This window comes from Astyanax mexicanus, chromosome 19, assembly GCF_023375975.1.
Source record: "Astyanax mexicanus isolate ESR-SI-001 chromosome 19, AstMex3_surface, whole genome shotgun sequence".
In the NCBI taxonomy this organism is placed as follows: Eukaryota; Metazoa; Chordata; class Actinopteri; order Characiformes; family Acestrorhamphidae; genus Astyanax; species Astyanax mexicanus.
The window spans coordinates 6,473,592-6,545,680 of NC_064426.1; the positions used below are offsets into that span (position 1 = coordinate 6,473,592).

General features: G+C 39.2%; 1 protein-coding gene across 1 annotated transcript; it reads right to left on the reverse strand.

Annotated features, from left to right (window-relative positions):
• Positions 1-361: 361 nt before the first annotated feature.
• Positions 362-54,503, reverse strand: gsg1l (gsg1-like). Its single transcript, XM_007260751.4, has 5 exons — positions 53,839-54,503; positions 31,594-31,641; positions 21,603-21,755; positions 9,035-9,146; positions 362-1,359 (listed from the first exon to the last, which is right to left on the reverse strand). The coding sequence occupies exons 1-5, from the start codon at positions 54,125-54,127 to the stop codon at positions 1,023-1,025; spliced, it is 939 nt and encodes a 312-aa protein (XP_007260813.1). The 5' UTR covers positions 54,128-54,503; the 3' UTR covers positions 362-1,022.
• Positions 54,504-72,089: the final 17,586 nt, after the last annotated feature.

Genomic DNA, 72,089 nt, shown 5'->3' on the forward strand with positions numbered 1-72,089 from the left:
ATAATTCCTGAAATGTTAATATTTTTATGTAAACCACACATATTACATTGTTTTAACACATGGATGGCATGTAATATATTATTTTTAGTATACTAAAGTAAACTAGTATTTAGTATACTAAAAATAATATATTACATGCCATCCATGTGTTGAGACAGTGAGACTTGGTCTGTTTACAAAATAAATCTTTGAGATTATTTAAATATTTGAATGTATGTTTGTTTAACTAAAAATATTTAAATGTCAGGAATTATGATATATTATGTATCATAAATTATTGAGTAATATTGTCTAAATGAAGTAATTGTAATTAGGTATTGTATGCAGAAATTAAATAAAGTTTACTAAAAGAAAGGTTCACTTATTTACTTTATTTAACATTTAACAGAGTTGAAGTTACTTAAATGTATTTGAAATTAATTTTATTTAAAAAAAAAAAGAAAATGTATAAAGTTGTGAAACTTTTTTCAAGTAAATTTTACGAATCATTTTTTTTTTTCAGTGTAGGCCTCCACCTCTTCACCACTTTAAACCGTTGCCAATATAGAACTAAAATAAAGGAAAGTGCCGCATCCCCAGCTTTGATTCATCAGCCAATAGAGGCTTGTGCCAATCAGAGTCACACTGGAAGGAATGATGAGAGAGAGAGCGCCATTTCCCCCCCACCCAGAGATAGCATGGACAACTGTGCTCTCTCAGACTCCGTCTGCTGATGCCGAAGCATGTCTCACCATGTCTCGCCATAATGTCACATAAATGTCCATTTCATTACAGTACATTCATCACTTGATATCCTGCCACAATTTAGAAGAAATTTCATCATCCCATCTTGACTCCATTCGTTTCCATTTATACAGAAAATATCTGACTATATATTTTCAAATATAAACTCACTTTTTTTATTAGCATGTCCCTCGCAAGTCCCTTCAAATTTTGGTCCATTATATTGTATGTCTGAGCTGCTTTCCTGCAGATTCTCCAGACCAAAGCAAGGCCTGTTCTGCGTTTTCCTGTGTTCCATCTCAGCACTGTTCCTCCCCCAGTGACTCTGTGTTGTCCCCCAGGTCCACAGAGGCTGAGGGGGCCCGCAGCTTCCCGCGGCTGCCTCCGTACACGCTGCTGTGCGAGCTCCCGTGTCCGCTCCCGTGGCCCGGGTATACATCCACGGCGCTGGAGATGGACTGCACCGAGCGGTCGCGGAAGTAGTGGAAGGCCTCCTGGTCTAGAAAGGTTTGCTCCTCGCGGAGACCCTGCTCAAAAAGCTTCCGCTTGTGCCGGAACTCGATCACCGTCTTGGTGTAGGAGTTGAGCGTGGTAACGGACGCTGCCATGCAGCAGGTGAAGGAACCCCAGGCCATGCTGCAAAAAAGAGAGACGAGCACATACAGTACATTACATAACTGTGAGACTGCTGATATTAGAACATTTGGTAACACTTCCTATGAACCCTGCATTCATAATGCATTATATGACATGCATAATACCTTATAATGACTGTAATAAGTCTGTATAATAACTCATAAGTACTTAGAGTGACATTCATAAACCATTATATCTTATATCTCATCCATTATTTCTATAAACACCCGTAATTACCAGATCCACTCTACTGATTGGATCACCTGTCAGGTTCCTAGAGTTTTCCTAGAGGTAAAATAAAAACTTAACTAAAACAGTTACAGGCTGTCTGAGGGTGGTTAGATATTAAAAGTTTAAAATGATTGAGTGACACCATTGAGATGACTTTTAGAGTTTCCTTGTAATGAATTCCAGCTCGATTTTGCTTTTTATAGGTATATGCTTGAGTAAAATGAACATTGTTGTTTTATTTTATAAACTACGGACAACATTTCCCTCAAATTCCAAATGAAAATATTGCCATTTAGAGCATTTTCTTGTAGAAATAACAAGAAAATATACAGAGCTTTTGGAGCTCAATTAATACAAAGGAGACAAGTTCATATTCATAAAACTTTCAGAGTTCAGACATCAATATTCGGTGGAATAACCCTGGTTTTTAATCACAGTTTTTTTCATGCATCTTGGCATCATGTTCTCCTCCACCAGTCTTACACACTGCTTTTGGATAACTTTATGCTGCTTTACTCCTGGCGCAAAAATTCAAGCAGTTCAGTTTGGTGGTTTGATGGCTTGTGATCATCCATCTTCCTCTTGATTATATTTCAAAGGTTTCCTTCATAATTTTTGTGGCATCCATGCCTTGACTGGTCAAAGCAGTTTTGGTGGCCTAAAGTGGTTTAAAATTTACAGCTGACCAGTATATACTGTAGATGTTAGAAGCCATATTATTAACAGATTTACAGTCTTCACATAAGAAAACCAAAGCTTTCATATGTGCATACACAGTAAATTCTCTTTATTTCACTGGGTACAAAAATACAGTAGCTGATTTCTATGCCTCAATTTTATGGATGACAAATTAACCCTATATTCCAGTCCAGGAGCCCTGAAAGCAGCGGAATGGAGAGCTGCGTGAGCTGAGAAAATTAACCCGGCGAGTGGATGGATTTGAACAAGGCTGAGCTTCAATTACCCTCTGATTTACAGGTTTCTGCCTGGTCCAAAAAGGGAGAAAATGTATGAGAAAGAAGTGAAGAAAAAAAACGGAAAGAAATTGGCCAGATGGCGAAGAACAAATGAAGCAATTTTATCTCGATCTAATGGATGCCAGTAGAGCATCTGTGGTAATTCAGCCAATGTAAATACCACTTTCATGCCTGTCAGAACCCAGAGCGTGTTTCAAGAACTCCTGTCTATGCGCCAACATAACACAAACCATCGGGTAGGAACTGTACAGTACAAATCTGCATCGATATAGAAGCACATCAACTAGTATCGAGTCCCATGACTTTTGCCATGTCTCATTAAATTTGTTAAGAAGCTCTGAACAGATCTGTGGGATATGCATTTGGTTTATATTATCATTACCAATCAATGTGATATATTTTTTTCCCACTATAATGCCTATTATAACGTATTTCAAGCAAGTGTGGATCGAGGAATAATAAATGCCTGCATATCTTCAGCCATCCACATCCATGATTTTCTAGAGTTAATTATTTGAATTTCTTCAATTTCTTGCCTCTTAATAAAGTGTTTGAGAGCATCAGTTAAAGTAAAGTAGTGAAGAGGTAGAGTTACAGGTATACAGTGAATAGTGAATATTTGAGTAATGTTCTAATCCAGATTATGAGAAGCAAGAACTACTCAACTAAATAAAGAAAAAAAAATCATTTCAAGAACTAAAAAGTGCAGTCTTCTCAAAGACCATTAAAATGGTATGATGAAACTGGCCCTCATCAGGACTGCCCAAGGAAAGGAAGAGCAAGAGTTTCCTTGTTGTACAAGACAAGTTCATTAGGGTTCCCAGCCAGAGTATGTTTTGGTTTGTTTAACACTTTTAAGTTACTACATGATTTCTTATGTGTTCCTTCAGTGTCTGGATGACTTCAGTATTCATTTACAATCTATTAAAAAAAAATCAATTAAAACACTGAATGAAAAGGTGTGTCCAAACTTTTGACTGGTACTGTATACCAATGTGGTCTTCGACAAGCCATAGTCCACTTGATTATCAATTGACATACAGATTTCCCATGATTTTTGGTACATTAGTGTATATTTTTATTAGTATCATTAACAGAGTGAGATTAATAGAGTGAGATATGTTGGTGATTGGCTGGCCATAGATTAAAGCAAATATTCTGGACCCCCTGAATGTCTCAGAATGAAAGAGAGGGTGCACGGGTCTAGGATAATTAAATCTACCGTGACACAGATTCAGTCTAAATCTATTTTCAGCTGGCAGAGCCAGACAACTGGCAGTATTTTGTCTCTTCTATCTTGCTAAGATAGAATTTATTTTTCTTCAGAGATATGAGCTGAAAGACATTTATGTGAGCAGCGCCCAGAGAACCTCTCTGACTCAAAACAATCCCTGATATGGTTCATAAAAAAAGGATTATTGCCACATAATTTAATTTTCTGTGTCAGAGGCTGTGCTGAAAGTTAGATTTAGTCAGTCTGGTGGCATCCCTGCACAAACCTGCAATTTTATTCCCAAAGAAACCTCAGTTACTATGTTTTAAGAGCTGTGCAGCGGGCCTTTGAACTGGGGTGGCAGAGGAAGTCCCTGGGTAGAGGGATGCATTTGTGCACCACTGTTTACTGAACGAACTGCGGGGATTGGATGTCTTTGCTCTATTCTAGCTTTCTGCACAGTGACTTCTACGCTATGATGGCTAACTCAACAAACAGTTGTTTACTTGTGAGGTATGAGGTCATACAGCTTTCAAGAGAAAATGAGGTAGTGGTTTTCTCCTACACCCGGCACGTCGCAATGCTTGTTTCTGTCTTAAACCTCATCATAACTCTATTTTCACGAGTTTAGGAATAAATCTACACTGATGGGCGTGATGGTCTGAAAGTGAGAAATGTTAAGGTTTCTATCTTGTGTTTTGGCAGCCAGAAAACACAGGTGCTCCACTGGCTGAAATGAACCCAGACAACAGTCAAATGTCCATTCCTATAGGTGCACCTAGACAATGTACACACTTTTTGCGCCCTTACAATACCATAAATGTAAGATGCCATTTTATTCCCACTAGTCCTGGGCGATTGTGGCTTAAAAAAAATAATAATAAATAATATATATATATATGTAATGTGTTTACAAAACAATTACTATATATATATATATATATTATATTTATTTATATAAATATATGAATCAATCAATCAATCAATCAATCAAAATTGAGAAATAACACACTAAATGAGTCACAGAAGCAACGTTAAAGAAAATATTATTATTGTTTTCCACAAGTAATCACTAATCCTCACCGGAGGTTTGATGGCGCTGGAGTTTTTAAAAAATGGTAGGATTTATTTCTAGCTAAATATAAGCTTTATCCCACCGGGTGTTTGTGTTGAAAGTGCTGTAACAGTGCTATAACTTTTTTTCAGAATGAGCTCAGTCCTCGTGGAACGTTTGGAATATGTATTAGTTAGTCTGTGGGAGGACATGGTAACCGGGGTAAGACGGATTAACATTTCAGAAATGAGTAGCGTTTTTTTGGATATTATTCGGATTAAAACTGTAATTCGATTTATCAAATTAATCGAGGAAATCGCCCAGCACTAAATCCCACCCCTATGAGAGAGTCAGCATGTTTAAAACTGGACAGTGAAACTGAAACACCTGGTTTTAGACCACAATAATTTATTTTGGTGACGGACAGTTCTGGTGGAAACAGGAGAGTTGAGGTGCACATTAAATTCTGCCGTGATTTGGGCAGCCATGGTTTTATGTTTTTTGGATACAAAAAACTGAACATCCCTTTCTGATAGCTTCCTCTTTTACCGTGTCCACAGTTAATCCTGTTGGATGTGGTTGGTCCTTCTTCTTGGTGGTGTGCTGACATTACCCTGGATACCGTGGCTCTTGATGCATCACAAAGACTTGCTGTCTTGGTCACAGATGCGCCAGCAAGACGTGCACCAACAATTTGTCCTCTTTTGAACTCTGGTATGTCTGTTACCCATAATGTTGTTTGCATTGCAATATTTTGAGTAAAACTGTGATACCCTGATAATTGAACCTTCACATTGAACATGCTAATGTTTGTTTAATTGAAATTAAAAGGGTCATGACAGTATGATGGTCGCAACCCTAAAAGAAACCCCAGACCAGTAGAAATCCTGTGAAGTGATGCCTCTTCTTCAGGTTCCTCTTACCCGTCTCAAATTTCCAGTAAAGTGCACAGTGAATCGGAGCATCAGAGAGAACAGCTTGTGTTGAATGGGCTCTGTGATGTATTCCTCTTTTGTGCTGCCGGCCGGGTGGGCAGTCAGTGAGGAAGACGTGCATTAATGGGAGTGGACTTTCGTTGATAGGAGTCCATTAGAGCAAAATGTGTTTGTCTCAGATTCAGGGCCAAACACCCGCACACCTGCGGCTGCTCCTCTCCACACAAACCTCCTTCCTCACTATTCATTAGCCTGGATCCTGAATCAGCTTTCTGCCCAGAATGGCTCCTCCCTGCTCTTCTCTTGGCGATAATGTGTTTGGATGTGGGCAATAACACAGGGTGGAAATGAGCTTTTAGGCAAAGAAAGCAGGTAAATTGGAAACAAGCTACTGGTTCTCTGTTGGATCGTTACGATACTGTATAATTAGGAAAGCAAGACTTTCATTATTCAGATATACCTGTATAGCTTGCATAGGTATAACAGATAAACACAAACAAAATCACAAAGTGATCCCGAGGCTGAGACCAACATTAATGTATTAAATTCTAGTCGAAAAGTATTTTACTTTTAAATCTCACATTGAATGGCCACTTCGGGTACATTTCTGGTGTGTTTCTATTTTGGTGGCAGAAAAAAACGCAAAGGTGCGCCACTGACTGAAATGAACCTAGACAACAGTCAATCCTTAGAGTCCATTTCTATAGGAGCTTCCAATAAACAGAACAAATAATAAAACAACATTGCTGTTCCCTTAAATGAGCTGCTGGCATATCTTCACAATGTAAACACGCAGGTCAGTATCCTCTGCTGAGACGCAAAAAAGAACCACGCCGTAAGATACGAACGCACCTAAGTCAGAAAGAACCACTCCGTAAGATACGAACGCACCTAAGTCAGAGCTCACCTTCCCTTTTAAAGGGAATCACAACTGGTTGATACACTGATTGGTTTCTTTTTAATGTTAAGCCTCAAAACAAACCTATGATTAATGCCTTGCACAGATCGACATGCGCAAAAGGCATGTACTAATTCTCTTAATTAATCATGGGTGTGTTTTTGGTGTGCTCTGACTGTGTAGGCTTGCTATTTCAGGGACGCAGCTACCTGGACGTGTCCAAAGCTTCTCAGCAGAGGAAAATGACATGCTTGATGTAAAAGTAAACTGCCAACGGACACATGCTATGGGTTTGTGCACTGCTGCGTGTCTATGTATGCAAAACAAGCGGGGGTTTCAGGGGATGCAACTTTGTTAACAATTCGCTGCCAAGATAGCAATGAACTTCTGACTGGCTGTTGACTGTCAGGGTTCTAATCAGTCAGTGGCGCACCTATATATTCTGTTGCCAAGATTGCAATACGCCAGAAATGTACCTGATCATTGCATTTTGTATTTACTTACATGTATTTACATTTTACACAACCTTTTTGGGAACTGGGCTTAATGAATATATACTTTTATAGAACTGCAAATACAAGTTACATCCTTAAAGAAAAGTTGAGAATAGCTTCAACACACGTGTTAACATGACATGTTAATTATGAAAGAGGTTTGCATACATATGAATGAGCCAAGAATGACTTTTCATCATAAAAGAAAAAAAAAAAACATTATATTGAACGTTAATGTCATATCATGTCATTTTATATTATTCTTTGAACACGTTCTATTCAAGTATGCAAAGACAGAATACAATATATAAAGCATACACTCATTAAAATATCTGAGAATCATGTCATTAGAGTTACATCACAGGAATCCTGTTAATATTTAAAGTTGCCATAGTTCAAAAATGACCTGAAATCAGTTATGCAGACCCAAACTTTTCTGAGACCAATTATTATGACCACCTCCTTGTTTCTATACTGGTCTATATGTTTTCCAGATCCAGTTATCATATAGAAGGATGTTGTAGTTCTATAATTACAGACTGTAGTCCTGTATCTGTTTCTCTGTGTACTTTATATATTTTACTGATTTCACCATGTTCTTCAAAACTCAGGATTAACCACCACAGAACAGCTATTATTATTATTGTTTGGGTGGTGGGTGATTATTCTCAGCACTGCAGGGATTAGCACTGATTAGCATGGTGGTGGTGTATGAGGTGTTACTGTGTGTGTGTTGCGCTGGTACAGTGATAGAGCTTAAACCAGCCCCAAAAAAATGCATGTTCTGCCCGAGCCCCGCCCGACCCGCCCAATAAACTGTCATTATGAGCCAGAGCCTGATTTAAACCTGACATTTTTTAGTACGTAGAATGGTAAAACTCTTTGTGCTTTTTTTAAAGCATTTTCGAGCTGTTTAAATGAGTGAAATCTGTTCAGATTGACGTTAATTAACATTGCAACACTGAAGAAGCATATACCTATTATTTAAGAAAACAGCTACACACAGCTCTGCAAGTCAAATGCTGACAAAGCTGCATGATTATAAAATTCTACAGGAGTTGGACAATCAAACTAAAACACCTGGTTTTAGACCACAATAATTTATTGTCCAGACAGACAGTTCTGATGAAAACAGGAGAGTTGTGGTGCACATTGAATTCTGACGTGATTTGACCAGCCGTGGTTTTATGTTTTTTGGGTACAATCCGGGTTAGCACCCGAACATCCCTTTCAGACAGCTTCCTCTTACAGCGTCCACAGTTAATCCTGTTGGATGTGGTTGGTCCTTCTTGGTGGTTTGCTGACATTACCCTAGATACCGTGGCTCTTGATACATCACAAAGACTTGCTGTCTTGGTCACAGATGCGCCAGCAAGACGTGCACCAACAATTTGTCCTCTTTTGAACTCTGGTATGTCACCCATAATGTTGTATGTATTGCAATATTTAGAGCAGAACTGTGCTCTTACCCTGCTAATTGAACCTTCACACTCTGCTTTTACTGGTGCAATAATGTGCAATTAATGAAGATTGGCCACCAGGCTGCTCCAATTTAGCCATGAAACCTTCCACAGTAAAATGACTAAAATGGTGTTTCAGTTTTATTTTCCAACCCCTGTATGTCACAGACTATTTTTATGAGCCCGACCCGGGCAGAGAATCTAAGCTCTATACAGTGAGTGTATCAAATAATAATAATAGCTGCTCTGTCGTGGTTTTCTATCCTGTGGGTTCTGAGCATTGAAGAACAGGGTGAAAGGAGAGTAATAAAGTGTACAGATAATAGAACTACAAAGCAGCTGAAAAAATGAATAACGGGTGGAGAAACAAGGAGGTGTATAGTGTAGTTTGTAGATAAAACAGAGTTACTAACCAGAAGGACCAGCCATAGTCCCACGTGTGCGGCCTCCAGTCTTCTGGACCCAGACTGACAGTGATCTGAAACACTTGTGTGTACATCATGTGAGCCACCATGCCGAGAAGACCTGAGAAGTAAGCACAAAGCCCAGTAAACATTAATGATACACTCATCAAATGACATGGTTGGGTTTTTTCATGCTAATATCAATATCATAAATTTTTGCCTCTGTAATTAAGGGTGACAAGCTACGACTTGTTTGCTACCAAAGAATTACCAAAGAATTCATTTGGGTGTCTGAGCGTGGTGTTGAGTGAAAGCCCGCTTACAGAATTTAAATTGGCCTGCCAGCTGCTGCTGTAAATTCTTTAGGGCTTTCAATGAAATCCATCATGTAAAAATATAGTTTTGAGTCAGAAGCAGAATTGAATTAATCTTTCCATGGTCATGCTACACAGTTACACCACACAAATTAAGCAGCTATCTGTTACTGGAACCGTCCTTCAGCTGGATAAAAAATGCATATGTATGATGTACTGTATGCTTTAATTAAAAAGTTATTAAGGTTTTCAAGTTTGCAGTCATTTGGTAAGTTTGGGCTTCCCTGATCATTTTTATGATTATCCTTTATAAATCATTGGTTGTTCAGATCAGCAATTTCAGTTAAACATATATCATATAGCAGATGAACACAGTGATATTTGATTTGAGAAGTGAAATGAAGTTAACAGGATTTACAGAAAGTGTGCAATAATTCTTTAAACAAAATTAGACAGGTACATCAATTTGGAAACCCCAACAGAAAAAAGTACATCAATATTTAGTAGATCCTCCTTTTGCAGGAATAACAGCCTCTAAACTCTTCTTCTATCTTCCAATGAGAGTCTGGCTTCTGGTTGAAGGTATTTTGGATCATTCTTCTTTACAAAACATCTCCAGTTCAGTCAGGTTTAAATCACACCACAGATTTCTAATAATATTCAGGTCTGGGGACTGAGATGATCATTCCAGAATGTTGTACTTGTTCCTCTGCATTAGAGGTGGGCGGATCGATCCAAATATCGATAATATCGATACCAACGCTGGTATTGGTATTGAGCAATACTCGTGTAAAAATATCGATATTCAAGCTTTTTTCTCTGCCGCACGCACTGACTGCTGCGCACGAGGATTCACCACAGTCTACTCTCTGGTCTCTTGTTGTTGCACATGCGTCACATGGCTCAGCAAAGCCAGCCAAACCGCCACGCAGGTAGGCTCAGCCTGGCCCCGCCCACTCAGCGCTCTCCTCGAGTCGACAGGCCTCTACCTCAGGAAATTAGTGTTGAGTGATATTTTTTTACACTCTGTTTATTTAAGAAAAACTTGCATTTGAATTGCACTGAAAGGAAGACAATTCCTTATTTTTTATTGTTTTTCCAAATGACAATTCTATTAAAAAAAAGAAACAAAGAAACAAAGAACTAGAAAAGATGTCTAGTGAGGGGAGAATTTTTGTTTTATTTTTTATTTTTTTTTATTTTATATTTAAACTTTGTTTTGTTACTGTTCCATTGTTTCTAAACAAAAAATGTTGATTGTGATACTGTTTGGTGAAATTATATCCTAGGTTTTTGGATCATTTGAATCTATAAAGCTTAAATATTAAAACGTATCGGTATCAGTATCGATATCGTCAATACTGGCCCTGCGTTTACTTGGTATCGGATCGATACCAAAATTCCCGGTATCGCCCACCTCTACTCTGCATGAATACTTTAGTGGATTTTGAGCAGTGTTTAGGGTAATTAATCGTCCCTTAATCGTTTTCATGTATTTAATATGAATCTACAATGTAGAAAACCATTAAATAAAGACATAAAGTAAATCATTGAATGAGAAGGTGTGTTCAAACTTTTGAGTGGTACTGTATTTTAGTGGTGACAGTTGATTAAAAAAATAATCTGATCAACCACATCTTTTCTTCTTCTTAAGACAAAACTTTTAGTAATAGATTTTTAAACTGAAAGAAAATAATGAATGTATGATTGGCAAATTGTATTACACTTGCCATCAGATGTGTGTGTGAGAGAGAGAGAGAGAGAGAGAGAGAGAGAGAGAGAGAAAGAGAGAGATTTGCACTTAGCAGTAGTAAAGCACATCACTAAATACAACACCAGGCTGAGGCCAAACTTGGTAATGTGATTAATCTGTGTAAAAACAAAAAAAAAAAATGACATTATGTTGTCATAAATACAATACATCCAACACATCCAATTGTTTGCAGAAGACAATATGATCTAAGCACAGTCTAAACTAATGGGGTAGTAAATTTGTGCACATTAATTCAGAGAGATCCTATAAAAGTGTGTTATTAATTTAATTTAACGGACTTAATCAATTCCCGTCACTTAAAATCTAAATCCCAGTTGACTGTCACTTCCCTGCAAACTAAATCCTCTTTATCAGACCCTTTTTTTACATGCATTGATTACTGTTTTCAGTGCAAAAACTGACATATGACATCAACTTTAAGCTACAAATTCTACATAGATCAGTGTATATACAAGGAACCTTGGCCAATACAAGGAATCGAATATTCTTATATCTAATATATTCTAAGATTTTAAAGGGGCACTCCTTGATTTTTGCTGACTCCACCCTCAGCTCAAATTTGTAAAAGGCTAAAAAAATAGGAGGGGAAGTTTAGGAGGAGAAATGGGTGATGTATGGGTTTAGAGGTGGGGCAGGAGGCTGAGCTGCAGCAGTGAGCAAGGAAATGCAAAACACAGATGGTTGCAGTATTATTGATTAATTGATCTGCATATTTTGATGATTTTTTCCTTGTTCCAAAGTACACGACACATCATCCTCACCTAAAGCACAGCTGAACCTGAGAGGGCGCTGCAGAGGCAGAAATGAAAATGACCACAATAAAAGCATTTTTTTTAAAGGTTAGGAAATGTTTGTTTTTTTTAAGCAGTACTGGTATGATTCATTAATTCAAGGGAACACATTTCAGCTATTAATGAAAAAAATATGTTTTTTTTTAAAGGGTTTAGTAGCTCTTTAAATAAGCATATAAAATGCTAACACTTTTTAATAACTTTGAACGATACAACATTAACTACTGATTAATAACTGTTATTTGTCACATTTTTAGAAACTAAAAAGTTGCTATCATTTTAGTAAATAGTAATGAACGCATTGGCAACATGAACTGCAATTTTTTTCTAGCAATAATTTATTAATGTTCAAATTCTAATGAGCTAATGATTTGCTTACATTTTTTATATAAAAAAATCCATGCTGATAAATAAGTGTCATGTGTGAGCATTTGTTAATATTCAAATTCTGATTAACTTCTGCTTTGTTCACATCTACTGATCATTAGTTAAGAATATATTAATGAAAGTATTATAAAGTTTTACCTATAAAACAAAGGTATTGCTGCTGCAGACTAAAATTAATATACAATAAATATGAATGAACTGTACTTCTGTGATCTACTGTACAGTATATTCAATGCACTGCTTTTACTCCACTGCAGTAACTCAAGGCTGAGCGCCGCTCACACGCTAACAGCATCTCCTTCAGCTGTTGATTGATGCTGGCGAGTGGCAGTGCTCTGAACCTTTTTAACCCGTGTCAGCTGACCGAGCCCGAGCTCATCACTGGGTGGGAGTTTTCTTCCCAGGACCTCCACGCCCAGCGGAGGCTGCAGCTGGAATTAGTGAGTCTTAAAGGCCCAAATGAACAGAGCTAGGGGCCAGTGGGCAAATCAAATAATCCAAATTCAAAAAGCAGCAGCTGTTCTTGGCAATCTGACAGCAAGGGTTTACCTACCCAGCGCTGCTGAGCCGCTCCGTGCAGACAGACAGGCCTGTCACTGCACACGACCAGTGTTGGGAGTAACGGCGTTAAAACTAACGGCGTTAATAACGCCGTTACTTTTTTTCAGTAACGAGTAATCTAATTAATTACTATGACTGTAACTATAACGCCGTTACCATTTCCGACACCCCGTTACTGCACGTTACTTTAGCAGCTCTATGAACTTTTTTTTTTTATTTCGCTTTGCCCTGGTTAACCCCTCCTCTGTCCGGTGAACTTGAGCTTCTGGCCGCTGTGCCTGTGGTTTGGCGTGGTGAAGTGAGGCACAATTGTGACGATTTGCGTGCTCTAATCAATTCAGTGATTGCCGTGGACAGGCCAAGTTCCGAATTAAGGACGTTAAACTCTTTTTAGATGCTCCGGTTTTTGTGGTGCTGCTGCTTTCTCTTTTAGAGCTTAGATTCTCTGTCCGAACCCGACCTGACCCGAGGACCGACCCGAAATCAGGCTCCTATTTTTATTTTATATAAAGCTCTGGTGTGATAATCACAATGTTGCTAAGTAACCAATTATTATTGTTCACTAAAGCGAACGAAATAGCGAAAATTGAAAGTGAAAAACATTTGTGTTAACTGAATCTAATAAAAACGGTAATTAAAAGGAAAAACATAACTATCTCGAACTGTATTTTGTGTTTATAAAACTAACTAAAACGAACTGAAATTACTGATAGAATACCCTCATTTTTGTGTTTAATTTATTTATAAGCGCTGTTGTACAGCGGAGTTGTACAGCGGGAGTTGTTGTGCCGAGCGCGCGGCACTCGTGGTCCGTTAGTTCTTGTGTAAAGCGCTCGTGCTAGCAAGCCCACCCTAAAATGAACAGAACAAATAAAAACAAAATAAAATTAAACTATAATAAAAATGAAAACTGTAATCACGTAGCTCTGGGCGCACGTGAACGCCTCCGCGTTTGACTTGCAGCATTGTGTGTAGCTGTTCTTAAAAATCATTTAAATTAAATAATAGTTCTATGCTTTTATGTTACAGTGTTAATTAACATAATTCTGATTATATTTCGCTCATTCAATCAGCCCGAAAACAGACAGTTTATGGGGCGGATCGGGTCAGGCTCATAATGACAGTTTATGGTTCGGGCTTGGGCAGAATGTGCACGGGCTCTGGCTGGGTCGGATTTTTTGGGCATGATCTAAGCTCTATTCTCTTTTGGTGAAGCTGTTATATTAATACCATTTTAACGGGCATTAAATTGTTGTTTTTGTCCATTATTTTGTTTTATATATACATATTTCTTTTGAGTGTGGCTTGGTTTGTTAAATTTCATCCCCAGACGCGTTTTTCCGCTTTTTTCAGTATTACAAGTTTTAGTAATTTTCTTTGGTTGTGTGGAGAATTTCGTTTTATTTTTTTGAAATTCGTTAGATTATATTTTTGTCAACATTTTGGGTTTATTTTCGTTTGATATTTTTTGTTATTTTTCTAATAATAATAGTAAATGCATAATTGATTTCCTTTTTTTGACGGGCGAATAATAAAAAGTAAGGCGATAGTTACTTTTACTGGTAACTAATTACTTTTATAGTGGAGTAACTCCGTTAGTAACTCAGTTACTTTTTTGGAGAAGTAACGAGTAACTATAACTAATTACTTTTTCAAAGTAACGTGCCCAACACTGCACACGACAGAGCGGGGTTTTACCCAATGCAGTGAAAACGTATTGAAAACCCTATAGAAACATATGAGCAAACTTTGGCTTGTGTACATTACAAGCGCCATCAACCCCTTAAAGCTCCACTAGGTAGAGTTTTCGAGATTTTGTGCTCGCGGGCTCCCCCTACAATTGTAGAGTGTAATAAATAATGTTTCAGGCTGATTAGTTTCTCTTTCTCGTTTTCTTTCTAGCTTTCACAGACATATTCAGTCTTTTTCCAGCTTATGCCAGAGTGTCTGTATGTTAGTTTTTATAAAGAATGAACCAGTAGTCCTTGTAGAACTGTTAGAACTAAAGGTCGGAAAGCAGGTCGCAGTTCTCGCGAGCGTTGGTCGCGGCCGCCTCGGAAAACTTACACAGCCTGGTTTGAGCTCAGAGGAGCTCCGGCACAGACACGAGAGCACCGCTATTCCTCCTATCACACCTCAATGCAGCACTGCAATGAGTTTCAAGCTGTAATTTTACTACTTTAAAAAGATCAAAAATCAAGGAAATCCTACCTAGTGCTGCTTTAACAGGCCAAGTATTTTGTCAATTGTATGTCTGACATTAAACCACTAAATCTTGAGGATTTCTATTCAAGTATTACATAAAAACGCTTTCATGTTTGATAAGAAAACATTACTGAAAATCATAATTGTAATTGTAATAGAAAATATAAAAGACAAACTAAGATAAGCATCTAGTGAGATCTGTCCAACAGTATAATTGGATGTGGAATTACTATTTGGTACACGACAGGCCATTGTTGCCCTTTGAGTTTAATTGTTGTAACTGCTTATTAATGGTTTATAAGCTAATTAATAACCACTAATATACCATTTGTAACCTTTTTATAAACATTTCATAAACTAGCCTTATTTTAAAGTGGTACCAAATAGTTTTGTCCTCCATCAGTGCAGACATGGACAATAAAACCAAAAATCAACTAAAACTATAATTAAAATTGATTTAAGTAGGTCTAAAACGAATCTGATAAAAATGTTGATACACAATCTTTAATAATAAAATGTGTGTCAGATTCTGAAAGCTCCATTGTGTCGGGCCAAATTACTGAATTAATTCTGAGATTTTTTGTATCTGTTAGCTCAAAATAGAGTTTCTCCATCAAACCTTTATTACTTTTCCAAAACTTTCTGGGTATTTCCATTGTTCCAAAACATTTTTTAGGCCTGGAAAAGGCTATTTTCCCAGGTTTTCATGTCTGTACAAAGCCTGGTCATCTTCTGGAATATAATCAAGAGGAAGATGGAGGATCACAAGCCATCAAACCAAACTGAACAGCTTGAGTTTTTGCACCAGGAGTAAAGCAGCATCCAAAAGCAGTGTGTAAGACTGGTGGAGGAGAACATACCAAGATGCTGTTAAATGAAAACTGTGATTAAAAACCAGGGTTATTCCACCAAATATTAATTTCTGAACTCTGACAACTTTATAACTGTGAACTCATTTGCATTATTTGAGGTCTGAAAGCTCTGCATCTTTTTTGTTTTTTCAGCCATTTCTCATTTTCTTGACCATTCAAAGCCTGGTCATTATAATGTATGTCAGAGGTATGTCCCGTATTTAGGGAAAACTGAATTCCTGCACAGTTTTTTTCTGCTTTTCCTGCTTAAACATGTCTGATTTAAGTCAGTTTAAGTTAAGTTGGTGTGTTAAAGCAAAGAAAATAAGCAAGCTGTGCTGTGCTGGACCCCGACCTCGGTTCTCCACCCCTGGGCTACAGTATGACTAACACAGCATTCATGCATCACCAGATGGGTCTACAGTCTCTAGCTACACACCAGCAAGGTGCAGCTAAAATTACCTTTCTCAATATTTTGACATTTATTTTAAACAGATTTTCTTTTCTAAAAATCTCCCAGGCTTTCCGTGCTTTGGGAACGTCTAAACAGCTTGATTTTGTTTGTGATAATTAGGCCCAAACGCTGCTTTTCTACTCTTTAGAAGCTGTTGTTTGGGAGATAAATAGCAGGAATGTCCTCGGGGCGATCTAGAATTTGGCGCCTTAGCCAAGGGCAAACAGCGGCGCTCAAAAGACATCAGTCTTAGAAGTTTATGCTTCTCGTTCAGGTGCCAAACCCTGTGGTGCCTCTGCAAACTCAAACCCACAACCCTCTGGCAAGCATCTCCAAACACTGAGCTGTCTGCACCCGGTAGAGTAATTTCAGAGTGTCTACAGCACAGTAGGGAATGCTGGCCTTATAAACTGAGATTGATGTTGACAAGGCACTAAAGAAATGGGTTTCTATCGCAAAAGATGATGCAGAAATAACACAGGGGCTGAACTCCAGTTTACCGCATCATTAGGGGGAGGAATAGAAAGAATGAAAGAGGGATCGGGGGAATCAGGAGTGTGCTGATACTATAAAAGCTGATTCCCAACACAAGTGTTTTTTAAGAGAGCTTTTTTTTTTTGACATCCGACTGACGGGATAGATTTCCTCTTTTTTAGGCATTTCATGCCGAACCATACGCAAGGATACTTTAAAAAGAGTTTGACACTTTTTTTAAAGTCTCTCATTTTGTCATTACTCTGCAAAAACTATCTACAATGTTTGCAAAACTGAAACTGGAGATCATCCATTTGAGATCATTTCCAATCACAACTCCTTCTCTGACATTCACGAGAAACTGTTGAATATTTTTTTACATTAAATCATTCATTTCCAACTTTACCCAATGTTCTCCCCAATTTGGAACTCCAATTACCCAACCCAAACATTACCTCAAGATACTAGAAAAGTATCAAAATACTCAATACATACATAAATGCATACAGCTCTGGAAACAAATAAGAAACCACTTAAAAATGATGAGTTTCTTTGTTTTTACCAAATTGAAAACCTCTGGAATAAAATCAAGAGGAAGATAAATAATCACAAGCCATCAAACCACCAAGCTGAACTGCTAGAATTTTTAAACAGGAGTGGCATAAAGTTATCCAAAAGCAGTGTAAAAGACTGGTGGAGGAGAACATGATGCCAAGATGCATGAAAACTGTGAATAAAAACACCAGGGTTATTCCACCAAATATTGATTTCTGAACTCTTAAAACTTGAATATGAATATGAACTTGTTTTCTTTGCGTTATTTGAGGTCTGAAAGCTCTGCATCTTTTTTTGTTGTTATTTCAGACATTTCTCATTTTCTGCAAATAAATGCTCTAAATGACAATATGTTTATTTGGAATTTGGGAGACATGTTGCCTGTAGTTTTAGAATAAAACAACAATGTTCGTTTTACTCAAACATAAACCTATACAAAGCAAAATCAGAGGAACTGATTCAGACAATAAAGTGGTCTCTTAATTTATTCCAGAGCTGTATATGTCTACTAAGAGCTTGAAAGAGATTCTACTGTTCTACAGAGTTCCATCTACCCTCTCAGAAAGAGTGTTGACAACTGTGCTCCCTCTCTCGGGCTCTGGCCACTGATGCCAAGCAGCATGTCCCGGGATTCGGACCAGCAACCCTTGCATCAAAGGAAAGCCACTTTTACTGCTGGACCACTCAGATCTCTTGTGTGTGGACATTTAAGCCGCAACTTTTTTCACACGCTTTGAACACTGCGGCTAATATATATTTGTTTTTTGTTTTATGGCCAAAAGAGCTTCATGCCACTAAAACATAAATAAAACAAAAGTGCTTTACTCACTCAAACAAACTGATTTAAATAAAACAAATGTAAAGATTAAACCAGGGCTCGTCAGGACAACAAAGTATTTGCAGCGACTCGACATCTGTGTGAATCGTGCATTTAAAATGGCGCTCCGAGCTAAGAGGAAGGCCTGGATGAAAAGCGGCGAAAAATAATTTGCCAAAACCAGCCGCTTGTAAAAAGCAACTTCAGCTTAAGTCTGTCAGCAAAATCCACTAACAGCAACAGATTTTAAAAGGCTGGACAGCTGCTGGTCACAACTTTTCTTTTTTAATATCTGGACTAGTTTATCCTTTTAATATCTGGACTACTTTAGTTTTTTAATATATGACGACTTTATTCTTGTAATATTACGACTTTACTGGTATTTTTTAAACCAGCAACGTTGCAGCACTGTTCGCACTACATAACGTTATTTGTGTACGTAGCTTATTTAATTAAACGTTTAATTAAACCTGATGGCTGTTATATACTACTGCTGCTGCTCCATCTAGAGTGTGATGACAGACCACATTTCAATAAGTTGTGCCAACTGCTCAGGACTGGACAGAAGAGCTCTTCAGAGGGTCATCAATTTCGCCCAGAAGATCTCAGGCTGCTCACTCACTGCCCTCTTTAGAGGAAGTTTCCATCTCTCTCTGCCACAGTAAAGCAGCCAGCGTAGTTAAACCCGTCCCACCCTGAACATCACCTGTTTAATCTGCTGCCCTCCACATCACAGACAAACAGAATCAGAAACAGCTTCTATCCCAGAGCCATATCTGAACACTGGCTAAGAGTAACGTTAAAACTGACTATTTTGGACATGCATAAAATGGGCTGGGTTGGATTGGGCTCATGAAAATGGTCAGTGATGTAGGCGTCAAACAAATCAGAATATTTTTTGTATATTTTAGAATCTTTAAAGTAGCTCTTCCAGCACATCTTTGCTGTATTTTCTCAGTCAGTTTTATGAGGTAGTCACCTGAAATTTCAGTCTTTCAGTTAACAGCTGTGCTGAACTCATCAAGAGTTAATTATTTAAATTTCTTGTCTCTTAATGTGTTTGAGAGCATCAGTTGTAAAGTTGGTGAAGAGGTAGAGTTGTCTCTCGAAGTGCAAAACTGATCGAGACATACCTCAAGCGACTTGCAGCTGTAATCGCAGCAAAAGGTGGCGGTACAAAGTATTAACGCAAGGGGGCTGAATAATATTGCACGTACCACTTTTCAGGTTTTCATTTCTAAAAAATAGTTTAAAATATCCAATAAATTTCATTCCACTTCATGATTGTGTCCCACTTGTTAATTCTTCACACAAAATTACAAATTCGTATCTTGATGTTTGAAGCCTGAAATGTGACAAAAGGTTGGTCGAATACTTTTGCAAGGCACTGTAGCTGAACATTTGTGGCCACGAATACTTAACATTCGAGTTAAGTATTAAAAGTTAGAAAAATTCGAGTTAAACTTAAAATAACTGAGTTAAGTCTAAATTTCGCCATTGGCAGCTTCTTTTCCATTGGCTTCTGGCACAATCTATTTGCGTAGTTGGTGTGTCTGACTTTTTTTTTGACACTCTCCATCAGTGTTTAGTCATGTGTATAGCCAAGATGTTTCATGCTTGTGGCCCACATCTGGACAGCGGGTCGCCTATTGCTAACCCCTGGTTTAGAGTCTAGCAAAATAGAATAAAACAAACACATAAACCTTGGTTTGGAATTGAATGAGTGTAAACACCCTTCGAATATGAATTGAGACTGTAGAGCTGCAGAAAGAGGTGCAGAATGGAGGAGGTGGTCAGAAATACAGAAATATAGCCTGGAGGCCTTTAATGATTTTTTTGATTCTATTAAATAATAAAGGCTAAAACTCTGCTCTGTGTGGGTCTGGTAGTCGACGAAGGGAGGCCAGCACAGGAGAAATGAAACAAATGGGAGAAGACAAAGACATGTTATTGCGATATTATTGCAGTAAATCATCCTGTTAAGAGTCTATGTTAATCCCACTTAACTTTGACCTCATTGTGCCTCTTTAATTTAGAATTGTTGCTGTAAAAACAACTATAATATGCTGCAATATGTTGAGTAAAAACAACTATAAAATATAATCATTGCAATAAACCTGAACTGGTAAGATAGTTACTTTAACTTAAAACGTTATGTTTCAAGTTTGCCACATTTTGAGTGTCAATTACTTGTGGTTTGTCTGTTAAACTTAAAGATTAAAAACTTTAAGTTTTTATACTCCATGCAGTATAATAAATGACAAAAAAAAAAGTTTTAAAAAATAAATTCACTTAACGCAACAAATTACCTCAAATAATTTGAGTAGACCTAACTTATTAGTATTTACAGTGTAGCAAAATACAATGAAACAAACTCATGAATATGAATTGAGACTGTAAACTTAAGAAGAGTTAAGAGCATCTGGATGGAAGGTCTAACAACTTGTAAAACTTGGTGCAGAGTGGAGGAGGTGGTCAGAAATATAGTCTGGAGGCCCGACATGATTTATTTATTATTATTATTATTATTATTATTATTATTATTATTATTATTATTATTTTATTTTTTTTAAATAATGGAAGCTTTACCCTTTCAGACCTGAATTATGTTCTAGTGAAAAATATGTAAACATGCTGTTTTCAAAATATATGCAAAAATATATAAGAACGCCCAAAAAAGAAGACTCAAATTTTCTAAAGTCATATTGACCTTTTTATTTCACAAATCATTCATAAACAGTAGCATTAACATGATAAAAGTGTTCTAAAATATAGAAAAAATAAAATTTGTAAAATTAGTAAAAATTAGCTTTTACTTTGCCTCGATTAGCTTTTACTTGTGCTGCCATGCCCTCAATGTTTACAGTGGGTGGGGCCAAGCTACTGTAAATTTTTCTATTGGCCAGTTATTGTTCTATTTGATGGACAATAGGCTTTAATTAGTGTTTTTTTTATGTGCACTAAACATAAAAAAGAAAAAAAAAAAACACATGATGTCCATTGTAATTGTACATTGTACACAGGGTCTGAAAGGGTTAAACTCTGCTGTGTTTGGGTCTGGTAGCCGGTGGAGGGAGACCACTGGCACAGGAGAAATAAAACAAATGGGAGCAGACAAACATGTTATTGCGATATTATTGCAGTAAATCAATTTTCTGTTTCTGCTCTAAACCCGCTGTAAAAGTGATTTATTAGAAAAGAAAAGACTAGAATAGAAGAGAAAAAGAGAAACGCTGCTTTTCCATCTGAAATGCTGCGGGAGTCGGAGTGCACTGGATGGATGGGAGCCTGTGCTTCACTCACCCTGTGCTTACCTGTCGCGTCTGCTGTGAATTTCAAGTAAGTCCGAGCTGCGAGTGTGTAATTGGCGGCGGGAGAGGGTATGGAAGTGTACCTGAGAGAACGGTGAAGACTGCGGCGAAGGCGTTCAGCTTCAGCCCATCGATCACGTTACTGGAGTGAAAGAGCTCCAAGCACATTAGACTGAAGCCAACCACCAGGAGCATGATGTATAGCACCTCAGAGACCACTGACAGCCAAAGGACACCTGCAGCACCACACACACACACACACACACACACACACAGACGCAGAGAGAAACACACACATAAACACACATACCCCGGCGAGCACTCAGCCACCGCCTCATAATTCTGTCTGTCAGGTTCCTTCACACAGTCTGGCGAGAGCAAACTCCTGCCTCGGCCTCCAGCATACGCAAATAATACGAGCGGGTCCTGGGATTAACCCCTTTAAACTCTGGGCTTATCGTTCATTTATTAATATTCAGCTTATTTAATCAAGAATTAGTATTAATTATTAACTATAATCACTGATAACGATTCATTCAGGAAATACTAGCAGGCAAAAACCTTGTATTCCTAAAACAGGTAAAAGGAAAAAAAGTGAACACTTGTCTAAAGGGCAGTTTCTCAGACAGGGATTAAGTCTATTATTGAACTACACCGATGATCTAAAGAATACTAACGCGTCTCAAAAAAATAGAATATCATTGAAAAGTTTTTTCAAAATGTGAAACTCATATACCATAGGTCGGCAATAGGCGGCCTGCGGGCCAGATGCGGCCCGCAAGCAAGAAACATCTGGCCTGTGAGGTTGAACTATAATGAAAAAAAAAATCGGACTGTCCGTCTCAAAAATGCTCTTTATTTAGAAACTTAATTTTGCAAAACAGAAAAATTTATTAAAGATTTTTTGATAGAGCCACGGGCTGTTAGATAACTGCTAGCTTCTTTATTCTGTTATTTTTTTTTTTTATTCGTTTGTTTTTTTTTATTTAACAAACAGGTATATCATTTATAGCGCCCCCAATGGTCAGTCCACAGATTTCACCCACATCAGCCCACTTGAATGTCTGCTTGTCATTTTAAGAGCGCTCTCCCGCCACTGCTCCCGCCACCGCTCCCGCCACCGCGCCCGCCAATCCCCCCCCCCCCCCCCAAGTGCTTGTGGCCCGCCATGTAATGGCTTGGAAAAAATCTGGCCCGCGGCCAAACTTAATTGCCGACCCCTGTCATATACTATATATAGATGTATTATACACAGAGTGATCTATTTTAAGCGTTTATTTATTTTATTGTTAATGATAATGGCTTACAGCCAATGAAAACCCAAAAAATCAGTGTCTCAGAAACTTCTCCTGCTGGAAAATGAAATCTGCATCTCCATAAAAGTTGTCAGTAGCAGAGGGAAGATGCATGAAGTGCTTTTTTTTTAAGATTTTGTGGGAAAACAAAACTGCACTGACCTCAGACTTGATAATAAAACACAGTGGATCAACACCAGCAGATGATCAGCATGTCTCTCCAAACCATCCCGGAGGTGCTGAACAATAGTTGCTGCTTTTCCTCCACGCTGTGAAGCTCCAGCTCATCCCAATGAAATCACCTCAAATCACCATCTCAGTTCATCAGGTTTAGATCAGGGGATTATTGTGGAGGATAAACTATTTTTTTACTGTTTTTTTTACTGTAATACGTTATTTAATATGTGCCTCTTAATTGTTTTCAACTGTTGTCTTTAATATTAATATGCATAGAAAATAATTTAAATAGATAAATAAATAAAAAAAACACTGAATGAGAAAGGGTGTCCAAATTTTGACTTACATACTTACATTCAGGACAAATTTGGAGCAGGAACAATATGATTTTATTATAAAATGGGGATAATTTGGGGAAATGTGTCTGTATCGTCAGTTTGGTTGTTTTTTCCTCTGTGTGTGTGTTCTTGAGCAAAAGTATTTTCCTCTAAAATGGATGATTAACTGTGTTTGTGAATTTCAGAAGGACTTTTAAGAAAATTTGGGTGGAAGTGGTGATCATGTGACCTTTAATATTTGGAGTGTTCTCATTGGTTGTTTTGTAATCATGTGTGTTTTAAAAGCAGGAATGCTATTAACTTTCGTCTTTTAACCCTGATGAAGGCCTGAGTGCCAAAATGTGTTGGTTATTCTTGTATTGCTAATAAATCAGACGTTCTCCAGTCAACAAGTGCTGCTGGTTTTGACCATTTTTTGATCAGTGATCCATCTGCTTCTATTATAAAATGTGCAAGAAGTTTTTACTTACTTTCTTAATAATGATGACTAGGTCTAATGATCTGGGTCTAGGGATCCAAAAAGTGAGTCAAGTAATTCCTGAAAGTGAACCAGTCTCATAGATTGAATGACATCCATTAATTATTGTGAATTCCCTGACTTAAATCTTACTGCTTTTGTTTATTAACTGGTGGCTGTCGTTGGATAATCAGCGCTTCCTGACAGAGTCTGAACGGACCCCTCCGCATCACGCGCTCAGCGAAGCCTGGACTCCGAGGACGATGAGTAAACAGATAAACAGACAATAGATACGCTCTCTCCAGGACACCAGGCTCTCATTAATGTCAGTTAAAGAAGACGCTCCCGCGACAGAAACATCTGCAGTGGAGAAAAGCAGAGTCCGCTCTGGTATCTGCTGCTGAAATTGAATTCTTCTCCGGGTGATCAGGGGAAATTCTCTTATCTGACAGACGGTCTCAGGAGTGTTCCCCCAATAGCTATCACTGTTCCTCATTAGCCGAGTCCCTCACTGCCTCACAGAGTCCTGGGAGAAGCGTGAACAGAGAGTGCTGGGATTGTTTCGGCCTTGCCTTGGACCTGCTGCTCACTACTGTCCTACACCACCATGCACCATCAATAAAAGTCAAGTTGTTTTGTCACTAATTTTAGAGGGTTGGATTATTTTTAGTATTATTATTAACATAGAGAAAGCTTGCTTACTCATGATAGATGCAAGTATTAGGCCACCTACAGATTAGCCTTTTTTATAATACCTAAATTTTTCAGATTAACAAACAAATTAAGCATTTACACAATATAAAAGGTTATAAATGATAATATAATTTGTTAAGGGAAAAATCTATTCAACTCAACATGGCCTTGTGTAAAAAAAATTGAAGTATTCGCCCAACTAAAACAGGGTAGCACAGATCATTGCTAACCTGAAAATTAAAAATAAATAAATAAAAAATAAATAAATAAAAATGAATTTATACTTTTTTTGTTGAATCTATGCCGAATCTGCATTTTAGTGGATTTTTTTGCAAGTGGCCTGGGGTGGTCCTGATGAGAGCCAGTTTCATCATCATTGTTTTTTTAATAATCTTTGCTGTGACTGCACTTGAGGATACTTTTAAAGTTTTTAAAATCTTTCGGATTGACTGACCTTCATTTCTCAAAGTTACAAGGAATCATGTAGTAACTTGTAACAGTAAAAGTGTAAAACAAACCAAAATACTCTCTGTGAAACATTTAGGTGCTCTTATTTGGGGTTCTATTAACTTGCAGTTGCTGAGGCTGGTAACTCTGATGAACTATCCTGTACAACAGAGGAAACTCTTGCTCTTCCTTTTCTGTTGCGATCCTGATGAGAGCCAGTTTCATCACAACATTTTCTGATAGTCTTTTCAACTGCAATTGAGGATACTTTGAAAGTTCTTTGATACTTTGAAACTTTTTCACATTGACAGACCTTCATTTATTCAGTATTTCAGTATTTTTTCTTTCCTTTAGTTGAGTAATTCTTGCTTCTCATAATCTGGATTAGAACATTACTCAAATATTCACTATTCACTGTATACCTGTAACTCTACCTCTTCACTACTTTACTTTAACTGATGCTCTCAAACACTTTATTAAGAGAGAAGAAACAGCACAGCTGTTAACTGAAAGCCTGAATTCCAGGTGACTCTACCTCATTAGCTGACTGAGAAAATCCAGCCAAGATGTGTAAAGCTGTCTAATCTAAGCAAGAGATGCTAGACTGAAAAAAAAAAAAAAAATCAAACATAATCTGGTTTGTTTAATGCTTTTTTTTTTGTTTACTAAATTCTGTAATTCCATATGATTTTATTCATAGTGGCAAATATTTTTAAATAAAGAAAAAATATATAATTTTGACTGGCACTGTATGTGTTAATCACGTGTTCATAATAATTGAATAAATATTATTATTTGTTTGTTTTTTATTTGCAGAGACATTCCTAAAACATAATGTGCTATAAATTGGCCACACCCTTTTGCGCAAGAGACTACAGTCAACAGACTTTTTCTTTTGTAAGAAAAGTAAACTACCCCCAGTTTCTCCGAACAGTAAGACACTCGGCACACATAAATAATACAAAGTGCGTTCTCTATCCAGGAGTATTTTGACAGAAATGGAGAGAGCGGTGTGCTGTAATGAATAGGAGTTTTTGGAAAGTTTGTGCCAGATTTCTCTAATGCTTCTCCAACTCTGCAACCCTGGAATGCATTTGTGGGCAAATAATGAAAAACCTCCTGACCTGACCTGAACGCTGTAGGCATCACTTTATTTGTATTTTTATTTATTTTTCGACCAGTCAATGCTGTGAATGGTTATTTTGGATTTGATGGCTCTTGGCAAATAAGGCAGCGGACTCGCTTGCCAGCAAATGATGAAAAGAATCAAACCTGAGATGTGACAACCACGTGCAATATTTATGCCTGCAGCAGTTATCTCTTAGACTCTGAGCTTGGTGGAGTATCCTCTGAGAGCCTGGACTGTATTTTTCAGAAACTGCATAAACAATAAGCTGCTACTGACTGGCAGTTGGAAGAACTGGTTTAGAGTAGAAGCTCTTTGTGAACGAAAGAAACAATTGAAAAACAGCTCTACCTTCTACACTCTACTTTACACTTTCATTGCGGCTTCTGGACAGTTTGCAGTGCACTCATTGACAAAGGAAAAAATGGAACACCTGATTTTAGACCACAATAATTTGTTGTGGTGACAGACAGTTCTGGTGGAAACAGAAGAGTTGAGGTGCACATTGAATTCTGTCGTGATTTAATCAGCCGTGGTTTTATGTTTTTTGGATACAATCCAGTTTAGCACCCAAACATCCCTTTCAGACAGCTTCCTCTTACAGCGTCCACAGTTAATCCTGTTGGATGTGGTTGGTCCTTCTTCTTGGTGGTATGCTGACATTACCCTGGATACCGTGGCTCTTGCTACATCACAAAGACTTGCTGTCTGTCTTGGTCACAGACGCTCCAGCAAGACGTGCACCAACAATTTGTCCTCTTTTGAACTCTGGTATGTTACCCATAATGTTGTGTGCATTGCAATATTTAGAGCAGAACTGTGCTCTTACCCTGCTAATTGAACCTTCACACTCTGCTCTTACTGGTGCAATAATGTGCAATTAATGAAGATTGGACACCAGGCTGCTCCAATTTAGCCATAAACCCCACACTAAAATTATAGGTGTTTTAACAGCTGTCCTGAACTCATCAATAATTAACTTCTTGAATTTTTTGCCTCTTAATAATGTGTTTGAGAGCATCAGTTGTAAAGTAGTGAAGAGGTAGAGTTACAGGTATACAGTGAATAGCTCTATTTAAGTAATGTTCTAATCCAGATTATGGGAAGCAAGTAAAAATACTTGAAGAAAAATAAACGAAGGTCTGTCCATGTGAAAAGTAGTATCCTCAATTGCAGTTGAAAAGACCATCAGAAATGTTATGATGAAACTGGCACTCATCAGGATTGCGCCAGGAAAGGAAGAGCAAGAGTTTCCTCTGTTGTACAGGATAAATTCATCAGAGTTACCAGCCTCAGAAACCCCAAGTTAACAACTTAACCCCAGATAAGAGCACCTAAATGCTTCACACAGAGTATTTTTTTGGTTTGTTTAACAATTTAACAAGTTACTACATGATTTCTTTATGTGTTTCTTCATAGTCTGGATGACTTCAGTATCCATTTACACTGTAGAAAAAAATAATAAATAAATGAAAACATTAAATGAAAAGGCATATGTTAATTTTTGACTCGTAGTGTAACTGCATACAGAGTTTTTCCATCATTCCTTGACATGTTCTTTCTTTGTCATTGGGTGAATAACAGCTGCAGATTGGCTGAGAAGCGACTCTAAGCAGACACAAATCAGAACGCACTCACGTCATGGTTTCGTCGGTCAGCAAATGGGATTATAATTGAGGGCCTTGAGTCTGAACCCTTCCTCTGAACATAAAGAGGCTGTGTATGGAGGAGGCTGGAAATCCTGTCGTTTCCTCTCCAAATATATTTCAGAGCAGCTGTGAAAAGACCTAATTTGCGAGCCGATCTCATTTTCCTCGCTCGTTATTAAAAATTAATTACAGATTCAACTGTAGGTTGTTCAGGGCAGATTCATTACGCACAGATGGCTCAATGGGAGAAAATAAAATGTAACAAAAAAAAAAATCAATATCTCAAATATGGTATTTCTTCAAGTGCACTGAGCATTATAATCCTGAAAAAAAAACAGGAACTAGATTGTGGTCTTTGGAATGTTTCTCTACAGAAGAATTGCACATTTAGCCTTTAGCCTTTAGCCTTAGGTTCATATCCAATTGTTTAGTCTGTATACACAGACCTGCCACAGAAATAAAACCACTTCTTGATTATTTAAACATCACTGATCATATAGGACACTTTGTATTTCTACAGTTACAGTTTCTAGTCCTGTATCACAGTTTGCTGCCCTTTTTTAGCTAAGTTCATCAATGGTCAGGACATGAGCCGGCCGATAAAACGATTTTATCATTTATTTATTTCATCATTAATTTACAGTTAAGGATTTTTAACTTTTAACTGCTATCTATGCTCTCTTTTGAGCTCCTGTAGTTCAGAGTGACCCTCCTCCCGCAGGCTGGTAAACAATGTTTTGAATCATTGATCATTGATTTGTGAATAGATTTACTCAATGAGTCGACTCTACACTCAACCCAAAGCGTCGGAACACCGCAAAGATCACATGATAATTAACAAAATATAATTTTTTATGTGTTTTATTAACCAATAAATCAACCTTTATTTTCACTCGGTAAATACATTGAGGGTAACCCTCATTTTTTTTTAATGTAGCCGAGCTTACGTAAAGGTAAAGGGATTGAAACTTAAGTTTAAATTATAAAAACAAGCAAACAATGTAAGATTCAATAAAAATATATATATATATATATATATAATTCAACATAAAAGGATATGCAAACAGCCTAAAATGTAGAGCAATAAAATAACCACAATTATAGAAATGTAAACGATGGAACTAAAATTAAATAAATAAATAAATAAATAATAATAAGTAAGTAAAAAAAAAAAACTTTACTGTGTCCCAGCTTTTAAAAAATGCCTTATTGTCTGGATCATGTTTTTTTTGCCAGCACCTGTTTGAAAGTAAAAAAATATATATTAAAAATAAAAGGATAAAAAATAAATGAAATAATAATGTAAAAGGCCAAAAGTAAAGGCAGTAACAAAACAAATAAAAGTATAAAATGAATAAAATAAATATAATAAAAGGGCTCAATTGTAAAACATAAAATTAGATACATAAAAAAAAATAATAATTAAAATAAATAACAAGGTAAAAAAAAAAACTCAACTAAAACAGGTACAGGCTGTTTGAAGGTGGTCAGAAATTAAAAGTTTAAAATGATTTAGTAACACCAGCGAGCTTTAGAGTTAGTTTTATGGTTTCCTGTAATGAATTTCAGCTCGCTGGTGCTGTTCTGTAGCTAAAAGCAGATTTTCCCAGTTCAGAAAAACTCTCAGTACCTGACAGGTGATCCAGTCAGTAGAGCGGGTCTGATAATTACTGGTGTTTATAGAAATATTTCCGTTCACAATTATCACTTAAAAACTCAATAAAATACATTAAAATTTGTGGTTGTAAAGTGACAAAATATGAAAAAGTTCAAGGGATACATGAATATTTTTGCAAGACACTGTATTTTCATACAGATACAGTAAATCTTCATTGAAGAGAACAGGCTCTCAGCAGCCTATAGAATCCTCCCCATCCTCCCTCCTCTGAACACAGACCCTCATCAGACCCTAATCCTCAGCAGGCTCTCATAGTTGCAAATTTCCTCCTGGATCAACTTGTATGAAAAGTTCTGAGCGGTCAAGCCCGGGCTAAAGGCTGCTTTAGCGAGAGTAGCTTTTCCTGCAGTGCCCGTTCGAAATCCGAGGATCAACATCCGTATGAAATCCAACAAAATCGCTCTCACTTGTTACGATTCTGGAAGTTCTTTTATGAGATCCAGCAGAAATCCTTCTTGCTGGACTGACAGCACTGGAGATAACATGACTCACTTGTGCTGGGATGTTCTTGAGGACTCAGGCTTTCAGTTTGTTCCAAGCTCCTTTCACAGATGTGATTTTTGAAAAAGAAATTCACACTTTTCAAGATACTGATTTAGGTTGGACAATGAAACTGAAACACCTGGTTTTAGAGCACAATAATTTATTGTGGTGACGGACAGTTCTGGTGGAAACAGGAGAGTTGAGGTGCACATTGAATTCTGCCGTGATTTGATCAGCCGTGGTTTTTGTATACAGTGCAGGTTAGCACCCGAACATCCCTTTCAGACAGCTTCCTCTTACAGCGTCCACAGTTAATCCTGTTGGATGTGGTTGCTCCTTCTTGGTGGTATGCTGACATTACCCTGGATACCGTGTCTCTTGATGCATCACAAAGACTTGCTGTCTGTCTTGGTCACAGATGCTCCAGGAAGACGTGCACCAACGATTTGTCCTCTTTTGAACTCTGGTATGTCACCCATAATGTTGTGTGCATTGAAATATTTTGAGTAAAACTGTGCTCTTACCCTGCTAATTGAACCTTCACACTCTGCTCTTACTGGTGCAATAATGTGCAATTAATGAAGATTGAACACCAGGCTGCTCCAATTTAGCCATGAAACCTCCCACACTAAAATGACAGGTGTTTCAGTTTCATTGTCCAACCCCTGTATATATATTGCGATATTAAACAATGCAGGGCCCATGACGTCACAAGCCCCACCCTCACCCGCACTCGGTCTCTCATCCGGACTGATCAAGAGCTAAGTCGGCAGTAATCAGCACTTTAATCAGGCATTTAAATGGCTTTTAAAAAGCTAAATAGGAGCTTTTTTCTGGGATTAAAAGCATGACTTCAGCTGTAACTGGAAATATCTGCGCTGCAAAACTGTGCTGGACTGAGATGCACAGCTTTCGACACATGCCCAACCATGTGGATGGAGGCCACGCGGTTCCCTCGTGTTTACTCCTGCCCCCCCCCTCATGCTCGTGCTCCCCCTCACCCTCACGCTTCTCAGGCAGCAGCAGCCTGTCACTCACACAGACACAGAGACAGCGCTGTGTATCTACTGTACTTCTTGTGTCAAGAATCAAAACATTGCAACATGACGTGTTTGATTAATTGCCTGTGATGCCTGTCGCATCCTGTGATGTTAAAAAAAAGATATATATCGTGCAGCCCTACGTGGAAGCATAAGAATCAGAACTCATTTTGCAAAGTCAACATTTTGATGGACATTTGATCCCCACGATGGTGAGCAGCTGCGCGCCACAGTTCACAAATAATCAGGTGATCTGCACATGGCACAGCGCGAGAAGTAGCAGCAGAAGTCCATGAGCGACAGGTTGACCAGAAGGACGGGGACGAGGCTGATTATGGCGAAAGTTGGGGTCAAACTTTTTTTGGTGTGATAAAAATAATAACACGTAACTAATTCCAATTAATCGCATGTGTTAATGATTAAATGTTGACAGCCCTAGTTTTTTTTAGTAAACTCTCTCCTAATCAATAAGCCCAGAGTTTAAATGATTATAAATTGTCTACCCAGGACCAGCTTGAGGTTCTGAGCTACCTGAATGAACTACACACACCTGTCCACACTCACAACATCCATAGATACAAACGAGGTTGTCATAGAGGCAGAGACAGAAGATGAGCTCCTCATGGCCTGCAGTGTGCGCTGTCAGACAAGCCAGCCTCAACACCAACGACTAATGACAGCCATTACTCACCTCGTTCCGACGCCGGAGCCAGATCAATAAAACTCCTGCATTTCTCACCTGAAAAATACAAAACACAGAAAGAAAACAGTGTGTTAGAGTCTGAACTTCTCCAGCAGCCCAGAACAACAATCACACCAGAGCTGAAAAAAAGAAAAAAACAACGCTTGATTTTAGCTTTACCACACTCGTCCACTTTCAGAGCTTTCTATACACGTTTCACCCACGGTCACGTCCATTACATCCTGCAATCAACAGCAGGAAACTAAAAACAACAACAGCTTTTAAAGGAGTAACTAATAGGTCAAAAAACAAAGAAAAAAAAGTTGGAAAAACAGCAAAATAGAATTATATTTAGTCATATGAAAAAGTTTGGGCACCCCTATTAATCTTAATCATTTTTAGTTCCAAATATTTGGGTGTTTGCAACAGCCATTTCAGTTTGATATATCTAATAACTGATGGACACAGTAATATTTCAGGATTGAAATGAGGTTTATTGTACTAACAGAAAATGTGCAATATGCATTAAACCAAAATTTGACCGGTGCAAAAGTATGGTCACCCTTATCATTTTATTGATTTGAATACTCCTAACTACTTTTTACTGACTTACTGAAGCACACAATTGGTTTGGTAACCTCATTGAGCTTTGAACTTCATAGTCAGGTGTATCCAATCATGAGAAAAGGTATTTAAGGTGGCCAATTGCAAGTTGTTCTCCTATTTGAATCTCCTCTGAAGAGTGGCATCATGGGCTCTAAATATATATATATATATATAGAGATATAGAGAGAAAAGTGTGTGATATTGAAAGAGAGTAAATAAAAAGATGTTATTAATGAAGGATGAGGCAGCTTCACTGCACTCTATAAAAAATAATAATAAAAAGAAACAAAATAAAGAAACAAACAAACTAACTAAAACAAAGAGAATGAGAAAAAAAGAGAAATATAGAAAAGAGGGAAACCGAAAGAAAGAAAGAAAGAAAGAAAAAGAAAGAACAAAAGACCTTCAATCTACTGTAATTTATTCATCACTCAAAAAAGTGCAGGTCATCTGCTATGTGATGTTTCCTAACAGATATACACACATGCCGAAAGTCATGGGATAGCAGTATATGTATAATGCAGACATTTACAACAATTTTTACCTCAGGGAATGGAAAGAAAGAAAGAAAGAAAGAAAGACTTCTGACAAAATTAATTGAGAAAAAAATGAAACATGGAGAACTAAAAAGAAAGAAAGAAAGAAAGAAAAAAAGAAACCGAAAATAAGAAGTCAGAATAATAAGAACTGAAAGCTAGAGGCAGAGAAGAAGAAAAGGGAGTCAAACACAAAAACAGGCAGAGTTAAAAGACAGAGAACAAAAAGGAAAAATAAAATGTAGAGTCTCAAGCTAGTTCTCCAATTATACAGTAAGAGCAGAGAGGAGCACTCGCCTGTTACTCCATAAGCCTCCCCCTCCAGACTCTAATTGAAACACTGAGACGCTGTGGGGGGGTTGTTTTTTGAGTGAAAGTGTGCGATCGTTCTCTGAGGATGAGGAGTGAGGTCAGGTGGAGGTGAAAATCAAGACAAGCCCCACAAGACAAGCTTCACTGCTCCCCAGACGCCTCCAACCAAAAGAGACACATCAACACCTGCAACTCACTGCAGCACAACCACGAGCTAAGTCTTAACAACCGGTAAAATAACAACCTCAAACTCACTAATATACACAGTTTTACTCAAAATATTGCAATGCACACAACATTATGGGTGACATACCAGCATTGTTGGTGCACATCTTGCTGGAGCATCTGTGACCAAGACAGCAAGTCTTTGTGATGCATCAAGAGCCACGGTATCCAGGGTAATGTCAGCATACCACCAAGAAGGACCAAACACATCCAACAGGATTAACTGTGGACGCTGTAAGAGGAAGCTGTCTGAAAGGGATGTTCGAGTGCTAACCCGGATTGTATCCAAAAAACATAAAACCACGGCTGATCAAATCACGGCAGAATTCAATGTGCACCTCAACTCTCCTGTTTCCACCAGAACTGTCCGTCACCACAATAAACGATTGTGCTCTAAAACCAGGTGTTTCAGTTTCACTGTCCAACCCCTGTACCTCACCAATAAACAGAACTGGTGCGCAGTTCTTCTTCAGTTGTTCACCGACGTGTGTTTCAGAACTTTCGAATCAGACAGTTCTTTGCTCCTGACGCTCTGGCTGAAACTCCACCCTCTTTAACTAGGTCTGCCTAACAACAGAGCGATCTATATTCTGATTGGCTTAGAAACTGAATCTCACTGGATTGTCCGTCATAAACGATTGCAGACATTCAGTGAGGAGTGATGCTTTTTATGATTAATCCTGTTAGTGCCAGCACCATTATGAAGAATGCACTTAATACTGTTAGGGCTCAGCCAGTTCCCGCAGTGGCCACCAGAGGCCGCCATAAACCCACCAAGGTGGTAAGAAGGGAACTGGCTGAGAGTTCATTAGAACAGGGATCATTAAGGCCACCTGAAGCCAATCACGCGTCATCAGCCTCAGCTGTGGTACCGTCTTTAAAAAGGCGAGCTTCCAGCAGACTGATGTCGCAGACTTCATGCCCTGTGACCGGTAAACGGTAGCTCCACGGAGCAAAGCTGAAAAGAAAAAATAAAAGAAAGCCTGCAAGGCTGAAAAGAAAAAAATAAAAAATAAAAAATAAAGAAAGCCTGCAAGGCTGAAAAGAAAAAAATAAAAGAAAGCCTGCAAGGTTGAAAAAGAAAAGAAATAAAAGAGAGCTTGCAAAGCTGAGAAAAAAGAAAAAGAAAAGAAAGCTTGCAAAGCTGAAAAGAAAAAATATATAAAAGAAGAAAGCCTGCGAGGCTAAAAAAAAAAAAAAAAAAAAAAAGCTTGCAAAGCTGAAAAGAAAGAATAAATAAATACATAAAAGAAGAAAGCCTGCAAGGCTGAAAAGAAATAAAAGAAAGCTTGCAAGGCTGAAAAGGGAAAAAGAAAAGGAAGAAAAGAAAACAAAATAATAGAACAGAAAATAAAAGAAAGCTTGCCAGGCAAGAAAGAAAAGATAAGGGAAAGCCTGCAAGGCTGAGGAGAAAAGAAAATAATTTAATTTTCTTGAATTTCTGTTTCTATTTCTGTCTTTATTTTATTTCAAACAGAGGCATTATTTAGTTAGCTTTGTTGCGCCGAAAGGGCATTCTCTTGTTTATTTTCCCCTTTTTCTTTGATGCACACATAATTATAGTAAAACCCTTTTCGTTATATCTCCGCACTTGGCTCCTCCCACACCCCTACCATGACAGAAGTCTGCGACCAAAACATGGAGCCAGCAGAGATAGAACACCTTAGAGCAGCTGTGCAGCATCAGGGGGCCTCCCTGGGTCGCCATGAAGACCTGCTCCGACACTTAACGGAGCAGGTTTCTCAGCTGGTATTAGCCATACGGTCCGACCAAGGTGACCTGGGGAGAGTCAACCCACCCGCTCCCCCCAAGCAGATAAATAACCCCAGCCTCATGGTAGGCCATGGGGATGCTCATGTGGCTACCCCAGAGCGCTATAATGGTAGTGCAGAGGGCTGCAGAGGATTTCTCCTCCAATGCTCATTAGTATTCGAGCAGCAGCCTTCTCGCTTTCCTACAGAGCGCTCTAGGGTTGCCTACATGGTTTCCCTGCTGTCTGGGAAGGCCCTAGCCTGGGCCACGGCTCTTTGGGAGCAGGGCTCCCCTGAGTGTGCCTCCAGTGGGGAATTTTCGGCGGCCTTGCGCCGTACATTCCATCAGCCCCCTGGAGGAGGGGAATCCTCCTCACGATTGATGGCTCTTAAGCAGGGGTCGCACTCGGTAGCCGATTACGCCATCGAATTCCGTACATTGGCTGCCGAGAGCGGTTGGAATGAGGTAGCATTACATGCCCTCTTCCTACAAGGACTTAATGGGCGGATCAAAGATGAATTGGCCACTAGAGAGCTCCCCCTGAAGCTGGAAGATCTCTATGACACCTGCATACGGTTAGACAACCGTATGCGCCAACGAGACCGAGAGCGTCAGGGAGAAAGCCGCAATAATGCCCCACGGCCATCTTGGCATCTCCGCCCTAGTCCTAACCCCGGCGCAGGGTCAAACCATCCTAAAGAGGAGCCGATGCAACTGGGGGGTACTAATGCCCCAGTAAGCAAGACCTGGGCTCCCAAGCAGCAATATCAGGGAAAAGACTAGGTCCCGCATGCTCAGGGGTGGCATGTAGGGACCCACATAAGCCCCCAGTGGTCTCAGGACTCCAGCTTAAGGCTCGGTTGTCTTGGGGCTTCAATTTGAAGGCAACCTTGTTGGCCTTTGTGGATTCTGGGGCTGCTGGGTGCTTTATAGACCAAGGCCTAATCAATGAGCTAGGAATCCCAGTGGAGGAGTTAGATAGACCCCTGCCCGTCACTGCCATCGACGGACGACCCCTAGGCTCTGGACCCATCACCCACCAGACTGCCCCACTCCAAATGCGTGTAGGCTCCCATCAAGAGGAGCTCATGTTTTATGTAACCAGGGTTCCACATTTACAAGTAGTTTTGGGGTTCCCCTGGTTGCAGAAACACAACCCTCGTTTGGATTGGGCTACGCAGTCTGTGTATGCCTGGGGGCCGCAATGCAGGGGTCACTGTTTAGAGAACCTGGCCCCAGCTCAAACACCTCCTAATCCCACATCTTCTGATAGCCCTGATCTGACTGGGGTGCCGGAGGAATATTGGGACCTTAAGGAGGTGTTCAGTAAGGAGAGGGCTCAGGTTCTTCCCCCCCACCCTAGATCACTACGCCTACATTTACCTCGACGATATACTGATCTACAGTCGGTCCCTCAGGGAACACGTAGGGCATGTGCGGCGGGTTCTCCAACTACTACTGTATTTACCAAGTTGGACCTGCGTAGTGCCTATAACCTGATCCGCATCCGGCAGGGGGACGAATGGAAGACGGCATTTATCACACCTAGTGGGCACTATGAGTACAAAGTTATGCCCTTTGGGCTTGTTAACGCCCCAGCCGTCTTCCAGCGGTTCATTAACGAGGTGCTGCGTGAGGCCCTAGATCACTACGCCTACATTTACCTCGACGATATACTGATCTACAGTCGGTCCCTCAGGGAACACGTAGGGCATGTGCGGCGGGTTCTCCAACTACTGTTGGAGAACCGGCTGTACGTTAAGCTGGAGAAGTCAGAGTTCCATGTGTCCAGGGTATCCTTTCTCGGATTTGTTGTCTCCAAGGGAACTCTGCACATGGATCCAGCCAAGATCCAGGCCGTGCGGGACTGGCCGCGTCCCACCTCCCTCCGGTTGGTCCAGCGGTTCTTGGGGTTTGCCAACTTCTTCCGGCGCTTCGTGCGCAACTACAGTTCTGTAGTTGCACCTATCACGGAGCTTACCCGGAAGACCCCAGGACCCTTTCGCTGGACCACCGAAGCCCAAAAGGCATTTGAGGAGGTGAAGACGCGGCTGACATCCCCTCCTATCCTCCAGCTCCCTGACCCCGAGGAACCCTTTATCGTCGAGGTGGACGCATCGGAAGTTGGTGTGGGTGCAATCCTATCCCAACGTCTGGGTCCAGCCAAGAAGCTCCTCCCTTGCGCATACTACTCTCACCGATTAACACCAGCAGAGAGAAACTATGACGTAGGGGATAAAGAACTTTTGGCTGTGAAATTGGCTCTGGAGGAATGGCGGCACTGGCTGGAGGGTGCCACGCACCCTTTTGTGGTCTGGACAGACCACAAAAACCTGGCCTATATACAGCAGGCAAAGCGGCTAAATGCTCGACAAGCTCGATGGACATTATTCTTTAGCCGCTTTAACTTTATACTGTCATATAGGCCAGGCAGCCGGAACGCCAAGCCTGATGCACTGTCACGCATCTGGACCCCTCCAGAGTCAGAACCCAGGATTGCACCCATCCTGCCAGACTCCCGGATTGTGGCACCTCTCCAGTGGACTCTGGAGAGCACCATCCGGGAGGCACAAAGGCGGGAACCAACACCTGAAGGTCTCCCCCCAGGGAGAGTCTACGTTCCATTGGCGGTCCGCAAGGAAGTAATGAGCTGGGGACACTGTTCCCCATTCTCAGGTCATCCTGGGGTGGTTAGGACCATGGACTTCCTTCGGCGGCGGTTTTGGTGGCCAAGCATGGAGAAGGACCTGCGCGCCTTCATCCAGACATGCGAAACCTGTGCCCGCAATAAGGCACCCAGGTCTAGGCCCCAGGGACTTCTCCAGCCGTTACCTATTCCTGCCCGTCCATGGTCCCACATCGCCCTAGACTTTGTCACGGGTCTGCCTCCTTCCCGGGGGAACACAGTTGTCCTGGTCCTAGCTGACCGGTTCTCTAAGGCATGCAAGTTTGTGGCTCTGCCCAAACTCCCCTCTGCCTCAGAAACTGCTCAGCTGTTGTTACAGCATGTGGCCCTAATCCATGGCATGCCTAGCGATTTGGTTTCAGACAGAGGACCCCAGTTCGCTAGCCGCCATTGGAAAGCCTTCTGCCAGCTCATGGGAGCTTCTGTGAGCTTGACCTCTGGCTTCCACCCAGAGTCGAACGGTCAGGTTGAGAGACTCAACCAGGATCTTGGCCAGACTCTGAGGTGCTTGACATCTAATAACCCTTCCTCCTGGGCTGACCATCTGCCCTGGGTGGAATACGCCCACAACACCTTGTGGCATTCATCCTTAGGGATGTCCCCATTTGAATGCCAGTTTGGGTTCGCTCCTCCCATGTTCCCGGAACAGGAACGGGAGGTTGGGGTGCCTACTGCTGAGCAATTTGTTCGGCGATGCCGAAGGTCCTGGCAGAAAGCCCGGGTCGTCCTACTGAAAACAACCAGGACCAGGAAACAGATCGCGGACCGCCACCGGAGAGTGGCGCCAACTTTGCGGCCAGGACAGCTCGTCTGGCTGTCTGCCAAGGATCTTCCACTGAAAGTAGAATCCAAGAAACTGGCGCCTCGTTTCGTGGGGCCGTTTAAGGTGGAAAGGCGCATCAATTCAGTTACGTACCGTCTACGCCTTCCACCCCATTTACGGATTCACCCCACGTTCCATGTGTCTCGCCTCCGGCCCTTCCTATGTGGGGAGACCTCCCTAGCCGCACGACAGCCTGGGCCCCGCCTTGTTGACGGAGCCCCCGCTTACACGGTGCGGCAGATTCTGGACAGTCGCCGGGTACAGAGCAAGACCCAGTACCTGGTGGACTGGGAGGGGTACGGCCCGGAGGAACGCTCCTGGGTTCCGGCCCGGCGCATTCTGGACCCGGAGCTTATCCGGGAGTTCCGTCGGTCTCGTGCCCCTAAACCAGGGTCGTCGGGAGCCGCCCCTAAGGGGGGGGGGTCCTGTTAGGGCTCAGCCAGTTCCCGCAGCGGCCACCAGAGGCCGCCATAAACCCACCAAGGTGGTAAGAAGGGAACTGGCTGAGAGTTCATTAGAACAGGGATCATTAAGGCCACCTGAAGCCAATCACGCGTCATCAGCCTCAGCTGTGGTACCGTCTTTAAAAAGGCGAGCTTCCAGCAGACTGATGTCGCAGACTTCATGCCCTGTGACCGGTAAACGGTAGCTCCACGGAGCAAAGCTGAAAAGAAAAAATAAAAGAAAGCCTGCAAGGCTGAAAATAAAAAAAAAAAAATAAAAAAAATAAAGAAAGCCTGCAAGGCTGAAAAGAAAAAAATAAAAGAAAGCCTGCAAGGTTGAAAAAGAAAAGAAATAAAAGAGAGCTTGCAAAGCTGAGAAAAAAGAAAAAGAAAAGAAAGCTTGCAAAGCTGAAAAGAAAAAATATATAAAAGAAGAAAGCCTGCGAGGCTAAAAAAAAAAAAAAAAAAAAAAAAGCTTGCAAAGCTGAAAAGAAAGAATAAATAAATACATAAAAGAAGAAAGCCTGCAAGGCTGAAAAGAAATAAAAGAAAGCTTGCAAGGCTGAAAAGGGAAAAAGAAAAGGAAGAAAAGAAAACAAAATAATAGAACAGAAAATAAAAGAAAGCTTGCCAGGCAAGAAAGAAAAGATAAGGGAAAGCCTGCAAGGCTGAGGAGAAAAGAAAATAATTTAATTTTCTTGAATTTCTGTTTCTATTTCTGTCTTTATTTTATTTCAAACAGAGGCATTATTTAGTTAGCTTTGTTGCGCCGAAAGGGCATTCTCTTGTTTATTTTCCCCTTTTTCTTTGATGCACACATAATTATAGTAAAACCCTTTTCGTTATATCTCCGCACTTGGCTCCTCCCACACCCCTACCATGACAAATACGTTGTCAGCGTCGCCGAGGACTGCAATGGTGCTGTGCCAAACCGTCATGGAATGACTCCTATTTTTATCTTGGAGGAGACGACCCACAGATCCATGTTTTGAGCCAGCAGTGTCAGAGCCAAGATCAAGATCAATTGTTGTTACGTGTAACACCTCAAGGTGGGCAACACTCAACCCCATACCAACAGTAAGAACTTTAAATAAAACTACATTGAGAGATGTCTGGTATGTTGGGTTATCCCAACCCCATTTCCGTAAGAGTAGCTTAGTAAATAATGCCCTTATCAGTCTACATTTTTAATCATTTATTAATATTATGTTCCAGCTTCAGCTGTAACTTTTTGTTCAAGATAGAGGGGTTGGACAATGGAATTGAAACACCTGGTTTTAGATGATTCTTCACAATAATTTATTGTGGTGATGGACAGTTCTGGTGGAAACAGCAGAGTTGAGGTGCACATTGAATTCTGCGTGATTTGTTCAGCAGTGGTTTTATGTTTTTTTGGATACAATCCGGGTTAGCACCCGAACATCCCTTTCAGACAGCTTCCTCTTACAGCGTCCACAGTTAATCCTGTTGGATGTGGTTGGTCTTTCTTCTTGGTGGTATGCTGACATTACCCTGGATACCGTGGCTCTTGATGCATCACAAAGACTTGCTGTCTGTCTTGGTCACAGATGCGGCAGCAAGACGTGCACCAACAATTTGTCCTCTTTTGAACTCTGGTATGTCACTCATAATGTTGTGTGCATTGCAATATTTTGAGCAATACTGTGCTCTTACCCTGCTAATTGAACCTTCACACTCTTACTGCTCTTACTGGTGCAATAATGTGCAATTAATGAAGATTGGCCACCAGGCTGCTCCAATTTAGCCATGAAACCTCCCACACTAAAATGACAGGTCCCTATATGTAAAATATATAAAATTGTCCAGTCCCTATATGTATACAGTATATAGCTTTAGCTTGATGTTGGGGAGGGTTGGTGCAAAAACATGGCTTTCGCCACCCCTACAAGCTGAAAGTCGCGAAATCCTTGCCAACACCACATGTAAATTACGTAACTGCACATATACAAGTACTATGTCATGTAATTTCAATGTGAATCCAAATTGCAATGAAAGCTCTGGACTTCTAAGGCATGGAGAACAGATTTTACAGAATTTACTGGAACTGAATTGACTCTGTAAACACAGCTGGCTCATCATTACAAATTTGCATGGCTCAAGAAGGCTGCCTGTACTTTTCTGAGCCAAGCTTTTTAAAACCCTATGGGCTTTCAAAGACATGAAACCCTGAAAAATGACTTTAGTTTTACATGTCACTTTTTTGGAAGGACACTTAAGCCTTGGCAAACCGTCAACACAGCGTGAAGCGAAGGCCATTCTTCAGGTATGACTGAACGTTTAGGTAGAGAGGCGCGTCTTGCTGTGAGATTTCCAGCCGAAAAATAAAGTGGAGACAAAAAGCGAAGGGCCGTTATCCAGGTGGCGGCTATGATTACCAAATTAAAAGGACATTTAGACAGATTATAACATGGGTACTCTGAATTTAATGAACATTTCGTCGCCTCACCAGCCGACAAGAGGGGCGCTTTGATGCGCTGGGAATTACACTCATCTTTACGACCTCCATGAATTCTTCTGTCACTAAGATAAGCTCCCCAAGGTGAGCTTCATCCTCCTGCCAGCCAGATAAGAGATCCATCCAAAGCACACTGTGTGGAAATCTGAATAAAGGCCGTTCACTCGACACCAAGAAAAACACAAACCTGCAACTGCAGGAGTTCTACATACTAATGAGATCTCGCCAGTGTGCTATTTCACTCCAATCAAGCTGTTAATTAAAAGCCATAAGGAGCTATTAATGATAAGCCTTGGTGATTTCTGATATAGCTCTGCCGTAGTCTCTAATCACACCATTTTAGATACGTACCACCATTTGGTACGTATCATTTTTTAATTCAGTGCAACCTTTACTGAAGCAGAGAACCCTGGATTCAATTTTTAATGAGAGACCTTCAAGAAAAAAGTTGAATATAGTAAAATATCAAACTAATGACAATAAATTATGCTAAACCTTTAATCATTTTAAACCTTTCATATTGTGCCACTTTTAAAGGCAGTGACATCAGATTCGAAAAGGATAAAGTGAAAAAGTAATAGGAGAAAGCATCCTCTGGAGTGATGGAGCACCATCAGATGAATCTAACAGGATCTATGATCTAGAACGAATTAATCGGCCTGTTCTCATGACTAAATCCAATCAAATTCTGACAGCAATGTCCTGAAATATAATGTAATCCTTTTCATAGGTGTGGCAGCAATTAGAGGTGTCTAAAATACAACTGGCTTAAACTGACTGACACAGCATTTTAAAATAGGTAAATCACAGTCAAACATGGTGGTGGTAGTGTAACAGCACTGGGGGACTTCCCTTTTTTTAGAACCAATACTTTTGTCTACTTTTTTAGAAGCTCCACAATGTAAAAAGCAGCATAGAAGTAGCTGTAGTGACTGTGACTGTTTTCTCAATTCTTCTTCAAGTACATATCAGATAGTTTAAATGAATTTGGCAAAATGATGCCACTACAAAACAGGACCCCAGTAACCTCTGAATGGCTCAAAGAAACAAAATGAAGGTTCTTAAGCAGGTTAATGAGGGGATATGCAAACAATAACATGGAAATATTTCCCAAGATTCACCATGATTTGTGCTTCTGTACCACTTAATAAATTTGTAACAAGTAACAAACAAAAATTCACCTCTATTATTATTTAAGGCTCTGTAATTATAGCAGCATTTAGAAGCAGAGTAGACAGCTCACAGTGAGAGATAGCAAGGTTAAAGTACAGCCTCCACACTGTGAGGTTAGTTTTCAAAGCATATACTTTATATAAAAATACATTTTACAATACAATGGCTTTTAAAATATATGTACAAAAGCATCAGAAACCCCTGCTCATTAATTGTCTCTTCAAAAATAACGGTATTAAAAGAGTTGATACTGTTTTTGTTGGAGTAACTGTCTTCCTACTAGAATCCTCACAACATTGCTGTGAATATTTGACTGTAATCAGCAAAAAAACAACAAAATAAGTAAAATTAGGTTGTTGAGAGCAGTGAGCACCACCCCACAACATCTTCAACACCTCAACTACTCTCTATTGGCCCTATTTTAGCGATCTATTCTAATTCTCTTAATAATTTGGTTAAATAATTATGTCTACAATTACTAACTCCGTGTACTAAACATAAATATAAATCCTTATAAGTGTCAGAAAAAATATAACTAATAATAATTTTTACTTACTGTGCACATTTTTAAGTATATTTTACTTTATAGTTGATTGCTGAAGGCGAGGTGGGCGAGGTGGGTTTTTTTTTGTTGTTTTTTTTGCTTGGTGATCCAGATACGAGTGTTGACTGTTGTCAGGGTTTTAAACAGTCAGTAGCGCACCTGTGTTTCCCGCCACCAAGATAGAAACACGCCAGAAATTGACCTTAACACACCTCACTTCCAGACCACCACGCCCATCAGCGTTAATAAACTGAACTCTATTTTAAAAACTCTATTTTAACGACACAAGTGCATGGCATGAAAATAGCCCGTTGACGGGGTGTAAGATAGCAGTGAGCATTGTGAAGCACATTGCGCAGTGTGTACGATATGGCCCTAAAAGTATAAAGTATTTCCAAAGAAAAGCTGGAAGTAGGTTTGTATTAATCTGTAACAAAGAGTTCTATTATTATACATATTTGCAGTCTTTCTTTCCAAGGACTAGACAAGCTGTTTGTGTGCATTTGCACATCTCTGTCAGCATTGAGTGCAACATAAAGTAACTAAATGCATTTATTAGAAGGGATGTCCACAAACATTTGGACACACAGTTTAAGTCTTGTGCATGTCCACTTAAAAAAAAATATCCCCCTTTTAATATCAGGCAGGGAGGGGCTAGTCCATTTTCAGCTTTATAAGCCAGCAATGTACCAACTAAGCTCCCCAGAGAAACAGTGAGGTTCTCTAAGTCTAATAAATGCAGTCAAACACAAAGCAGGTCAATCCTGCATGTCTGTGGAACACTCTAAGTGCATAACTCTCAAGACAAATGAAATACAGGGTGCCATTTTTTCCTGAAGGGCTTTCTAAATGAACAGCAAACAATACAGCTTTTCAGCTCAAAGCAAGAGCTGGCCAGCATGATTTCAAGTGCACTTCCCAGTGATGAGCGAGTGAGGGCTCGCCAGCAGCGAATCAGAGAGCACAATGACCTTCAGCGTTTCATGAGAAGGATGAAAGCACAGATGCCCAGGTGTCTGTTTTTTTAACAGCAATAATACGAAAAAAAAAAAAATCAACTCTGTTCCCCTGTTCACATTTTTTGTTACAAGCCTGGATTTTGATCCCAGACTTTGCTCTTCAAACAAAACCAAATGGTACTTTTGGCAGTGTGGGCAGTGTGCCAATTCCTGCTGGAAAATGAAATCCATGAAGTGCTGTAAGATTTTGTGGGAAAACAAAACTGCACTGACTTTAGACTTGATAATAAAACACAGTGGATCAACACCGGCAGATGACAGACATGTCTCTCCAAACCATCACTGATTGGTGGAAACTTCACACTAGACCCCGAGCAGTTTGGACTGTGTGTCTCTCCACTCTTCCTCCAGACTCTGCTCCCTTGATTTAGAAATGAAATGTAAACTTTACTGATGATCAGTGATGGTTTGGAGAGACATGTCTGTCATCTGCTGGTGTTGATCCACTGTGTTTTATTATCAAGTCTAAAGTCAGTGCAGTTTTGTTTTCCCGGAAAATCTTACAGCACTTCATGCTTCTTCCCTCTGCTACTGACAACTTTTATGGAGATGCGGATTTCATTTTCCAGCAGGACTTGGAACACTGCCCACACTGCCAAAAGTACCAATTGGTCTTATAAACTGATTTTTGGGTTTTCATTGGTTGTAAGCCATAATCATCAACAATTAAAGAAATACTCACTAACTTTTCAAAGATATATATATATATATATATATTTGAGATGCACTAGTGTATATACACTGTAACATCAGGCCAACACACTGTCACCCTCAGCAACACAGAATGAAGTTAATACTAATTAAAACACAAAATCACTGGCTAATTAACTAATAACTGTATAATTAATCGGTCCTCCTCGCTAAGAAAAACATAATGGGCAATATCACGGTTAGCAAAAAAAAATGTGGATGTGTTGATATAATGTACGATCAAGTCATATCGTAATTAATGTGTAATTATTTTTAAACTCCTGTAATGTGGGCTTAGCAATTATGTGTGTATTAGTGGAGACTGGATAATACGTGTGAGATGTGCTCCAGTCTGTTTACAGTGTGTACCAGGATTAATGAGTGAAAGATGACCCGATTTCCATAAAGTAAAAGATGATATATTTTTTTAAATATATAAAAAAAACTCTAGTCCTAGATGCTAAGATGCTAAATGTTACTGAAAGTCTATCCTCTGAAAATGGTTGAATCAATATTTTGTGATGAAGATGATGGAAATGTTCTTTTTTGATGATTCTTCCATGAAGATCAAATTTGTCCCCTCCAAAGTCAGATCTTTTGAAGTCAGAAGAAGTTTTAATCTTCCTTTTTAGAACTCATACAAGCAGTTATTTTAAAACGTTTTCTTGGTTGTAATGTTTAAGCAACAAATCAGACACTCACAAATAAAAATAAAAAATAAAACCAAAAACAGTAGGGGGCACAAGCAGGTGAGAAGGAGAAAGGAGAAATCAAAATAAGAGAAAACAAGAAAAAAAATCAGAGATAATACAAAAGATACATGAACACAATAGAATGCTTAGTATGCTTCGGGAAATAGTTGGCAATACTTTGCAAAGTTAGCTTGAAACTGAACTAACTAACACTAAAACAGTCAATGCAATCAGCACGGAGGAATCAGTAAGGAGGAATGGGTTCAGGTTCAGGAAACAGTTCAGGATAGTTGAAGTTAATGGTTTGACTGTGACATCACAGGCAAGAGGATTGTGGGAAATGTAGTTTCATGGAGGATTATGCAAAAACAGAAAGAGAAGCCAGAAGCGTGACCACTGCTTAGAGGAGCCCATGGCTGTAGATTGCAGGGACTGAGTTTAAGGAATAAGAATATGAAATTACTAAATAGAAAGAAATCAGTGAATCCCTAAATAAACCATAAACTGTCAAGCTGAAAATAATAATTTTATCAGCTTTAACTTTGTGCCTGTTATAGAGATCAGTTAATCCTCTACCTCATCTTAAATATTCATGATCTGCGCAAACTTTTGCAAGTCACTAGCACATGTTATCAGCGCTGCGTCAAAAACATTCCAACCAACCCATGCAACAGAGCCATGGGCACATTAAATTATTACGTAATGAAAAGCTCCAAACCCCCTAATGCAATTTGCAGCCTGCGGTCCCTCACACCCAGAGGAATTAATAAAGATTCCTGGCCTTTGATCGGGTCACGAAGTATTTAATCTGCTGTCTGAGGCTTAGCAGAGGGTGGCTGTCTCAGTAATGAGCACCAGTGATTTCGTAGAAACTGCTAAGCAATACTGCGTGCCAGTCCATTAGTTTGGAGGCAGTGGTCTTGCAGAGAACAAATCAAAACTGCTAATCTAGTTTCTCAATTCAAACGTAGCAGGATCTGCACAAGATGAGTACTGAAAGAAATTAGTTGTGGTTAAAGGTCTTCTCATAATACATAGCGAAATTAATGCCAGGAAAGTTAAAAACAGCTGTTAAATAATAGTGTTCTTGGGCGCTGAGTGGTCTAGCGGTCTAAAGCCCTGGCACTATCAAGCTGTTGGCGCTCAGAGGGAGCAAAATTGGCCCTGCTTCCTCCAGGTGGGTAGATGGCGCTCTCTCTCTCCCCACATCACTCCTAGGGTGATGTCTGTAGCACAGGGCGTCTGTGAGCTGATGTATCAGAACCGAGTCGCTGCGCTTTCCTCTGAGTGTGCTGTGATGCTGCTCGGCAATGCTGCATCAGCAGCAGCTCAAAAAGAAGCAGTGGCTGGCTTCACATGTATCAGAGGAGGCATGTTTTAGTCTTCACCCTCCTGGTGTTTTGGGGCATCACTAGTGATAGGGGAAGCCATAATGAGTGGGTATGGTAATTGGCCGTGTAAATTGGGGAGAAAATGGGAAATAAAATTATAAAAAAAAATAGTATTCTTGTCTTGGAGGCACCTGGAATGGACCATCACACTGTGGAATATGAAATAATAATCTCCAACACTAACTGTATAATTCTGTGCTAACACATAATGCAACACACTTTTACCCTTAACAACACAGAATAACCTTCATGCTGTGTTGTTAAGGGTAAAAGTGTGTTGCATTATGTGTTAGCACAGAATTTTACAATTAGTGTTGGAGATTATTATTTCATATTCCACAGAACTTGCTCTTACAGCCTACAACACCCAGATAAGGGGTAAAGTTACTTTATTTCAATAATTCAGTTCCAAATGTGAAATGTGTATTATACACATGTTTTACACGCAGTGATCTATTTTAAAATATTTTTGATTTAAAAAAAAAACAAAGATCAGTGTCTCATAAAATGTGAATATTACATAAAACCAATTGGTACCAATTTGGCAGTGTGGGCTTGATAAAACACAATGGATCAACACCAGCAGATGACATGTCTCTCCAAACCATCACTGATTGGTGGAAACCTTGAGCAGTTTGGACTGTGTGTCTCTCCACTCTTCCTCCAGACTCTGATCCCTTGATTTACAAATGAAATGTGAAATTTACTGATGATCAGTGATGATTTGCAGAGACAGGACCAATTGGTCTTATATAATATTCAAATTTTCTAAGACACTGATTTTTGGCTTTTCATTGGCTGTAATCCCTAATCATCAACAATGAAAGAAATAAACACTTAAAATAGTTCACTTTGTGTGTAAAACATAATATAATAATGTATATATGATAATATATACGTTTCACATTTTGAACTGAATTAGTGAAATAAAGTAACTTTTCTGCCATTAATAGGGGATTTTTTTTTTTTGTAATGTTGCACATGTTAGGACATGTCTGTAGGAAGAATAGAACAAAATAACAAATGAAACACCTAACATCTATTCTTGTTGCCAAAATATAATTTAAGTAAATCACATAAATTGTAAGAAGGAATGGCAGCACACAAAGTGGTAAATGCTTTACTCTGCTAACCTTTGGAATTTGTTACAGGCCTTAAATGCAGGATGCAGGATGGATATTAACTAATAATAAATATAAAACTAAGCAGACAAAACATGCAATATTGTCATGTCATATTGTCCATAATCAAATAACAGTAAAAAAAAAAAAAAAAATTAGATGTACGTAACACAATTTTGTCTATATACAGTTTTATTTTAAACACCATCACAACTCTGTTTTCTGTTTTGATGTTGTATAAGCACAATATGAGGATTACACAGGATTATGATATCATCTCTGACCTATAAAGTTTGACTGTGTATACCGCTTTGCCATATTTAGCAGCATCTGTGAGAGATTATACTATAAATTTCCTTATTTAGCATATCTGGATCTAAAACTGTTTTTTTTTTTTTTTTTTTTAATGCAAGCATATTTTATAGAGAGTTGTGATGCCACTGAAAGATTAGTCATAAATCCATTGATTACACTTGATAAAAATGCGTGTGACAGAAACCTATTCGGTAACAACAAACTCATCAAGTCAAACAACTTAATCCCTGTAAATGTGATCAGAGTCCTGCTGTGGTCTCTTCCTCCTCCCTTAAGCCAGGTTGAATGGATTTATTACAATGTTGAACATCATTCACAGACAAATATGTCCAGTGTTGTCCCTGTGTGTGTGAACACAGCTGACACTGGGGCATATCAGTCCATCCTATACGTTAAAAAATAAAATCAAACAAATCAAGCTGATAATGAAAGTGCCACAAAAATTCTTGATGATATGCTTATATGCTGGTATGATACAGATCTAGCTTAATAATGCCTGTGTAGAAATCCCTTATTTGTAGAATGTGTAAAACTAACGTGACTCATGGGGAAAGCAGAATAAACACTATTGACACCACTAACCAGATATACCTCTTAAGAGAGCATCACTCAATAGCACACAACAGCGAATATCAGAACACTAACCAGATACCCCACTCAAGAGTAGAATAAATGGTAAATAAAATAGAGCACCATAAGTGCGTGAAGTACATTTGTTAGTGTAGTAAGTACAGTTTATAAGTACTATAATAAATAAATACAGTACTAATCAAAAGTTTGGACACACCTTCCAATTTATTTGCCATTCAAGTTTTCTCTACATTGCAATTAATACTGAAGTCATTCAAAATATAAATGAACACATAAAGAATCATGTTGTAAAATGTAAAGGTCTCCTTCCGCTAAAATCCATTTTTTTCTTGTTCTTTGTGAAATTCTATAGGTCTCTCTTGTGAGTTGAGTTGTGTATGGATGCTCCACCTAACACTTATCCTCAACCTTCATTGACTGCAGTAGCTAGTAAAAGGAAATGTTGAGAAAAACGAGTCGATTAGGAAAAGCATTTTGTCTACAATGAGTTAACCCGTGAGTTCATAGCCAAGCCCATCTTGGCTCAGGACCGCCCACAGACAGAGCTGAACCCGGGCTACAGCAGAGCCGACACTGTTAGCTAAGGAGTTTACCGCTGTGTTTACACCAGCTGGTTAGCGTTAGATAGCTTGTGTGTAAGTAACTGTAGGTTTAAATCGGATCTCCGGTTGATTCTGGGTCAAAGTTGGCGCTGTTCGCACTGGATTTTATGATAGAAAGCAGACTCTGAGGCTTCGACGTGGTGAAACTGAGGTAAGATTTTAGTAGCATTAGTTTAGCCGAAAGTTTAATTTGACTGTGGGGGGGAGGGTTCACAAAAAAACAGCTCACATGGCATTCATTTATACTAAAGACCACAACTAGACATTTTAAAACGAATGAAAAAACTATGGAATGAGACGTTTAAAAGTGTTAAACAAACAAAAAATACTCTGTGAAGCAGAGCTGTTAACTTGCTGGTAACTCTGATGTTGGTAACTCTTATAATAAACTTATCCTGTGCAACAGAGGAAACTCCTGCTCTTTCTTTCCTGGGACAGTCCTGATGAGAGCCAGTTTCATCATAACATTTTGGATGGTCTTTGTCACTGCACTTGACAATGTTTCAAACTGACTGGCCTTCATTTCTTAAATTACTTTTTTTTCTTTACTTAAAGCTCCCCAATAGGTAGGATTGAGATTTTGTGCTCGTGGGCTCCCCCTACAGTTGTAGAGTGTAATAAATGTTTCAGACGGATTAGTTTCTCTTTCTCGTTTTCTGGCTTTCACAGACATATTCGGTCTCTTTCCAGCTTCTGCCAGAGTGTCTGTATGTTAGTTTGTAAAAATGAACCAGTAGTCCTTGTAGAACTGTTAGAACTAAAGGTCGGAAAGCAGGTCGCAGTTCTCGCAAGCGTTGGTTGCGGCTGCCTCGGAAAACTTACACAGTCTGGTTTGAGCTCAGAGGAGCTCCGGCACAGACACGAGAGCACCGCTATTCCTCCTATTACACCTCAATGCAGCACTGCAGTGAGATTCAAGCTGTAATTTTACTTCTTTAAAAAGATAAAATCAAGGAAATCCTACCTGGTGGGGCTTTAAGTAGTTCATGCCATGATATGGATTAAAACATTACTCAAATAAAGCTATTCACTGTATACCTGTAACTCTACCTCTTCACTACTTTACAACTGAAGCTCTCAAACACATTAAGAGGCAAGAAATTCAAGTAATTAACTCTTTGACGAGTTCAGCACAGCTGTTAACTGAAAGCTGTTTTTGGGTGACTCTACCCGTCTACTTTGAAGAATCTGAATTTAAGGTGTGTCCAAACATTTTTTTCTGGTACTGTATATAATATCAACTTCTAAAAATACAGGTATATAATTTGGACTGACAAATACATCTCTGTATTCAGAAACTGACCATTGGTGAAGGGGAAAAGGACAGATAATACAAATACACTCATTTTTTATCAACAGAGATCCTGCAGTGGCAAACTGGTGTAATGGCTTGTACTAAAGTGGCCAGTAGGAGTATTAGCACAGGTGTCAATTCAGCCTAATCAATTTGTGGGATGTTGCTGTGCAACAACTGTCTGCCTGCAAGATTAAGTTTTATCTTAAATCAGAAACACCTGGTTCAGCTAATCAACTACAACTGGATCAGATGTCCTCAGTTAAAGCGGGAAATGAACTTTTCTAGATGATGGATCTCCGCAGGGACTGGCCGGACCATTTCTCCAGCAGTCTGTTAAACCCTGCTGCCCAGATGATTTATTACCAGCTCATAATTTAATACTCAGTCTGAACTGAAGCCTTTAGGAAGATCTCTGACTATTTTTTTATGTAGTCTTGAGCCAACGGTAGAGGGAAAAAAAGCCCAAAATTAGACATACACTCACCCAGATTATTAATTATGTGATGCTGCCGCATGAGTCATAACTTTCTATCAATGATGAGCTACAGGTCACGAGATCAAGCATTCCACCACAAGAACACTGTACCAACTGTTGCACCAAGCATGGTGGTGGTAGCATTATGCTCAGAGGAGAAGAAGGACAACCTCAGCAATTCTTCAGCGTAAACTTAAAGCTTGGTTTAAACTGGGTTGGGTTTTCCGACAGGACAATGACCCAGAATACATATTAAAGGTAATTGTGGAATGGATGAATAAAATAGGCTGAAATTAAGCAGATTTAAACCATTTAAATGAGCTTCCCAAATTCTGACCTTAACTCATATTTGAACATTTGAAGGCCAATTTTTCATTGGAAATTTTAGGTATCCAACCAGAATTCTGCCATAAGATCGCAATCAAAAGTGTTTAGTCAAGGTACAACTTGGTAAGTGACATTTAACCAAATATTAGCTGTGCTCTATGTGCAATTCTAAATTTGTTTTGCAAAACGTTCCATGTGTTTTAACTCATTTTACCTCAGGAATCACTAAACGCAAATTCATGTTGATGGTGACGTGAACTAAACTGAACATAGCAGATGATTTGTCTGTAAACATAGTGTAAATGTGTCAATGAAAGCACTTATTTAGAACTACAACTCGCCATAAATGAACTACAACTACCAGTAACAGACTTAATGATCATTAGGGGTCAGTTTCCCCAACAAGGATTTTTCTTTCAATGAAGACTATCTATTCAAATCCCAAACTAGGCTTAACTCCTGTCTAGGAAATTGTCTCTTAATGTAATATTTAGAGACCATAATAAACTAAAATGTGCCACACAGCATCTTCAGAACCGCTATAATTCATCAAAAACGTACTCATAAGAGACAGACTTGCTGCAATAAACAGAAAATAACAAAATGCTGAGACTATAAATTAATGAAATGTGCCACAATAAACTGAAAAAAGTTGCCACAATAACTGAAAATCTCCAAAACAGCAGTAATAAACTAAATGTCGCCAAAAGAAATTTCTCAACTAAACAGATACTGACAAAATACATCTCGCCAGATGTAATGAGACACACCTTTCAAAAAGTTTCCACTTTGGTCACGTCAGTCCAAAGAATATTTACCCAAAGTCCTGGTGATAGTCAAGATGTTAGTTGGTAAATGTGAGATGGGCAGTTGAGTTATTTATGGTAAGCATTGTTTTTTGCTTTAGAACCTTCCCATGGAGACCATTTTCACCCAGTGTCTTTCTTATTATTGAATCATCAACACTGACCTTAACTGAGGCAAGTAAGACCTGCAGCTCTTTAAATGTTGTTCTTGGTTATTTTGTGACCTCCTGGATGAGTTGTTCATGCCCTTTTTAAGTAATTTTGGTGGGCTGGTCACTCCTGGGAAAGTTCACCAGTGTTCCATGTGTTCTCTATTAGTGAATAAAAGCTCTCACTGTGGTTCACTAGAGTCCCAAAGCTTTAGAAATGACTTTACAACATTTTCCAGACAGATAGATGATCAATGACTTTGTTTTCTTGTCTGTTTTTTTAATTAATTCATAATGTATTGCTTTTTGAGATAATTTAGCTGTTTGATGTTTTTAGACAGGTTACAGCAAAAAATGCTTTTTATGTTTACTCAGGTTATATTTGTCAGATATAAAAGTTTGTTTAATAATCTGAAAAATGTAAGTATGACATAAATGCTAAATCACAAGAAATCTGTAGGGGGCAAATGCTTTTTCACAGCACTGTATATACAGCTCCACTTAAAATAAAAAACAACAGACCATGTAAAAATGATGAGTTTCTTTGATTTTACCAAATTTGAAAACCTCTGGAATATAATCAAGAGGAAGATGGATGATCACAAGCCATCAAACCAAACTGAACTGCTTGAATTTTTGCACCAGGAGTGAAGGCATAAAGTTATCCAAAAGCAGTGTGTAAGATTGGTGGAGGAGAACATGCTCAGATACATGAAAACTTAAAAGAAACATGGTTATTTCACCAAATATTGATTTCTGAACTTTAAAAAATTTATGAATATAAACAGAAAGATCTGCATATTTTTTTGCATTTCTCATTTTCTGCAAATATTTTGGGGAAATTTGGGAGAAATAATGTCTGTAGTTTATAGAGTAAAACATCACTGTTCATTTTATTCAGACATATACCTATAAATGGCAAAATCAGAGAAACTGATTCAGGTCTCTCAATGTTTTTCAGAGCTATATATAATAACAATTGTCTAAACTTGTCTAAATGACCAAAACACTTCTCAAACTAAGCATCGATAACCTGAATGATCCTATAAAAAGCATTTATTGGCTATAATACAGTTAAATTTCCATAAATGGGCCATAGGCTACCATTTATCTACAAGTTGCCATAACAAACTAAATTCCCCCACAGAACAGTACAAGTTAAACCACAGTATCTCCAGTAGTTCTCCAGCCCATCCAGCTCACCTCCTCCGTGGATGTTCTCCTCGCAGGAGTACCAGATGCCGGTGTGGAAGTGCCGGAAGAGGAAGCGGTCGTCCCCGGTCTCCCAGCTGTAGTGCACCTTGCTGGGGTCGGTCTCGTTCACGCCGTAGTCGATGCAGTTGTGGCGGCGCTCCTTGCTGCAGTTGGGCTTGGGGACGCGCTGCGTGCCCTGGCACCAGTAGGTGGTGATGAAGGCGGTGGTGGAGAGCAGCAGCGCGAGCAGGTTCAGGCCCACCGACAGCAGCGCGCGGCACTTCCGACTGGTCTTCATGCTGCAGCGGGGCCGGGGGGGCTGGAGGGTTCATTCAGCGGGGCCGCGGGCGCGGGGCTGGGGGTGGTGGAGGAGGGGGTGTAGAGATGGGGAGAAGAGGGGATGATGGAGGAGAGAAGGAGAGGACAGTTCTCCTCCACAGAGAGAAAGAGAGAAAAAAAGAGAGATAGACAGGGGGGATGCAGGTGGTCCTCCTCCAGAGACGCGCGCGGAGCTCCAGCAGCAACAGCAGCAGCACGAGCGCACTGAGAGAGAGCGCACGAGGAGACAGACACTCACTCAGCGCGAGCGCCTTCAGCACTGGAGCATCACCGCGCGGAACACACACACGCACACTCTCCAATACCCACACACACACACGCGCGCGCGCACTCACACACACACTCCCACTCTCTTTCTCTCTCTCCCACAAGTCTCTTGCTCTGTCCCACCACGCCCCCTCTCTCTCTCTATCTCACACACTCTCTATCTCTCCCTCTTTCTCTATTTACATTTCACATGCATCCTCTCTCATCTTTTCTTTTTCCCTCTCTTTCACCAAATATTTTACACTTTATCATTTCTCTTTCGCCATTGTTTTCTTTCTTTTTTTCTTTATTTCTTTCTCTTATTTTTCACATTTTCTTTCTTACTTTCATTCTTTCCTACACATCTCTGTCTATCTCTCACTTTATATTAATTCTTTCTTTACTGTTTAGTCTCTTTTTTCTATTCTCTGTCTCTCTCTCTCTCTCTCTCTCTATCTCTTTTTCTCTCTCCATCAAGTCTCTTGCTCTGTCCCACCACGCCCCCTTTCTCTATATCTCACACACTCTATATTTCTCTCCCCCTCTCTCTCTCTCTCTCTCTCTCTCTCTCTCCCTATTTATATTTCACTTCCATTTTCTCTCATGTTTTTCTTTTCTTCTCTTTTACCAAATCTTTTACTCTTTATCATTTACCTTTCCTTTTGTATTCTTTTTTCTTTCTTTCTTTCTTTCTTTATTTATTTATTTCTGCCTTTCTTTCCTTTATATAATTTTTTTCTTTACTGTTGAGTCTCTCTTTTCTATTCTTTCTCTCTCTCTCTCTCTGTATCTATCCAACAAGTCTCCTGCTCTGTCCTTTCATGCACTCACCCACTCACTCTCTCTGTTTATCTCTCTTTTCCACCCTCTCTCATCCTCTCTCTTTCTCGCTCTTACTCATCTATTACTCTTTATCATTCTCTTATTATCCTTTTTATTCTCTATGTGTGTCTCTCTCACTTCTTTATATTTATCTCATTGCTTTCATTCTTACATCTCTATCTATCACTTCTGTCTCTCTGATCTTATTCTCATTCTCATTTTTTTCACTCAATTTCTCCTCACCTTTATCTTTTTATGCCATCTTTCTCGCATCCTATTCCTGTTCTTTCGTTCTTTTTTTAACCCTTTATTTTTTCTACCCTATCGCTCACTTATTCTCTTTTTCTTTTAATTTCCTTCTCCATCTTTTCACTCTCTCTTCCTGATACTTTCTCTTTATCTCTCTTTCCCCTTTCTTTTCTCTTAATCACTATGCAATTTCCAATTCTTTCTTTCTTTCTTTCTTTCTTTCCCTTTATTCTCCTTTCTGTTTTTCCCTTTTTTCACTTTATCTTATTCCTATCTGTCTAGTGAAATCTGTTTGTCTCTCTCTTTTGTCCAAAAGTCACTGTCTCATCACTTCATTCCTCTTTCACTCACTCTCTTCCTCTGTTTATCATTCCCTCCCTTCCATTCCATATTTTCTTTACACCCCTCCCTTTTCACTTTCTCTTTCTCAACCCATTCTATCTTTGTTTTTTCTTTATTTCTTTCTATATTTCTCTCTCTCACTTATTACCCTTTCTCACTGTCTTTCTCTTTCCATCTTTGTCTTTTTATGTCATCTTCACTTTTTTTATTTTTCCCTTATTTCTCATTTCTCTCTCTCTCTCATTCCTCTTTCCCATTCTCGTCATTTCTCTCAGACATTTTTTCTCTCCCCCACTATTTCTAGTCTTCTTTATTTTTCTATATAATCTCCTTATATCTCTTCCTATATCTTTGACTATTTTTCTCGCTTTATTCTTCCCCTTAATCTTTTCAGCTCTCAAAATAACTTCGCCTCCATCTCTTCATTCTCTCACTCTCTAACTTTTCTTTTCTTCCTATTTTTTTATCCTAACTTCCAATTCTCATTCCTCTCATTGACGTTCATTATGTCATGACATCTTTCTTTCTCTCTCAATCACTTTTCTATCTTTTTTTATCCCTTGTCTTTTTCTCTGCATCTATGCCACTATTTTAACAAAATAGATTATTAGTTAAAAATATATAAACAAAAGTATGGGGCAAGGTGGATGGGCTGACAGTATTGAATGCTACGGATCTTTGGGTCCTCGGGTGGTGCTGCACTAAAAACAGGCTGTACTGATTCTGTACTGGAAATCACTGTATGGGCTCAGGAACACTTCCAAAGAATAATCATTGAATATAAATCTAATTTACTGTAAAATCTGCAAATGCAGGTTGAAGCTGATTTGGAAATGCTGAATCTTCTCTTTTTCTTACTATTTTCTGTTTATAATTATTATGAAGTACAATGTCAATGAGTTTGTTGGTTGGCCTAATTCTAATAGCCCTAATTCTGTATATTCTACACTATGTGGTCTCTCTGAAGGAAAATGGATTAAATGAACGATATAAACTCATCCCAGGCATCATTTTCATGAAGACAGAGAGATGCTCATCGATAGTTCCGCCCACCTGCAGAATTCATCACTTTGCTCTTTATGGCCCTTTATAATCAATAAAATGAACACGAGGAGGAGGACCAGCTCTCCCTCCTCTTCTCCACCTCCTCTCAAAAAACCCCTCTACCCCTGATCCTGCTTCAATAAATCTGCCAGCTCACCCTGCTCTGCTGCAGCATGCAGACCAGTGAAAGGTCCTGATCCCTGACGTCCACAGACCTGAACCTGCAGGCCCTGCTGCTGCTCTCACCAGAACACTAATTCTTTTTCAATATAACACCAGTACTATCTGATATAAATAACAATAAAACAATTAATAATAAATAATAAAATGAAAATCCCTGTGTTCCTCTACACCCCAGGATATGATAAATTGTAATTAGCATCCAGCACATTGTCTGGATAATCAATATCTAATTATGACAAATCAAGAGTGCAGGAGATGGAATGAAACTAATCTATTTAATGGTTGGCACGGGCAAATGATTTTAGTATTTTGATCCATTTTAAGTAAAATTGAGTGAAAATAGAAAACAGGTCAAAATCCCAAGAAAATAAAGTTATTTTAATTATTATCAATTTATGTTAAGTATCGATGAATATATAATAATTAATAAAAAAAATAGTTTAACACAAAATAGATAACAACTACTACAGAGCATCTTCACATTTTGAGTGGTAATATATTTTTTGACATTGTCAACAAGCTTTAATAAACTGTTGTGAAAGACTTTTAGATTTTTTTAAGAGATTTTAAGAAAATTATCATGAAAGATTATCATGAAAAAAGTCAATTTCTACAAAATATATACAGTATTTGGAGAAAACATGTAATGACTGCAACATTTCAACAAAGAATAATCTAAACTAATCAAGACAAGAGGATAAAATGATGATAAAAAATAATGTTTTTGAGTTTGAATAATTGCCTACTCCTTTGTTACTATTGGGTGGGGGGGGGGGGGGGGGGGGGTGGGGGGTGGTAAGATAAGTGTGACACTTTCTCTACTGCTCAACAATCTGGACTCCGCTGGTCTCTACTGCTCAACAACCAGTGGAGTCCAGAAGAAATCTGTACTTAAAACTTATTCTACAAACTAGGCAACATTTTTTATGAATAAGAAATTCCTAATAAATGTAGCATTTTACTGTGTTATTGTATTTGTTTGCTTGTATTTAGGCTAAGGATAAAGCAAAAACACACTGGGCCCTATTGTACACCCTGCAGAAGGCGCATCGCAATGCTCGTTGCTATCTTACACCCCGTCAAAAGTCTTTTCATACTTTGTAGCTGCTCAGTGCGTTGGAGTTTAGGAATGGTGTGGTGTGGTGGTCTGGAAGTGAGGTTTGTTCAGCTATATTTCTGCATGTTTCTATTTTGGCGATGGGAAACACAGTTGCACCACTGACCGATTTAAACCCTGACAACAGTCAATAGTCAATAAACATGCTGCAGAGCACAAATCAAGCTTTTTGATAGATAGATAGATAGATAGATAGATAGATAGATAGATAGATAGATAGATAGATAGATAGATAGATAGATAGATAGATAGATAGATAGATAGATAGATAGATAGATAGATAGATACTTTATTGATCCCCGAGGGGAAATTTTGGGCAATAATACGTCAACAATAAACAGGATAAAGAATTAAATTACATTACTCATACCTTAAATGATCTTCACAGCTAAAAACGCTAAAATAGGCCCTACCATCTTTCAAGATAATTGGTTTCAATGATAATGATCAATTAGGAAAATCACTGAAATTAAATGTTACATAAAACATGTTTTAAAACAATTTCAACTTAAAATCATAGATTACAGTTTTTTAAACAACATATTTGCCTTAGTCCCAAGTACAGAAATATTTTATTACAATTTTTTCATAAACTTTTCATAAGAATACTCATTCCTAAGTGAAATATAATAGATTAAAGTAAATAACATCACAAACTTGTTGAGAGTGTGCTTTGTTTTTGACCCTGCTGCCCTGCAGACACTGACTGATGCATATCTACATCTAAACTCCAGTTTCTCACCTCTAATTTTTTGTGTTTCAGTTGAGTGGTTCTGTCGGGCTCAGGGTGTTTCGGATCAGTGGCTTCATCTTATTCCAGCGTCCGAGCGTTCTGCTGACAGCCCGGTCACAGTTCACCTGCTCTGGCTCAGGACCTGAAGAGGGTCTATCAGCACTCGACATGAGAGTGCAGCTTTCTGGAGGTCTGGAGGACTCCAGTGCATCAACTGACATCTGGCCAACTCTGACCTCCAGAACATTACATTTTCATAACTGCTGAACAGAACTTACGGTTAGTTCCTGAGAACTCTGGACACACCTGGCTGTGACTGGTTTTAAACACTACCTGAGACTGCCTTCTGACTAGGCGTGGTCCTATCATCACAATCTGGGGTGTTCTGAGACCTTCCACTAATTACAGTTTGTCATAAACAGTATCTGCTTTACTTTTAGACCTTCCCTTGACTGGGTGTGTTCCTAATCCCAACGCTGTTTGTTCTAATACTTCAGTATTAAAATGTGTGTATTAAAACGTGATATAAAGTTTAGGGGTGAAACGATTACTTGAGTAAATCGAGTAACGCGATAAAAAAAATGGATCGATACATTTTCTGTGCCTCAAAGAATCGTTTGATTCATTTTAAAATGCAAAGCACGGAATTTAGAGTGGACTTTTAATGTGAAAAAGCACTTAGCGTTACATCACCCACACCAGTGGTGTGCACAGAAAATTTGGGGGACAAGTGCTCAGGGGGGAAAAGGGCACTTTTTAGTGCACGTGAGACTTCATTATAATTATTATTAAAATTATTAAATTTATTAAATTTTATTTTTAACATTCTCTAAACGTGAGTTTTTAATTGAAAAATGTCACACCACCAACTGATAAAATACATATACAATATTATCTATATACAGTCATAGTTAAGTCCTTCAGTTAACTTCTGTTTACCTTCCACTGTCTTTGAAGCAGCATCCTCCTTGGTGCAACATGAATATCAACATGCCCACTTAATTTTACTGCCCCCCCCCCCCCCCCCCCAAGCAAATCAGTCCAGAACCGGTGCTGTATGTGGTCGTCCTCACGTTATCTCTCATTGATTTGGGCTAGAGCGGCTAGTTTATCTGGTGAGCAGTCGGCTGAAGATGCTTAGTAGTTTGGTGCTGTATGAGACATTTTACTGCACAACAAAATGATTTCAGGTTGAGCTTAGAGGGCAAACGGTAGGATTTTACTTGATGTGTATGGTACCTGGCTGGTGGGACACGGAGGAGAAGAAGCTGTTGTTATCTGTTGCTGTGCGTACTGTGCTGAAGACTCGCTGAACTGAACTGCTGCTGCAGCGCATCTAGTGTGCCTTGTTGATTACCATCAACGTAGCTCATTAACATAACGACAGCGCTGTGGAGCGCTGATTATTAGGAACACTGTCTAACGTGTGGTTAGTTTATCACAACGGAGACAAGTTCTAGACTTAATACAGGCTTTATTTAAAAAAAAAAAAAACAGAAAAAAACTTTAGTTGTCACAATTATTCCACAGGTCTTGAAGTATTTCTGAAAACATTCCCATTCTTTATAACTAAAGCTGTATCTCTAAAAAAAATGTTTTTGTCCTTTTTGTTTAAGAGCTGTAAAACTGACTGTGGGGTGAAGACAAGTAGCGTTCTCCGCTGCAGTGCTGTCAGCCAATCAGAGGTAATATGTTTGCATGTATGAATATTAATGAGCACGAGCCTAAATCCTGTCTTTCTTCAGAGACCAGTAATTCAGTGAAATAAAGTAGTCTTATACAGAAACACTGGAACACTTTTTTTCACAAAAAAAAAAAAAACGGGTCACATGGCCTGTATTCATAATAGAGGCCACAATTAGACTCCATAGAGTCCATAACAAGGTTTTATTAAAGTAAAGACATAAAAGTAAACTCTTTAGTAACAGAAGTTTAAGATACTTAGTAACTTATTAACTCATAGCTAAACAATAAACTTGCACAAATTTTGCAATATATTGTTCGATAAAAACACAGAATTTTTCTTGAATTTTTAAACATAAGTTTGCTCATATCCTTAGTCCACATATACCTGGTTTATTCATCTTATTGATCCCAACCTTGATAGGGCATGCCAAACTTAACGTGCAGAGACGCGTGAGGTCACTGTTAAGGTTCTCACGTTCTGTATGGACGCCGCGTTCTCCACTCTGTCTGGAGGCAAAGGCAGCAGCAACAATGTGGGACATTGGGTAGACTAAATTAAATAGCCTGGCGGTATATGACATTGACGCACGATGCATTCTGAAGTCGGCCAAATGTCAACAGATCAACAGATTTGACCTTTTCTCAAAATCATTATAGCCGGAGAGCAGCAGTCCAAATTGACCGTGACACATTTTAGATGTGTTATCAATATATATATATACACAATTATATATACTCAATCACTCCATCTCTCCCTTTTCCTCTCCCGTTCCCAGTGTTTCTGTGCCACTTACTCTTAAACACACTTCAGCAGGAACAGTAAATGACGTGAAGTTTCTGCCGAAAGTAATCCAGAATCAATTTCACAGTCTGTAGTCGTATTCTATACCATCTTCTCAGAAGAAGTGCAAAACTGGGGATGATGCTTATTTGGGACAGTTAATAGCATTCATGCCAACTGATTTGATGGGGATGAGTGGAGCTGTTCAGCCTTGCCTAAAAATATAATCTCAGCTCTGCACTTGAAATACTGTCTCTGCAAGTGAATCATCATCTTAAATCTAATCTAATTTTTTTGTTCCGGTTTTGAGATACAGTACCTGTCAAAAGTTTAGACACACTTTCTCTTTTTTCTCTATATAATACATGAATACTGAACTCATCAAGACTATGAAGGAACACATGAGGAATCATGTAGTAACTTAAAACTACATTTAAACAAAGCAGGTGGGCTTTGTTTAGATAGATAGATAGATAGATAGATAGATAGATAGATAGATAGATAGATAGATAGATAGATAGATAGATAGATAGATAGATAGATAGATAGATAGATAGATAGATAGATAGACACTTACTCTCCTAACACCTCTAACAAACTACCTTCTACTACCAGATCAGGAGAATCTCTCACTATCTTTAATAAACTCCTGAAGACAGAGCTCTTCAAAGAGCACTTACTCTCCTAACACCTCTAACAAACTACCTTCTACTACCAGATCAGGATAATCTCTCACTATCTTTAATAAACTCCTGAAGTCAGAGCTCTTCAAAGAGCACTTACTCTCCTAACACCTCTAACTAACTACCTTCTACTACCAGATCAGGAGAATCTCTCACTATCTTTAATAAACTCCTGAAGTCAGAACTCCTCAAAGAGCACCTACTCTCCTAACACCTCTAACTAACTACCTTCTACTACCAGATCAGGATAATCTCTCACTATCTTTAATAAACTCCTGAAGTCAGAGCTCCTCAAAGAGCACCTACTCTCCTAACACCTCTAACACATTAACTACTTCTAACCTCATTTCCTTCTTCCCCTCCTTCACTCCACTATCCCATTATTTCCCTTTGACCTCCTTTAAGCCCTATCTAAATATGTTTTACCTTTAACTTCTATTATTTTTGTACTTATTTTTGTACTATTGGACAAAAGCATCTGCCAAATGTAATGAAACCCACACAGACACAAAGAGAACATGGAAACTCCAACCAGATAGGGACTTGAACCCAAGACCCCAGTTCTGGGAGGCAAACGTGCTAACCACTAAGCCACTGTGGTGCCCACACAGTACCACACAGAGTTTCAAAGTTCAAATGTTCTGGGGTTCTATTGCTGCCTCTGTCACTGGGTGCCTTGGCTGTGTGTTTAAGACATCATGAAATCAAAAGATTACCAAAGGACTTTGGGTCGCAGTCAGAGTTGGTCATAGTTCTAGGTCATAGGTCTTCCAGTAGCACAATGACAATGAGGGATTCATCTGCCATGATTTATTTAGTTTTGCTGTTCTCTGCAATAAGTCTCTCCTTCGTTTGATATCAGATAACATTACGTAATAATGCGCTATACCATGCAGTTTATAACAGGACAGTATAATATATCAGGACATCATATAATATCACCTCAGAGACAGTTACATCACTGCTTTCACCTGGAAATTCCTTGACTCCAGGCAATGCCATCAATCTGCTGTAAGTCCAGCGTCAAACGCTAACATGATCAGTGGCTTTGTTCATTCTGTTCAGACAGAACAGACACTGCACCGCCTTTACACTCAGGACAATATTTCATTTCAACAGTATCACAGTTAATCCTACCGCAGCGTCACACACACACATTTTTATCCCGCGCTGACCCTTCAACCCTGACCACTTAAACGCTGTGAAAGTGACAGGTTGACTTTACCTTTTAAATCCAGTACAAACACTTTTGAAAATGGAGTATCCCATCTATCTATGGCACCCAATCAGGCCTCACTTAAACTCACTTGCCCTGAGCACACTGACCAGTGTTTAACCTCTCTCACAAGATAACACCTCACAAGTTATACAGGTGTGGGTGTTCCCTAAAGTGAGGTAACCCTTTATAATTAGTTTACAAACTGCTGACTCCCATGACTTTTGGACTTTTTACAGTAGTGCACCAATATACAGTAGGTCCACTATAATAATATACAGCTATAGAGCACACCCATATAGAATGGCAATCATTGTACAATTGTATAGTATATACAATATATAGTATATAGATTTATTACATGCAGAGTGATCTATTTTAAGCGTTTATTATTTATTGTTGATGACTGTGGCTTACAGACAATGAAAACCGAAAAATCAGTGTTTCAGAAAATTAGAATATTATATAAGAACTAATGGTCCTTTTGGCAGTGTGGGCAGTGTGCCAAGTCCTGCTGGAAAATGAAATCCACATCTTCATAAAAGTTGTCAGCAGCAGAGGGATGCATTGAGTGCTGTAAGATTTTGTGGGAAAACAAAACTGCACTTTAGACTTGATTAAACTATTAGACTGGATTAAACTAAATCCAGCTGCATGATGGGTAATTGACCAGTGCTATATAGATCGCTAAAATAGAGCCCTGGGAGTTTATCTATTCATTATTTTTCTGCAACCATGCTGGTCAATGTAAATTTATTCCTAAACTCTGATGCTATTTTAATGGTGCGGGCACAAGGCATAAAAAAAAATGACTGTTTACCAGGTTAAGATAGTAATGAGCATCGCAACACACCTTGCGCAGGGCCCCTAGGGTACCACTTCAAAATAAGACTACCTTTATAAAGGGTTTATAAATGGTTTACTATTAGTTTATTAATGGTTACTAATTAGGTTGTAAATGCCTTAAAATCATCAATGACCTGTTTTTTGCTAAATAGTGATCCCACAGCCACCTATATTGTTGCCCTTTCTACGTATATATGTTTTATAACTGATTAATAATGATATGATTTTTAAGGCATTTACAACCTAATTAGTAACTATTAATAAACTAATTGTAAACCATTTATAAACGCTTTATAATAGTAGTCTTATTTTAAAGTGGTACTGGCCCCTAGTGTCACAGCTAGATTGGGGAAGATTTACCAGTCAAATGCATACAGCCAGAAGTGACTCTATGGTCAAAAACTGACCATTAAAGAAGCCATTAAAGCTACATAACAGAAGAGCTACAATCTCTAGCTCCCGCACCCCAGCCAGAGTTTCCAATAAAGTGTCCGTTGTCGGTACAGTGTAAGTGTAAGTCAGCTGAAGAGAAAGTTCAGTCTTCACGGTGGCCGGTGGCCAGCATCTTTCCGAGAGCACAGGGCAGCTTCAGTGTGGAGGCAGCTAATCCTCTCCGAGAACAGCTGTTGCCTTGTCTCCTCTCATAACCTCCGCGGATGGAAAGCGAAAGGTGCCGACAGCTGTTTGTGTGTCGGTTTCGCTCTCGTGCAGATGCCCCGAGTCAGAATCTGGGGATAAATCTGGCCGTGTCGTGAGACGCCGGCTGCACGACAAAGGAGCTCAGTGCTGATTTGTTCTCTTTTCTGTTGTTGTTTTCACTGTCTGATTGCTGCGGTCAGGGCTTTTTTATCAGTCCGCCTCCCTCATCAAAAAACGGCAATGTCTTCCTCTGGATTGTCGCCATATGGTGGATAAGGCTGTTGTGTAATATTATCAGTGGATCTGCCACCTCAGACAGACAAGCCGGTTCTTACAAGAGGACAATGTGAGGTTATATCAAAGAAAACTGTTCGCGCAAACATGTGACACGTCATGTGCTAAACTTTACATTAAGAACATTCATGAATGGCGTGTAAAAAAAGATCAAATGAACCCTCCTGCTATCCTCAAATTTAGTGACACCCTTTATTCTCTGTGTCATAGTGCGGACGGAATACAGACACTCGCAGATACAGATTTGGGGTTTTATTAAAAGTTTGAATGGCACAGGGGTAGACAAAAACAGAAGCAGTGTAATACCAGCAAACAGGGATCACGTAGAATAAACCATACCATAAACAGGGAGACAGTCCAGAGTTCATACACGATAGATCCAGTAGTAGAGAGAATCCAAAAACTGGTAAACGAAAAAACAGTCCAGGTCAAACACAGAAAATCCACAATCGTGGATTGTCGAAGAAACAAAAAGCAAGGTCATACACGAGAAAAACAATCACAGAGATAATAACGCTTTGCAAAGTGGATGAACCAAACAATACTCGGCCCAGGTGTGTGCGTGGAGTGTCCTTTTATACAGCAGGTAATCAGTATTCAGGGATTCCTGGAGGAAGCAGGTGAGGTGTCACGTGAGTGGGTGTGTGTGTGTGATGTCAGCGTGTGGTGCGTTCTGGGTAGTGTAGTTGTCTAACTGAAAATCTCCATAATTCCAGATAATTTAACATGTTAGCAAAGTTTACTCACCAGTTTATTCATGTTTTTTTTTTTGACAAATGATCAGTGGTTCTGGCATTAATATAAGTGTTTTATTAGTATTACACAAGTATTATAAGTATTGTGTTGTTAAGTCAGGGCCTAGAGTGAAGGTGCAGGTGTGATGGATCACAGTATAAACCAATAGGGTGTCAGAATGTCCATATATGTTTATACTTCTCTACATCCAATCACAATCAGAATCAACAAGGTAACAAAAAAATTGTACTTCTTTACTTGACACTTTTTGTTTAGGTCAGGGGATTGTGGACAATGTAGAAAATAAACTAAATATAGAACTGAATGTTTAACATGCATGTGTAATCTGTAATGAAACATGTCAGGCATCTCACTATGCAGTTGTAGAGGTTCCTAATGGTGTCCTGAGACAATACATCCCATGTCAATTAAATATTCCCACAATTACAGCATATTTTATGATAGGGATGGAGTGTTTATAGCTTATCCAACACATCCCACACATTCTTGGAAAGAGACATTTGGAAATATGACTATTCCAAATGCATTATACACTACTATACACTGTATGTGTAGCTCAATATATATATTGCCTACATCAGTCTTCTTAGTGAAGAGCATTGTAATCAGGCCATTTTCTTCTAAAAACCTTCAGAAACCACATTTGCAAGTCTATTAGATATTGCGTAACAGTATAACGATGCACTTTGAGGCAAGTATGTGATGATTGGGGCACGCAAGATATGCTACGTGCCACATTAGCCTTGTAATTCCAGTGTCTATGGCGAGGAGGGAAAACTGTGTGTGTGTGTGTCTGTGATAGGATAATAATAGGATCTCAGATGGACATTTGAGTTATTCATCTCATATTCATACACTCCAGTTTTTTTTTTCAGGTGATTTGCTCTTCAAGTGTATTGCCTCTGGACATTAGTACACAGGGACAGCAGAGCCTAAACTGATGTGTTTGTTTGTTGGGAGACAAATGTGACCCAGCTATATGAGCACTTATTGTAAGAGGCCGTCTGAATAACGATGAGATTCCGTCACTGCTGATTCCTCAGCTTTAAGCGGCTGTGACATAATCACATTTTCCTTTTCTACAGTTAAGAACTTTTTTAAGGAGGCACACACACAGACTGAGAACCCTGTGGAAGACAGAATATTAAATGCCTGCAGTATATTTTGTCATCTCAATGTCAGCTTGTTCACAATCGTAATAAGAAAGGCCAGGGGGAGGCCGATAGCACTGTGCAAATTAGTGTATATCATAGTGGATGCTAACAAAAAAAGCTGAAGAAGATCTTTGGGTAACACTTTCTATGAATGTCTCTATCTCTATTAGACTCTATAACCACATTCATAACATGTTATAATGCATTCATAAGGCATTATAAACATGGCTATAAATATTTATAAAAACGCATAACCAGTTATAGCCATGTTTATTAAGCATTATAACTTGTGATCATAATACATTATAAGCTGTGTGTATAATATATAAGTTAAACTAGTATATAGCTATCGTTAATAATATAGTCCCACAATGAAAGTCTGGCACTTTACTTAGAGCGCCAGACCTGTTATAAGACCTGTTATAATACATTGTAATTGACAGTAACTAATATTATATCCATATATATATTTATATTCATATTATGCTTCTCTCAGTCCAATGATGCTCCAGCATCTTACACCGCTTAGTCTGTCAACTAGGCATCATACAGGCTTGTGTAGCAGTCAATGGTCTCTCGCATATATACAGGTGCTGGACAATAAAACTGAAGTTTTTATTTTAGTGTGGAAGGTTCCATGGCATACCACCAAGAAGAAGGACCGACCACATCCAACAGGATTAACTGTGGACGCTGTAAGAGGAAGCTGTCTGAAAGGGATGTTCGGGTGCTAACCCGGATTGTATCCAAAAAGCATAAAACCACGGCTGAACCCAAATCACAGCAGAATTCAATGTGCACCTCAACTCTTCTGTTTCCATTAGAACTGTCATTCGGGACAATAAATTATTGTGGTCTAAAACCAGGTGTTTCAGTTACTTTGTCCAAGCCCTGTATATATATATATATATATATATATATATATATATATATATATATATATATGTATGGTAGTGAACAGGTGTAACCAATATTCCGGTGATTAACTTCCTGGAGGTGCCTGTTCAGTGACGTGATTGTGTGAGGGCATGATGCCAGTGTGTGGTTCATTCTGGTGTGTGAGAGACAGGTGTGCTTTTGTAGTAATGGTAATGCATATTTATAGTGCAATACAAACTGCTTAATTTTACTTACTGGAGTAATATATTTTTTAAAGTAGAGGCGTGTAGTGAAACTCAAGACTTTAATTTAAAGTCTTGTACTTTTATTTTGGACTTAATTAATCGTAATTTAAAGATTTTTAGTAAAACTGACAAAAATGTTTAGTGGGTTATACGTAAAAAATATAGTGCAACATTTTTGGACAAATAAAATGATCTAAAATTGTTTGGGAGCTTTCTCTGTTTGTGATGAGGTTGGTTAGCTCTGCTGGTCATTTCTGGACGATAACCAATACACACACACACAGACACACACACACACACACACAAACATGCCTGCCAGCCTCTCTGCTCTTTGGCTACTGCTCCAGGCCAGCCGTCCACACTTTATAACCCTCCATATCAGGCCAGGCATATGGGAATGACCTGCCAGTGACTCATATTCATTTCTGAAATAGGGAGAAGGCGAACAGGCCAAACAAACAGGCAGGAGCATCCGTCAGGCCGGCGGACAGTCGGGGCAGAACCGCCGTAAATCTCCCTCATCCTTGCCGGCTGGACGAACAAGCCCATTACAATATCGCCCACTGATTGATGCATTCAATCTTGGATTTTTTAAAGTAGGTGGGGGTGAAGTATGGTGGTGGGAAAAGCTCTGTCCATCCTACCTGTCGGTCTTTATTACCGTCCGACCTGATTTACCCCGAGAGATTGGTACCGGAGAACTGTAGGCCATTGATTGAACGGATCTGTAATGCTGGAACTGATTCAGTATCAATGTTATTAATAGAACAAATTTTAATTGGGATTTTTTTTTTTTTTTTTTTTTGGTTTTGTTGTGGCAGTAAATAAAGAAAAACAAGTTTTTACGGCTTTCTTTAAACAAACATTTTCAAAGAGACATACCTGCTTCATTATTTATTTATCTATCTATCCTCAATCGAGGGCTACTGGGACCCTATTATTCCCAGCGTCTGGAAACGTCTCTTAGAAAAGCCAAGGAAAGTTAACTGACATTTTCAAAGAGACGGATCAGTCCAATTACGCTCGAATTTTACTTTGTAATGAAAGTATCTGGGATGTCAAGCCAAATCCCACCCCAGAATAATGGATCAAGTCTTCCTCTCTTCTCCCTGAGCTTTATGCTTGAGACTAGAGGCACTTCTCGACGACTTTCATTTGCTCCAGTAACCCATGTTTTATTCATCCACCGTCAGTCGGAGTGAGACTGTGCACACCTCCTCCTCCTCCGCCGGTGTTGTTTTGGGTTTTATGTGAGCGCTTTATTTCAAAGTTGTTAAAGTGTGGACGGTTGTATTTCACAAGGTAAACCCTCCTCCACTCCTCCGGTCTCCTTGCTCGTCTGACAACATGAAACGTCCGCGACATGAATTGCACCCCATCCCTTTCCTTTCACTGGGTTTTTCTCCATTAAAGAGTCTCTCCTTCCTCCGGTTTATAATAAAGCAGCACCGGTCTCCTCGCACCGACAGCGGCCCAGCCTGTCAATTCCAATTACGCTTCCCTCTGCCTGGCCACGGCTTTCCGAACTGAAATCTTTCTGACAAGCATTCTGACACCTTTTCCCAGAATCCCGAGCAACCCCCTTCTCACCGGGCGAGGCTGAAACAGAACTGTAAAAGGTGATTTATACTTTTGCAAAAAGGAAAAGGCATGAAGGGCGAAAAAACTTTTAAATTTTTATATTTCATTTTTTTTCTGATAAACTTTAAACACAGGGTGCAACCCAATTGTGTACAAATAATGACTAATACGAACTAATTTCTGAGTATAGAATGAACTTGAATGAATCCTGTGCAACAGAGGTACTCTAACTCTTGCTCTGCCTTTCCTGTGGTCGGTCCTGATGAGTGCCAGTTTCATCATAACGTTTTTGATGTTTTTTTGCCACTGCACTTGAGGATACTTTCAAAGTTCTTGAAATGTTTCAGACTGACTGACCTTCATTTCGTAAAGTCATTATTTTCTTTACGTATTTGAGTAGTACTTGTCATAATATTATTTCAAGTTAAAAATTAACTTTTGACAAGTTCAGCATAGCTGTTAATCGAAAGCCATCTAACTAAGCTGACTAAGAAAACGCAAAATGTGTGAAGCTGTTATCTAAGCATAAGATGCCTACATTATCAGAATGTTTAAAAGTGGTAAATAAATATGTTTGAAGAACATCCAGAAAACTTTGCCAGATTGAACATTGAACATGTTATAGGTTGTAAAATGCAAAATCCACCAGAGATCCTATGTAAACCTATGTAAACACACAGAGGTGAATAGTCCAGGACCAGAAAGTAAAAATCCTGAGCTGCCCAGGGGTGGATTTTTACTTTTAACTAGTGTAAACAGAACTGTTTTAAAAATACATCTACCAATCTCAATTGTACGTCGCTGGTGGTGTTTCATAACCATTGGTTCCTTATCTCTGAATTACTTGGCAAAGCGTACTCTATAACATTGATGTGTTATTTGCACAAACAACACAGGAACGAACTGCCATGTTGTTCCTGGCGCTGTTAGCTCCTGTCTGATTTGATGTGCCTGGCTGCATGGCTTTAGCTCTGCCTGTGAGCGGTCGTGAGCCAAGGTGGGCGGGGCCATGAATTCTAATTCATGGGTTGACGTAGACATGGTGCTTTTCCTAATCGACTATTTTTTTCTGAATCGTTTCTTTTACTAGATACTAAAGAGAATGTAGGTAGAGGAAGAGTTTCATGTGCAGCATGCTTATACAACCCAGAAATACCTACTGTATTTAACAAAAAGAAAAAGTGGATTTTAGCTGAAGCAGACCTTTAACTGTAAGAAAATTGTTAGCTGGATATGATGTAGCTCAGCTTTATGTTACGTACCACATTTTTCTCACTTTTATTCAGAGAAAGTGAGAAAAGCTGAGGCTTGAGGTTACACCTAGTTTTAGCAGGCTAACTTTACCTAAATATAGATAAATGTAGCTAGCTGTTTATTTCTGTAGCTATGCCAATGCATAAAAAATAATGTCTTCCCTGGCTTCTCTTGCATTGCCATTTTAATGGTCAATTTCATCTTCTGGATTAATGGAAAATGTCTATTGGTTGAGTAATCCATATTATCCATGTTAATGATGGTGTCAAGACAATATAAGTAGTTATATGAGAGCAATCATATATATTTGGCTTCCCAGCAGAAGCTACTGTCTTCATTTGTCCAAGGCATTATCTATTAGGCCAATCAATCAACCATTAGTTATTCACCCCAATGCTCTGAAAGTCTTTCAGAATTTACTCCCACCTTCGAGGCATCCAATCATGTTGGGGTTTCCCAGAATTTAAGCTCCTAGAATAATATCCTAGAACTATCCCAGCACTTGGGTTTCAGATAGCCTTGTTTATTACAGAAGTAGCAGTGGCCATATTGTTGTTTCTGTGTTATTAACTACTGGTGTACTCCTTTAATTTAGTTTTAAAAGACTGATGATGATGAGTCCACCCATCTCTCATACGTAGAAATAAAAAAAAAACAAAAAAAAACAGGCAGACTGGCTGCCTGCCACAACTGCAAAGCATGACGCTCCAAAGGCAGAGCGAGGATCAATATTTAATCTTTAATGCGCTTCACCCCAATCCTGCGATTCCAGACTTTGTTTACAATATATTGTTCAGCCAAAAGGCCTTTGTTGCGCTCGGGCATAAGCGGCGGCGGCACACAAATCAAGCCGCTGTGTTTATGGGACTGGGAATGAATCAGGTGTGAGAGCAGAGGAGTGAAGGTGGAAAGCGACAGCAAATGGATAAACAGGTTGAGGAGATGTGCACCAGTAGCAGTGACAAATGGCTCGCTTAAAAAGTCCCAATGATCTACCACTACATCCTCGCTGAACCCGGCCTCAGACGATTTTATCAAATCACACAGTTTTTGGGGGACAGTTTCAGTCGGAGACCAAACCTTAGATGTTTTATCAATGTTTTGAGGAGGGCAACTACGTACTGTTTATGGTGTATGCAAACATCGTATCAGCACCTCGAGGGGGGGCGGG

Excerpts from the sequence above, each read along its gene's own strand:
- gsg1l (XM_007260751.4), bottom strand. The coding sequence starts at position 54,127 with ATGAAGACCAGTCGGAAGTGCCGCGCGCTGCTGTCGGTGGGCCTGAAC. Across the intron at positions 31,642-53,838 it reads GGAGAACATCCACGGAGGAG|GTGAGAAATGCAGGAGTTTT; the intron begins GTGAGCTGGATG and ends TGTATTTTTCAG. Across the intron at positions 9,147-21,602 it reads AGTCTTCACCGTTCTCTCAG|GTCTTCTCGGCATGGTGGCT; the intron begins GTACACTTCCAT and ends CTTACTTCTCAG.